Source organism: Salmo salar, chromosome 05 (assembly GCF_965601325.2).
Source record: "Salmo salar chromosome 05, fSalSal1, whole genome shotgun sequence".
Lineage (NCBI taxonomy): Eukaryota > Metazoa > Chordata > Actinopteri > Salmoniformes > Salmonidae > Salmo > Salmo salar.
The window spans coordinates 81,662,937-81,735,025 of NC_138295.1; the positions used below are offsets into that span (position 1 = coordinate 81,662,937).

The 72,089-nt window shown below is 44.3% G+C and overlaps 3 protein-coding genes across 5 annotated transcripts; 1 reads left to right on the forward strand and 2 right to left on the reverse strand.

Annotated features, from left to right (window-relative positions):
* The first annotated feature begins 22,930 nt into the window (after positions 1–22,930).
* LOC106606048 (uncharacterized) lies at positions 22,931–51,974 on the forward strand. The gene is made up of 5 exons (XM_082975669.1): positions 22,931–23,094; positions 48,728–48,820; positions 48,917–49,002; positions 50,938–51,042; positions 51,522–51,974. The coding sequence occupies exons 1-4, from the start codon at positions 23,034–23,036 to the stop codon at positions 51,010–51,012; spliced, it is 315 nt and encodes a 104-aa protein (XP_082831795.1). The 5' UTR covers positions 22,931–23,033; the 3' UTR covers positions 51,013–51,042; positions 51,522–51,974.
* A 13,846-nt stretch (positions 51,975–65,820) lies between these two features.
* On the reverse strand, positions 65,821–67,623 carry LOC106573606 (protein JTB). Of its 2 annotated transcripts, XM_014148802.3 has the most exons (5): positions 67,294–67,623; positions 67,151–67,191; positions 66,946–67,031; positions 66,778–66,857; positions 65,821–66,688 (listed from the first exon to the last, which is right to left on the reverse strand). In XM_014148802.3, exons 1-5 carry the CDS (start codon positions 67,431–67,433, stop codon positions 66,532–66,534), a joined length of 504 nt encoding a protein of 167 aa, XP_014004277.2. In that variant the 5' UTR covers positions 67,434–67,623; the 3' UTR covers positions 65,821–66,531. The 2 variants fall into 2 exon arrangements, with proteins under 2 accessions (XP_014004277.2, XP_082831797.1); XM_082975671.1 differs by lacking the exon at positions 66,946–67,031 and having other exon boundaries at positions 67,294–67,613.
* Positions 67,624–67,785: 162 nt separating this feature from the next.
* LOC106573598 (chromatin target of PRMT1 protein) lies at positions 67,786–72,037 on the reverse strand. 2 transcript variants are annotated; one of them, XM_014148790.3, is made up of 7 exons: positions 71,754–72,037; positions 71,382–71,459; positions 71,003–71,087; positions 69,950–70,097; positions 69,062–69,230; positions 68,834–68,974; positions 67,786–68,747 (listed from the first exon to the last, which is right to left on the reverse strand). In XM_014148790.3, exons 1-7 carry the CDS (start codon positions 71,755–71,757, stop codon positions 68,557–68,559), a joined length of 816 nt encoding a protein of 271 aa, XP_014004265.1. In that variant the 5' UTR covers positions 71,758–72,037; the 3' UTR covers positions 67,786–68,556. The 2 variants fall into 2 exon arrangements, with proteins under 2 accessions (XP_014004265.1, XP_014004256.1); XM_014148781.3 differs by having other exon boundaries at positions 69,044–69,230; positions 71,754–72,034.
* Between the last annotated feature and the right edge of the window lie 52 nt (positions 72,038–72,089).

The following is a 72,089-nucleotide window of genomic DNA, read 5'->3' on the forward strand; positions in this document are numbered from 1 at the left end:
AATGTAGAGAGATAAACCATACCACCTCCTCCCTGTAGAGAGATAAACCATACCACCACCTCCATGTAGAGAGATAAACCATACCACCACCTCCATGTAGAGAGATAAACCATACCCCCACCTCCATGTAGAGAGATAAACCATACCAACACCTCCCTGTAGAGAGATAAACCATACCGCCACCTCCATGTAGAGAGATAAACCATACCACCACCTCCCTGTAGAGAGATAAACCATACCACCACCTCCCTGTAGAGAGATAAACCATACCGCCACCTCCATGTAGAGAGATAAACCATACCACCACCTCCATGTAGAGAGATAAACCATACCACCACCACCATGTAGAGAGATAAACCATACCCCCACCTCCATGTAGAGAGATAAACCACACCACCACCTCCCTGTAGAGAGATAAACCATACCACCACCTGCCTGTAGAGAGATAAACCATACCACCACCTCCATGTAGAGAGATAAACCATACCACCACCTCCCTGTAGAGAGATAAACCATACCACCACCTCCATGTAGAGAGATAAACCATACCCCCTCCTCCATGTAGAGAGATAAACCACACCACCACCTCCCTGTAGAGAGATAAACCATACCACCACCTCCATGTAGAGAGATAAACCATACCATCACCTCCATGTAGAGAGATAATCCATACCACCACCTCCATGTAGAGAGATAAACCATACCACCACCTCCCTGTAGAGAGATAAACCATACCCCCACCTCCATGTAGAGAGATAAACCATACAACCACCTCCATGTAGAGAGATAAACCATACCACCACCTCCCTGTAGAGAGATAAACCATACCACCACCTCCATGTAGAGAGATAAACCATACCACCACCTCACTGTAGAGAGATAAACCATTCCACCACCTCCATGTAGAGAGATAAACCATACCCCCACCTCCATGTAGAGAGATACACCATACCACCACCTCCCTGTAGAGAGATAAACCATACCACCACCTCCCTGTAGAGAGATAAACCATACCACCACCTCACTGTAGAGAGATAAACCATACCACCACCTCCATGTAGAGAGATAAACCATACCACCACCTCCCTGTAGAGAGATAAACCATACCGCCACCTCCATGTAGAGAGATAAACCATACCACCACCTCCCTGTAGAGAGATAAACCATACCACCACCTCCCTGTAGAGAGATAAACCATACCACCACCTCCATGTAGAGAGATAAACCATACCACCACCTCCCTGTAGAGAGATAAACCATACCACCACCTCCATGTAGAGAGATAAATCATACCCCCACCTCCATGTAGAGAGATAAACCACACCACCACCTCCCTGTAGAGAGATAAACCATACCACCACCTCCATGTAGAGAGATAAACCATACCACCACCTCCATGTAGAGAGATAAACCATACCACCACCTCACTGTAGAGAGATAAACCATTCCACCACCTCCATGTAGAGAGATAAACCATACCCCCACCTCCATGTAGAGAGATACACCATACCACCACCTCCCTGTAGAGAGATAAACCATACCACCACCTCCCTGTAGAGAGATAAACCATACCACCACCTCCCTGTAGAGAGATAAACCATACCACCACCTCCATGTAGAGAGATAAACCATACCACCACCTCCCTGTAGAGAGATAAACCATACCCCCACCTCCATGTAGAGAGATACACCATACCACCACCTCCCTGTAGAGAGATAAACCATACCACCACCTCCCTGTAGAGAGATAAACCATACCACCACCTCCCTGTAGAGAGATAAACCATACCACCACCTCCCTGTAGAGAGATAAACCATACCACCACCTCCCTGTAGAGAGATAAACCATACCACCACCTCCATGTAGAGAATTAAACCATACCATCACCTCCATGTAGAGAGATAATCCATACCACCACCTCCATGTAGAGAGATAAACCATACCACCACCTCCCTGTAGAGAGATAAACCATACAACCACCTCCATGTAGAGAGATAAACCATACCACAACCTCCCTGTAGAGAGATAAACCATACCCCCACCTCCCTGTAGAGAGATAAACCATACCACCACCTCCATGTAGAGAGATAAACCATACCACCACCTCCTTGTAGAGAGATAAACCATACCGCCACCTCCATGTAGAGAGATAAACCATACCACCACCTCCCTGTAGAGAGATAAACCATACCACCACCTCCCTGTAGAGAGATAAACCATACCACCACCTCCATGTAGAGAGATAAACCATACCACCACCTCCCTGTAGAGAGATAAACCATACCACCACCTCCATGTAGAGAGATAAATCATACCCCCACCTCCATGTAGAGAGATAAACCACACCACCACCTCCCTGTAGAGAGATAAACCATACCACAACCTCCATGTAGAGAGATAAACCATACCATCACCTCCATGTAGAGATAATCCATACCACCACCTCCATGTAGAGAGATAAACCATACCACCACCTCCCTGTAGAGAGATAAACCATACCCCCACCTCCATGTAGAGAGATAAACCATACAACCACCTCCATGTAGAGAGATAAACCATACCACAACCTCCCTGTAGAGAGATAAACCATACCCCCACCTCCATGTAGAGAGATAAACCATACCACCACCTCCCTGAAGAGAGAAAAACCATACCACCACCTCCCTGTAGAGAGATAAACCATACCACCACCTCCATGTAGAGAGATAAACCATACCACCACCTCCCTGTAGAGAGATAAACCATACCACCACCTCCATGTAGAGAGATAAACCATACCCCCACCTCCATGTAGAGAGATACACCATACCACCACCTCCCTGTAGAGAGATAAACCATACCACCACCTCCCTGTAGAGAGATAAACCATACCACCACCTCCCTGTAGAGAGATAAACCATACCACCACCTCCATGTAGAGAGATAAACCATACCACCTCCTTCCTGTAGAGAGATAAACCATACCACCACCTCCATGTAGAGAGATAAACCATACCACCACCTCCATGTAGAGAGATAAACCATACCCCCACCTCCATGTAGAGAGATAAACCATACCAACACCTCCCTGTAGAGAGATAAACCATACCGCCACCTCCATGTAGAGAGATAAACCATACCACCACCTCCCTGTAGAGAGATAAACCATACCACCACCTCCCTGTAGAGAGATAAACCATACCGCCACCTCCATGTAGAGAGATAAACCATACCACCACCTCCATGTACAGAGATAAACCATACCACCACCTCCATGTAGAGAGATAAACCATACCCCCACCTCCATGTAGAGAGATAAACCACACCACCACCTCCCTGTAGAGAGATAAACCATACCACCACCTGCATGTAGAGAGATAAACCATACCACCACCTCCATGTAGAGAGATAAACCATACCACCACCTCCCTGTAGAGAGATAAACCATACCGCCACCTCCATGTAGAGAGATAAACCATACCACCACCTCCCTGTAGAGAGATAAACCATACCACCACCTCCATGTAGAGAGATAAACCATACCACCACCTCACTGTAGAGAGATAAACCATTCCACCACCTCCATGTAGAGAGATAAACCATACCCCCACCTCCATGTAGAGAGATACACCATACCACCACCTCCCTGTAGAGAGATAAACCATACCACCACCTCCCTGTAGAGAGATAAACCATACCACCACCTCCCTGTAGAGAGATAAACCATACCGCCACCTCCCTGTAGAGAGATAAACCATACCACCACCTCCCTGTAGAGAGATAAACCATACCACCACCTCCCTGTAGAGAGATAAACCATACCACCACCTCCATGTAGAGAGATAAACCATACCACCACCTCCCTGTAGAGAGATAAACCATACCACCACCTCCATGTAGAGAGATAAATCATACCCCCACCTCCATGTAGAGAGATAAACCACACCACCACCTCCCTGTAGAGAGATAAACCATACCACCACCTCCATGTAGAGAGATAAACCATACCACCACCTCCATGTAGAGAGATAAACCATACCACCACCTCACTGTAGAGAGATAAACCATTCCACCACCTCCATGTAGAGAGATAAACCATACCCCCACCTCCATGTAGAGAGATACACCATACCACCACCTCCCTGTAGAGAGATAAACCATACCACCACCTCCCTGTAGAGAGATAAACCATACCACCACCTCCCTGTAGAGAGATAAACCATACCACCACCTCCATGTAGAGAGATAAACCATACCACCACCTCCCTGTAGAGAGATAAACCATACCGCCACCTCCATGTAGAGAGATAAACCATACCACCACCTCCCTGTAGAGAGATAAACCATACCACCACCTCCCTGTAGAGAGATAAACCATACCACCACCTCCATGTAGAGAGATAAACCATACCACCACCTCCCTGTAGAGAGATAAACCATACCACCACCTCCATGTAGAGAGATAAATCATACCCCCACCTCCATGTAGAGAGATAAACCACACCACCACCTCCCTGTAGAGAGATAAACCATACCACCACCTCCATGTAGAGAATTAAACCATACCATCACCTCCATGTAGAGAGATAATCCATACCACCACCTCCATGTAGAGAGATAAACCATACCACCACCTCCCTGTAGAGAGATAAACCATACAACCACCTCCATGTAGAGAGATAAACCATACCACAACCTCCCTGTAGAGAGATAAACCATACCCCCACCTCCATGTAGAGAGATAAACCATACCACCACCTCCCTGAAGAGAGACAAACCATACCACCACCTCCCTGTAGAGAGATAAACCATACCACCACCTCCATGTAGAGAGATAAACCATACCACCACCTCCCTGTAGAGAGATAAACCATTCCACCACCTCCATGTAGAGAGATAAACCATACCCCCACCTCCATGTAGAGAGATACACCATACCACCACCTCCCTGTAGAGAGATAAACCATACCACCACCTCCCTGTAGAGAGATAAACCATACCACCACCTCCCTGTAGAGAGATAAACCATACCACCACCTCCATGTAGAGAGATAAACCATACCACCACCTCCCTGTAGAGAGATAAACCATACCGCCACCTCCATGTAGAGAGATAAACCATACCACCACCTCCCTGTAGAGAGATAAACCATACCACCACCTCCCTGTAGAGAGATAAACCATACCACCACCTCCATGTAGAGAGATAAACCATACCACCACCTCCCTGTAGAGAGATAAACCATACCACCACCTCCATGTAGAGAGATAAATCATACCCCCACCTCCATGTAGAGAGATAAACCACACCACCACCTCCCTGTAGAGAGATAAACCATACCACCACCTCCATGTAGAGAGATAAACCATACCATCACCTCCATGTAGAGAGATAATCCATACCACCACCTCCATGTAGAGAGATAAACCATACCACCACCTCCCTGTAGAGAGATAAACCATACAACCACCTCCATGTAGAGAGATAAACCATACCACAACCTCCCTGTAGAGAGATAAACCATACCCCCACCTCCATGTAGAGAGATAAACCATACGACCACCTCCCTGAAGAGAGACAAACCATACCACCACCTCCCTGTAGAGAGATAAACCATACCACCACCTCCATGTAGAGAGATAAACCATACCACCACCTCCCTGTAGAGAGATAAACCATTCCACCACCTCCATGTAGAGAGATAAACCATACCACCACCTCCCTGTAGAGAGATAAACCATACCACCACCTCCCTGTAGAGAGATAAACCATACCACCACCTCCATGTAGAGAGATAAACCATACCACCACCTCCCTGTAGAGAGATAAACCATACCCCCACCTCCATGTAGAGAGATAAACCATACCACCACCTCCCTGAAGAGAGACAAACCATACCACCACCTCCCTGTAGAGAGATAAACCATACCACCACCTCCATGTAGAGAGATAAACCATACCACCACCTCCCTGTAGAGAGATAAACCATTCCACCACCTCCATGTAGAGAGATAAACCATACCCCCACCTCCATGTAGAGAGATACACCATACCACCACCTCCCTGTAGAGAGATAAACCATACCACCACCTCCCTGTAGAGAGATAAACCATACCACCACCTCCCTGCAGAGAGATAAACCATACCACCACCTCCATGTAGAGAGATAAACCATACCACCACCTCCCTGTAGAGAGATAAACCATACCGCCACCTCCATGTAGAGAGATAAACCATACCACCACCTCCCTGTAGAGAGATAAACCTTACCACCACCTCCCTGTAGAGAGATAAACCATACTACCACCTCCATGTAGAGAGATAAACCATACCACCACCTCCATGTAGAGAGATAAACCATACCACCACCTCCATGTAGAGAGATAAACCATACCCCCACCTCCATGTAGAGAGATAAACCATACCACCACCTCCCTGTGGAGAGATGAACCATACCACCACCTCCATGTAGAGAGATAAAACCATACCACCACCTCCCCGTAGAGAGATAAACCATACCACCACCTCCATGTAGAGAGATAAACTATACCACCACCTCCCTGTAGAGAGATAAACCATACCCCCACCTCCATGTAGAGAGATAAACCATACCCCCACCTCCATGTAGAGAGATACACCATACCACCACCTCCCTGTAGAGAGATAAACCATACCACCACCTCCCTGTAGAGAGATAAACCATACCACCACCTCCCTGTAGAGAGATAAACCATACCACCACCTCCATGTAGAGAGATAAACCATACCACCACCTCCCTGTAGTTAGATAAACCATACCGCCACCTCCATGTAGAGAGATAAACCATACCACCACCTCCCTGTAGAGAGATAAACCATACCACCACCTCCCTGTAGAGAGATAAACCATACCACCACCTCCATGTAGAGAGATAAACCATACCACCACCTCCATGTAGAGAGATAAACCATACCACCACCTCCATGTAGAGAGATAAACCATACCCCCACCTCCATGTAGAGAGATAAACCACACCACCACCTCCCTGTAGAGAGATAAACCATACCACCACCTGCATGTAGAGAGATAAACCATACCACCACCTCCATATAGAGAGATAAACCATACCACCACCTCCCTGTAGAAAGATAAACCATACCACCACCTCCATGTAGAGAGATAAACCATACCACCACCTCCCTGTGGAGAGATGAACCATACCACCACCTCCATGTAGAGAGATATAACCATACCACCACCTCCCCGTAGAGAGATAAACCATACCACCACCTCCATGTAGAGAGATAAACTATACCACCACCTCCCTGTAGAGAGATAAACCATACCACCACCTCCCTGTAGAGAGATAAACCATACCCCCACCTCCATGTAGAGAGATAAACCATACCACCACCTCCCTGTAGAGAGATAAACCATACCACCACCTCCATGTAGAGAGATAAACCATACCACCACCTCCATGTAGAGAGATAAACCATACCCCCACCTCCATGTAGAGAGATAAACCATACCAACACCTCCCTGTAGAGAGATAAACCATACCGCCACCTCCATGTAGAGAGATAAACCATACCACCACCTCCATGTAGAGAGATAAACCATACCACCACCTCCATGTAGAGAGATAAACCATACCCCCACCTCCATGTAGAGAGATAAACCACACCACCACCTCCCTGTAGAGAGATAAACCATACCACCACCTCCATGTAGAGAGATAAACCATACCACCTCCTCCCTGTAGAGAGATAAACCATACCACCACCTCCATGTAGAGAGATAAACCATACCACCACCTCCATGTAGAGAGATAAACCATACCCCCACCTCCATGTAGAGAGATAAACCATACCAACACCTCCCTGTAGAGAGATAAACCATACCGCCACCTCCATGTAGAGAGATAAACCATACCACCACCTCCCTGTAGAGAGATAAACCATACCACCACCTCCCTGTAGAGAGATAAACCATACCGCCACCTCCATGTAGAGAGATAAACCATACCACCACCTCCATGTACAGAGATAAACCATACCACCACCTCCATGTAGAGAGATAAACCATACCCCCACCTCCATGTAGAGAGATAAACCACACCACCACCTCCCTGTAGAGAGATAAACCATACCACCACCTGCATGTAGAGAGATAAACCATACCACCACCTCCATGTAGAGAGATAAACCATACCACCACCTCCCTGTAGAGAGATAAACCATACCGCCACCTCCATGTAGAGAGATAAACCATACCACCACCTCCCTGTAGAGAGATAAACCATACCACCACCTCCATGTAGAGAGATAAACCATACCACCACCTCACTGTAGAGAGATAAACCATTCCACCACCTCCATGTAGAGAGATAAACCATACCCCCACCTCCATGTAGAGAGATACACCATACCACCACCTCCCTGTAGAGAGATAAACCATACCACCACCTCCCTGTAGAGAGATAAACCATACCACCACCTCCCTGTAGAGAGATAAACCATACCGCCACCTCCCTGTAGAGAGATAAACCATACCACCACCTCCCTGTAGAGAGATAAACCATACCACCACCTCCCTGTAGAGAGATAAACCATACCACCACCTCCATGTAGAGAGATAAACCATACCACCACCTCCCTGTAGAGAGATAAACCATACCACCACCTCCATGTAGAGAGATAAATCATACCCCCACCTCCATGTAGAGAGATAAACCACACCACCACCTCCCTGTAGAGAGATAAACCATACCACCACCTCCATGTAGAGAGATAAACCATACCACCACCTCCATGTAGAGAGATAAACCATACCACCACCTCACTGTAGAGAGATAAACCATTCCACCACCTCCATGTAGAGAGATAAACCATACCCCCACCTCCATGTAGAGAGATACACCATACCACCACCTCCCTGTAGAGAGATAAACCATACCACCACCTCCCTGTAGAGAGATAAACCATACCACCACCTCCCTGTAGAGAGATAAACCATACCACCACCTCCATGTAGAGAGATAAACCATACCACCACCTCCCTGTAGAGAGATAAACCATACCGCCACCTCCATGTAGAGAGATAAACCATACCACCACCTCCCTGTAGAGAGATAAACCATACCACCACCTCCCTGTAGAGAGATAAACCATACCACCACCTCCATGTAGAGAGATAAACCATACCACCACCTCCCTGTAGAGAGATAAACCATACCACCACCTCCATGTAGAGAGATAAATCATACCCCCACCTCCATGTAGAGAGATAAACCACACCACCACCTCCCTGTAGAGAGATAAACCATACCACCACCTCCATGTAGAGAATTAAACCATACCATCACCTCCATGTAGAGAGATAATCCATACCACCACCTCCATGTAGAGAGATAAACCATACCACCACCTCCCTGTAGAGAGATAAACCATACAACCACCTCCATGTAGAGAGATAAACCATACCACAACCTCCCTGTAGAGAGATAAACCATACCCCCACCTCCATGTAGAGAGATAAACCATACCACCACCTCCCTGAAGAGAGACAAACCATACCACCACCTCCCTGTAGAGAGATAAACCATACCACCACCTCCATGTAGAGAGATAAACCATACCACCACCTCCCTGTAGAGAGATAAACCATTCCACCACCTCCATGTAGAGAGATAAACCATACCCCCACCTCCATGTAGAGAGATACACCATACCACCACCTCCCTGTAGAGAGATAAACCATACCACCACCTCCCTGTAGAGAGATAAACCATACCACCACCTCCCTGTAGAGAGATAAACCATACCACCACCTCCATGTAGAGAGATAAACCATACCACCACCTCCCTGTAGAGAGATAAACCATACCGCCACCTCCATGTAGAGAGATAAACCATACCACCACCTCCCTGTAGAGAGATAAACCATACCACCACCTCCCTGTAGAGAGATAAACCATACCACCACCTCCATGTAGAGAGATAAACCATACCACCACCTCCCTGTAGAGAGATAAACCATACCACCACCTCCATGTAGAGAGATAAATCATACCCCCACCTCCATGTAGAGAGATAAACCACACCACCACCTCCCTGTAGAGAGATAAACCATACCACCACCTCCATGTAGAGAGATAAACCATACCATCACCTCCATGTAGAGAGATAATCCATACCACCACCTCCATGTAGAGAGATAAACCATACCACCACCTCCCTGTAGAGAGATAAACCATACAACCACCTCCATGTAGAGAGATAAACCATACCACAACCTCCCTGTAGAGAGATAAACCATACCCCCACCTCCATGTAGAGAGATACACCATACCACCACCTCCCTGTAGAGAGATAAACCATACCACCACCTCCCTGTAGAGAGATAAACCATACCACCACCTCCCTGCAGAGAGATAAACCATACCACCACCTCCATGTAGAGAGATAAACCATACCACCACCTCCCTGTAGAGAGATAAACCATACCACCACCTCCCTGTAGTTAGATAAACCATACCGCCACCTCCATGTAGAGAGATAAACCATACCACCACCTCCCTGTAGAGAGATAAACCATACCACCACCTCCCTGTAGAGAGATAAACCATACCACCACCTCCATGTAGAGAGATAAACCATACCACCACCTCCATGTAGAGAGATAAACCATACCACCACCTCCATGTAGAGAGATAAACCATACCCCCACCTCCATGTAGAGAGATAAACCACACCACCACCTCCCTGTAGAGAGATAAACCATACCACCACCTGCATGTAGAGAGATAAACCATACCACCACCTCCATATAGAGAGATAAACCATACCACCACCTCCCTGTAGAAAGATAAACCATACCACCACCTCCATGTAGAGAGATAAACCATACCACCACCTCCCTGTGGAGAGATGAACCATACCACCACCTCCATGTAGAGAGATATAACCATACCACCACCTCCCCGTAGAGAGATAAACCATACCACCACCTCCATGTAGAGAGATAAACTATACCACCACCTCCCTGTAGAGAGATAAACCATACCACCACCTCCCTGTAGAGAGATAAACCATACCCCCACCTCCATGTAGAGAGATAAACCATACCACCACCTCCCTGTAGAGAGATAAACCATACCACCACCTCCATGTAGAGAGATAAACCATACCACCTCCTCCCTGTAGAGAGATAAACCATACCACCACCTCCATGTAGAGAGATAAACCATACCACCACCTCCATGTAGAGAGATAAACCATACCCCCACCTCCATGTAGAGAGATAAACCATACCAACACCTCCCTGTAGAGAGATAAACCATACCGCCACCTCCATGTAGAGAGATAAACCATACCACCACCTCCATGTAGAGAGATAAACCATACCACCACCTCCATGTAGAGAGATAAACCATACCCCCACCTCCATGTAGAGAGATAAACCACACCACCACCTCCCTGTAGAGAGATAAACCATACCACCACCTGCATGTAGAGAGATAAACCATACCACCACCTCCATATAGAGAGATAAACCATACCACCACCTCCCTGTAGAAAGATAAACCATACCACCACATCCATGTAGAGAGATAAACCATACCACCACCTCCCTGTGGAGAGATGAACCATACCACCACCTCCATGTAGAGAGATAAAACCATACCACCACCTCCCCGTAGAGAGATAAACCATACCACCACCTCCATGTAGAGAGATAAACTATACCACCACCTCCCTGTAGAGAGATAAACCATACCCCCACCTCCATGTAGAGAGATAAACCATACCCCCACCTCCATGTAGAGAGATACACCATACCACCACCTCCCTGTAGAGAGATAAACCATACCACCACCTCCCTGTAGAGAGATAAACCATACCACCACCTCCCTGTAGAGAGATAAACCATACCACCACCTCCATGTAGAGAGATAAACCATACCACCACCTCCCTGTAGAGAGATAAACCATACCGCCACCTCCATGTAGAGAGATAAACCATACCACCACCTCCCTGTAGAGAGATAAACCATACAACCACCTCCATGTAGAGAGATAAACCATACCACAACCTCCCTGTAGAGAGATAAACCATACCCCCACCTCCATGTAGAGAGATAAACCATACCACCACCTCCCTGAAGAGAGACAAACCATACCACCACCTCCCTGTAGAGAGATAAACCATACCACCACCTCCATGTAGAGAGATAAACCATACCACCACCTCCCTGTAGAGAGATAAACCATTCCACCACCTCCATGTAGAGAGATAAACCATACCCCCACCTCCATGTAGAGAGATACACCATACCACCACCTCCCTGTAGAGAGATAAACCATACCACCACCTCCCTGTAGAGAGATAAACCATACCACCACCTCCCTGTAGAGAGATAAACCATACCACCACCTCCATGTAGAGAGATAAACCATACCACCACCTCCCTGTAGAGAGATAAACCATACCGCCACCTCCATGTAGAGAGATAAACCATACCACCACCTCCCTGTAGAGAGATAAACCATACCACCACCTCCCTGTAGAGAGATAAACCATACCACCACCTCCATGTAGAGAGATAAACCATACCACCACCTCCCTGTAGAGAGATAAACCATACCACCACCTCCATGTAGAGAGATAAATCATACCCCCACCTCCATGTAGAGAGATAAACCACACCACCACCTCCCTGTAGAGAGATAAACCATACCACCACCTCCATGTAGAGAGATAAACCATACCATCACCTCCATGTAGAGAGATAATCCATACCACCACCTCCATGTAGAGAGATAAACCATACCACCACCTCCCTGTAGAGAGATAAACCATACAACCACCTCCATGTAGAGAGATAAACCATACCACAACCTCCCTGTAGAGAGATAAACCATACCCCCACCTCCATGTAGAGAGATACACCATACCACCACCTCCCTGTAGAGAGATAAACCATACCACCACCTCCCTGTAGAGAGATAAACCATACCACCACCTCCCTGCAGAGAGATAAACCATACCACCACCTCCATGTAGAGAGATAAACCATACCACCACCTCCCTGTAGAGAGATAAACCATACCACCACCTCCCTGTAGTTAGATAAACCATACCGCCACCTCCATGTAGAGAGATAAACCATACCACCACCTCCCTGTAGAGAGATAAACCATACCACCACCTCCCTGTAGAGAGATAAACCATACCACCACCTCCATGTAGAGAGATAAACCATACCACCACCTCCATGTAGAGAGATAAACCATACCACCACCTCCATGTAGAGAGATAAACCATACCCCCACCTCCATGTAGAGAGATAAACCACACCACCACCTCCCTGTAGAGAGATAAACCATACCACCACCTGCATGTAGAGAGATAAACCATACCACCACCTCCATATAGAGAGATAAACCATACCACCACCTCCCTGTAGAAAGATAAACCATACCACCACCTCCATGTAGAGAGATAAACCATACCACCACCTCCCTGTGGAGAGATGAACCATACCACCACCTCCATGTAGAGAGATATAACCATACCACCACCTCCCCGTAGAGAGATAAACCATACCACCACCTCCATGTAGAGAGATAAACTATACCACCACCTCCCTGTAGAGAGATAAACCATACCACCACCTCCCTGTAGAGAGATAAACCATACCCCCACCTCCATGTAGAGAGATAAACCATACCACCACCTCCCTGTAGAGAGATAAACCATACCACCACCTCCATGTAGAGAGATAAACCATACCACCTCCTCCCTGTAGAGAGATAAACCATACCACCACCTCCATGTAGAGAGATAAACCATACCACCACCTCCATGTAGAGAGATAAACCATACCCCCACCTCCATGTAGAGAGATAAACCATACCAACACCTCCCTGTAGAGAGATAAACCATACCGCCACCTCCATGTAGAGAGATAAACCATACCACCACCTCCATGTAGAGAGATAAACCATACCACCACCTCCATGTAGAGAGATAAACCATACCCCCACCTCCATGTAGAGAGATAAACCACACCACCACCTCCCTGTAGAGAGATAAACCATACCACCACCTGCATGTAGAGAGATAAACCATACCACCACCTCCATATAGAGAGATAAACCATACCACCACCTCCCTGTAGAAAGATAAACCATACCACCACATCCATGTAGAGAGATAAACCATACCACCACCTCCCTGTGGAGAGATGAACCATACCACCACCTCCATGTAGAGAGATAAAACCATACCACCACCTCCCCGTAGAGAGATAAACCATACCACCACCTCCATGTAGAGAGATAAACTATACCACCACCTCCCTGTAGAGAGATAAACCATACCCCCACCTCCATGTAGAGAGATAAACCATACCCCCACCTCCATGTAGAGAGATACACCATACCACCACCTCCCTGTAGAGAGATAAACCATACCACCACCTCCCTGTAGAGAGATAAACCATACCACCACCTCCCTGTAGAGAGATAAACCATACCACCACCTCCATGTAGAGAGATAAACCATACCACCACCTCCCTGTAGAGAGATAAACCATACCGCCACCTCCATGTAGAGAGATAAACCATACCACCACCTCCCTGTAGAGAGATAAACCATACCACCACCTCCCTGTAGAGAGATAAACCATACCACCACCTCCATGTAGAGAGATAAACCATACCACCACCTCCATGTAGAGAGATAAACCATACCACCACCTCCATGTAGAGAGATAAACCATACCCCCACCTCCATGTAGAGAGATAAACCACACCACCACCTCCCTGTAGAGAGATAAACCATACCACCACCTGCATGTAGAGAGATAAACCATACCACCACCTCCATATAGAGAGATAAACCATACCACCACCTCCCTGTGGAGAGATAAACCATACCACCACCTCCCTGTGGAGAGATAAACCATACCACCACCTCCCTGTAGAGAGATAAACCATACCCCCACCTCCATGTAGAGAGATAAACCATACAACCACCTCCATGTAGAGAGATAAACCATACCACCACCTCCCTGTAGAGAGATAAACCATACCACCACCTCCATGTAGAGAGATAAACCATACCACCACCTCACTGTAGAGAGATAAACCATTCCACCACCTCCATGTAGAGAGATAAACCATACCCCCACCTCCATGTTGAGAGATACAGCATACCACCACCTCCTTGTAGAGAGATAAACCATACCACCACCTCCCTGTAGAGAGATAAACCATACCACCACCTCCCTGTAGAGAGATAAACCATACCACCACCTCCATGTAGAGAGATAAACCATACCACCACCTCCCTGTAGAGAGATAAACCATACCGCCACCTCCATGTAGAGAGATAAACCATACCACCGACTCCCTGTAGAGAGATAAACCATACCACCACCTCCCTGTAGAGAGATAAACCATACCACCACCTCCATGTAGAGAGATAAACCATACCACCACCTCCCTGTAGAGAGATAAACCATACCACCACCTCCATGTAGAGAGATAAATCATACCCCCACCTCCATGTAGAGAGATAAACCACACCACCACCTCCCTGTAGAGAGATAAACCATACCACCACCTCCATGTAGAGAGATAAACCATACCATCACCTCCATGTAGAGAGATAATCCATACCACCACCTCCATGTAGAGAGATAAACCATACCACCACCTCCCTGTAGAGAGATAAACCATACCCCCACCTCCATGTAGAGAGATAAACCATACAACCACCTCCATGTAGAGAGATAAACCATACCACAACCTCCCTGTAGAGAGATAAACCATACCCCCACCTCCATGTAGAGAGATAAACCATACCACCACCTCCCTGAAGAGAGACAAACCATACCACCACCTCCCTGTAGAGAGATAAACCATACCACCACCTCCATGTAGAGAGATAAACCATACCACCACCTCCCTGTAGAGAGATAAACCATTCCACCACCTCCATGTAGAGAGATAAACCATACCCCCACCTCCATGTAGAGAGATACACCATACCACCACCTCCCTGTAGAGAGATAAACCATACCACCACCTCCCTGTAGAGAGATAAACCATACCACCACCTCCCTGCAGAGAGATAAACCATACCACCACCTCCATGTAGAGAGATAAACCATACCACCACCTCCCTGTAGAGAGATAAACCATACCGCCACCTCCATGTAGAGAGATAAACCATACCACCACCTCCCTGTAGAGAGATAAACCTTACCACCACCTCCCTGTAGAGAGATAAACCATACTACCACCTCCATGTAGAGAGATAAACCATACCACCACCTCCATGTAGAGAGATAAACCATACCACCACCTCCATGTAGAGAGATAAACCATACCCCCACCTCCATGTAGAGAGATAAACCATACCACCACCTCCCTGTGGAGAGATGAACCATACCACCACCTCCATGTAGAGAGATAAAACCATACCACCACCTCCCCGTAGAGAGATAAACCATACCACCACCTCCATGTAGAGAGATAAACTATACCACCACCTCCCTGTAGAGAGATAAACCATACCCCCACCTCCATGTAGAGAGATAAACCATACCCCCACCTCCATGTAGAGAGATACACCATACCACCACCTCCCTGTAGAGAGATAAACCATACCACCACCTCCCTGTAGAGAGATAAACCATACCACCACCTCCCTGTAGAGAGATAAACCATACCACCACCTCCATGTAGAGAGATAAACCATACCACCACCTCCCTGTAGTTAGATAAACCATACCGCCACCTCCATGTAGAGAGATAAACCATACCACCACCTCCCTGTAGAGAGATAAACCATACCACCACCTCCCTGTAGAGAGATAAACCATACCACCACCTCCATGTAGAGAGATAAACCATACCACCACCTCCATGTAGAGAGATAAACCATACCACCACCTCCATGTAGAGAGATAAACCATACCCCCACCTCCATGTAGAGAGATAAACCACACCACCACCTCCCTGTAGAGAGATAAACCATACCACCACCTGCATGTAGAGAGATAAACCATACCACCACCTCCATATAGAGAGATAAACCATACCACCACCTCCCTGTAGAAAGATAAACCATACCACCACCTCCATGTAGAGAGATAAACCATACCACCACCTCCCTGTGGAGAGATGAACCATACCACCACCTCCATGTAGAGAGATATAACCATACCACCACCTCCCCGTAGAGAGATAAACCATACCACCACCTCCATGTAGAGAGATAAACTATACCACCACCTCCCTGTAGAGAGATAAACCATACCCCCACCTCCATGTAGAGAGATAAACCATACCACCACCTCCCTGTAGAGATAAACCATACCACCACCTACCAGTAGAGAGATAAACCATACCACCACCTCCATGTAGAGAGATAAACCATACCCCCACCTCCATGTAGAGAGATAAACCATACCACCACATACCAGTAGAGAGATAAACCATACCACCACCTCCATGTAGAGATAAACCATACCACCACCTCCCTGTAGAGAGATAAACCATACCACCACCTACCAGTAGAGAGATAAACCATACCACCACCTCCATGTAGAGAGATAAACCATACCACCACCTACCAGTAGAGAGATAAACCATACCACCACCTACCAGTAGAGAGATAAACCATACCACCACCTCCATGTAGAGAGATAAACCATACCACCACCTCCCTGTAGAGAGATAAACCATACCACCACCTCCCTGTAGAGAGATAAACCATACCACCACCTCCCTGTAGAGAGATAAACCATACCACCTCCTCCATGTAGAGAGATAAACCATACCACCACCTACCAGTAGAGAGATAAACCATACCACCACCTACCAGTAGAGAGATAAACCATACCACCACCTCCATGTAGAGAGATAAACCATACCACCACCTCCCTGTAGAGAGATAAACCATACCACCACCTCCCTGTAGAGAGATAAACCATACCACCACCTCCCTGTAGAGAGATAAACCATACCACCACCTCCATGTAGAGAGATAAACCATACCACCACCTCCCTGTAGAGAGATAAACCATACCACCACCTCCCTGTAGAGATAAACCATACCACCACCTCCATGTAGAGAGATAAACCATACCACCACCTACATGTAGAGAGATAAACCATACCACCACCTCCCTGTAGAGATAAACCATAACACCACCTCCCTGTAGAGAGATAAACCATACCACCACCTCCCTGTAGAGCGATAAACCATACCACCACCTCCATGTAGAGAGATAAACCATACCACCACCTCTCTGTAGAGAGATAAACCATACCACCACCTCCATGTAGAGAGATAAACCATACCACCACCTCCCTGTAGAGAGATAAACCATACCACCACCTCCATGTAGAGAGATAAACCATACCACCACCTCCCTGTAGAGATAAACCATAACACCACCTCCCTGTAGAGAGATAAACCATACCACCACCTCCCTGTAGAGATAAACCATACCACCACCTCCCTGTAGAGAGATAAACCATACCACCACCTCCCTGTAGAGAGATAAACCATACCACCACCTCCCTGTAGAGAGATAAACCATACCACCACCTCCATGTAGAGAGATAAACCATACCACCACCTCCATGTAGAGAGATAAACCATACCACCACCTCCCTGTAGAGAGATAAACCATACCACCACCTCCCTGTAGAGATAAACCATACCACCACCTCCCTGTAGAGATAAACCATACCACCACCTACCAGTAGAGAGATAAACCATACCACCACCTCCCTGTAGAGAGATAAACCATACCACCACCTCCCTGTAGAGAGATAAACCATCCCACCACCTCCATGTAGAGAGATAAACCATCCCACCACCTCCATGTAGAGAGATAAACCATACCACCACCTCCCTGTAGAGAGATAAACCATACCACCACCTCCCTGTAGAGAGATAAACCATACCACCACCTCCCTGTAGAGAGATAAACCATACCACCACCTCCCTGTAGAGAGATAAACCATACCACCACCTCCCTGTAGAGAGATAAACCATACCACCACCTCCCTGTAGAGAGATAAACCATACCACCACCTCCATGTAGAGAGATAAACCATACTGTCCCCTCCCTGTGGAGAGTTAGTTCTTGATAGAGAGATAAGTTTGCCAGGACTTCTTCCCTGCTGAGCGACCAACTACAGATGGGGACAGTGAGGACAGGGAGAGAAGAGTGGGGCCATATAAGATACATCTCTGCTTCGTGTTAGAGCAGAGGACTTACTGGGCCAGGCAGGAAGGACTTCCAGCCTGTCTGTACTGTAAAACACCAGGAAACATTTCAGGGCCCTACAGGACTTGGTATATGACATTATGAACAGTAATTGCAGGTTGGTTATGTCAGTGACTGCATATCTTATTACGACCTATGATTGACAGAAGGGAATTAGGGCCCTTTTAAAAAAAATGATATTCAAGGAGGATGAAGTTTTGTTTACTCCTCTAAGGCATCTCTTTTGTCCCGGGCAATACTGGTAGGCAATAGATATATGAACCTGTCCAGGCAGGCTTTAGTGTACTGCAGGTATGGATTAGTGTACGCATTTGAAGCCTTGTCCTGTTTTCACTTGGGTACACATGAACACCTGATTGAATAATACCAGCATAATGAATCTGTTAAGCTGGTAAATACAGGTACGTGGTCAAGTAGGCCACCCATGGTTTACAGTCTATGGTTATGATTAACAGGCGGCATAATGAGTAGCAGGTTTCCACTTGTAAAGGTGAAGTAATGGACTGTTTATAGCTGGGAGGTAGAAGGAAGAAAACATAACAAACCTTCTGGGAACATTGACTCTCCTGGAATGAGGGATATTCTGATTGTGTGTGTGTGTGTGTGTGTGTGTGTGTGTGTGTGTGTGTGTGTGTGTGTGTGTGTGTGTGTGTGTGTGTGTGTGTGTGTGTGTGTGTGTGTGTGTGTGTGTGTGTGTGTGTGTGTGTGTGTGTGTGTGTGTGTGTGTGTGTGTGTGCGTGTGAGTAGCACATCCTCCCTGACCGTCTCCCCACACCCACGGTCCAGCTCTCACACCCCCAGCAAACAGCTGGGACTAGTTAGGACGTAGAGCGGCAAGTTAGAAGAGCTGGGGATACAGTACTGTCCCATATATCTGCCCTTGTTTATTCAGAACCCTGGGAAGAGGGAGTAGAGCGGGGGAGGGAGAGGGAGTAGAGTGGGGGAGGGAGAGGGAGTAGGGAAGGGGGAGTGTGATCCGACCCCTGGCTTTTTTCTTGACCTTTCTCTCCTTCTCCTCCTCTCATCACTCTTTATCTTTCTCTACTTCTCCTCCTCTCATCACTCTTTATCTTTCTCTACTTCTCCTCCTCTCATCACTCTTTATCTTTCTCTACTTCTCCTCCTCTCATCACTCTTTATCTTTCTCTACTTCTCCTCCTCTCATCACTCTTTATCTTTCTCTACTTCTCCTCCTCTCATCACTCTTTATCTTTCTCTACTTCTCCTCCTCTCATCACTCTTTATCTTTCTCTCCTTCTCCTCCTCTCATCACTCTTTATCTTTCTCTACTTCTCCTCCTCTCATCACTCTTTATCTTTCTCTCCTTCTCCTCCTCTCATCACTCTTTATCTTTCTCTCCTTCTCCTCCTCTCATCACTCTTTCTCTTTCTCTACTTCTCCTCCTCTCATCACTCTTTATCTTTCTCTACTTCTCCTCCTCTCATCACTCTTGATCTTTCTCTACTTCTCCTCCTCTCATCACTCTTGATCTTTCTCTACTTCTCCTCCTCTCATCACTCTTGATCTTTCTCTACTTCTCCTCCTCTCATCAATCTTTATCTTTCTCTCCTTCTCCTCTGACCATTCGTCAGCACAGAAGGGATCGTCAAAGCAAGGCTGCCAGACACACACACACACACACACACACACACACACACACACACACACACACACACACACACACACACACACACACACACACACACACACACCAGTGGCGGTCAGTGCCGTTTAAGATGAGGGAGGATCATTTTTTCTTCATGAGCATGACCTTATTTCTATTACAGCATATTGGACGACTGTCATTGATATTCCATTCACCCAGTTCAATGTAACATCAATTGGTTGATACTCAAATGTTCCCTATACCCATCATGAGGTTGCTACAACCTAGCCTAGGAATGAAGTTTACAATGTAGGCGCACACAGGTTTATTCCCGTTTTGTTCCGTTTGCTTCCTTTTAAGAAATGCTTTTCAACAGAATAGGCGGAATGAATATACCCCTGATTACACGTAAACACAGTTCCCTCTTATAACAGCCACCTTGTATTCCTTCTCTTCCCTTCGTTGGTGGACTTCAACCTACGCTGTATGTGACCAGGCGAAAAAACCTTTCCAAGCCAAACCGCTACACACAGCCTACATCGTTGTCACCATATTAACTAAAGTAACGTCATAGTCAGAATAGCTAATAGAACTAACGCGTTAGTAAACCCGTTACAATCATGCAGTAACATTACAGTGTATAGTCAGTAAGCAGTTTAGCAGTTAAACTGGTGGGCCCCAGTGACAAAACATTTGTAATACCAAAAGCTTACCTTGATTTAGGAGAGTTCCAGTGTTGTGTTGGAAAGTCATAGCCAGCTAGCTAACATAGCATCCCTCTGTTTGAGCAGGGTGTTTCAGTAGGCTAAGCTAGCTAGCTGAATTTACTAGCTAAGTGAAAATGAAAAGAAATGACAATCTCTCTCTCTATATATTTCTCTCTTGCTTCTCCTTCATTTGGGAAGAAATGAATTTGTTAAAAACTGTTCAACTATTGTCTTTCTCTCTCTTTGAGTCAACTACTCACCACATTTTATACACTGCAGTGCTAGCTAGCTGTAGCTTACGCTTTCAGTACTAGATAAATTATCTGATCCTTTGATTGGGTGGAAAACATGTCAGTTCATGCTGGAGGACGTCCTCCAGAAGTTGTCATAATTACTGTGTAAGTCTATGGAAGGGGTTGAGAACCATGAGCCTCCTAGGTTTTGTATTGAAGTCAATGTACCCAATGGAGGACGGAAGCTAGCTGTCCTCCGGCTACACCATGGTACTACCCCAGAGAGTGCTGTTGAGGTGTACACCTCAACAGTGTTTTAGTCAGTTATTTGGTGACGTGATTATTTTTAGTATAGTTTTATCTAAAAAGGATAACTTTTTCAATGTTTTACAATTTACATTTTTATGAAATTCACTGACGAGGATGGTCCTCCCATTCCTCCTCTGAGGAGCCTCCACTGACACACACACACACACACACACACACACACACACACACACCACACACATAATAAAAAGAAGCACAGTGGCTAGGGAAAACCCCCTAGACAGGCAGGAACCTAGGACGAAACCTAGGTTCCTCTTCTGACTGTGCCTGTAACAGTGACCAGTATAACAAATCAAGAAACAAGATAATCAACTATCCAGTTTTCAGTTTAGTAATAGAGTAATTGTAATAATTTGTTTCATGATATGTGAGTCAAGTTGACATGTTTGGGAAATCCTGTCATTCCTTTCAGACAATGAGGGCCCCTAATAAAGATGAGAAGAGCACAAACGGCACAAATCAACCGTCGCCTGTCAAGATCAAACTGTAGACTATACAACAGCCAACATTTCAGGATCTGTCGGCTGGAGTTGAGTTTCTTTGTTAGTTCCCGCTTATCTCTAAAAGAAGAAGAAGAAGAAACTGGGAGAAAGTATCCAATATGAAGGGAGTTCTTCCCTCTGGGCTTTCTTTTAGCCTGCCCTCCCTGCCACACCAGTGTGCTCACACTCACACACATCCCTACTCACACACACACTCACACACACCCCTACTCACACAACTCACACACACTCACACTTACACACACCCCTACTCACACACACCCCTACTCAGACACACCCCTACTCAGACACACCCCTACTTAGACACACCCCTACTCACACACCACAGTGTCTGCGTTTGGCTCTCCCTTTCCACTCTGCCTCCATCTCCCTTCCAGGATGCACAGACGACTGCTCTCTCTCTGGGTGACCGGGGCACTGCTGCTACCCTTGTGCTGGGGTGAGTATTCACTGATCTTTGAACTTTGTACTGGCTAGAGCACTGGCGGACCTCAGGGTAATATCTCAATGGTGGATCAAAGAGGGCACCACTTACCCCATGCAGGGGTGTTTAAACAGGACACCAAGAGGGATTGTTGTCGTCATCTGAAGCCGGTACCCAAAGTGAGGATGGCTGAACTGTCAGACAGGGTCAAGGTTAGGTTGGGGGCATTGTGCCCTGGGCATTCCTAGAAACAATATCTAGTGCACTGTGGAGCAGTTTTAAATAGCCATGTACAGGTTGTTGTAACCCTACTGTGGGCAATGATTACTTTCTCAGGCACCAGTGGAGAAGTTTTTCTAGAGAGAAAATAATCAAGGAGCTCTATGGATCCTTTATGGACTCGACCCGGCTGGTTTTTCTGTGGATGAACTTTTTTTATCCAGCCAGAGAGTATAGACTTGCTGGGAAAGACCTCCTCACCAAACCACCTTCTGTTTGCTTTGTCTTATTCTTTCTTGTTGTTTGTCTTGTTTTGGCTGCTGTCTCTGGGAGTCTGTCAGATGCAAACATTTGTCTTCATTGGTTTGTGGAGTTTGCAACAAGAACGAGTCTAGCGCTGTGAGAGTTTCGTTCCATGCTGTTCGTTAACTGTTCTGTTGGGTGATTCCTACTGCTGTAAGAAACAGACCAGATGACAGCGCAGAGGAATTATTACATTTGCTAGCTATAGCTTACCATAGCTTTTAGCAGTGATGCATGTTTTACAGTCTATCTGTAAATACCCCAGGGAGAGTAGTTTTATCGCTTGATATTAAAAAGCATGGTAGACAGGGCACTTGATTTTTTATTTACTTCAATGAAAAGATCTCTACTGCAATATGATATATCAAGAGGAAGTCCACCTGCTAGTCTCGCCGTTCTGTATCATATCTGAGACACCGGCTCATGGATCATAAAAGGACAATATACAAAGTGAACCTGAGGAGATGCAAGTCCTCAGAGAGAGAGAGAGATACTGTACATGGAGATACTGTACATTCAAAGGACCACCGCACTCTATTCAGAATAGAGCCATAAGATGTTTTTTGGGAGAATATAAGGTTTCCCCAAGCCTTGCTATTCAAGGGATGGGAGCCCTGTGAAATAGGACCGAGGGGTAAAATTTTAGGTTGTGGAGCCTCCTTATCAATATGCCAGAAGACTGAATAACAAAAAAGGTTTTCAATTGGGATAAAACACACAATTACCCTTGGACAAAGCATCATATTTAAGGAAGCTGATGTACAACACATATTTAGAATTAAGTAATGATGCAATGTCATGATCAAACACAAGTTAACCCTTAGCTACAAGGAAAAATGGTAGACTCAGATATGGTTAAAACCAAAACTAAGAACTTATAACCAGATCAGTGGCGATTTCAGCCTGTAAATCTTGGTGGGGCAAACTCCAAAATATTTAGTAGGTGAAATTATGAGGGGAAAAGGGACCAAATTATTAGGGTGAGGCACATGAGCTACTAACAGCTTACTACACAACATTACTTTCTTAGCTACAGTATACATATCTCCCTGGCATATTACATCATTTATGCAGCAGCATACAATACATTTTTGGACTCACCTTGTTGTGCTGTGTTCACTTGAAAAGGAAGGTGGCGCGGCGGTCCTTCGTGGACACATTCTGTCATCAAACTTTGTCATCAAACTCTGGCATTCTTTGGATTTATGGTGCTCTCAAGACTGGGAACTTGTAAAAAAACAAGGTAGAATTATGATGACATCATAGGTTGGAGCTCTAGAAAGAGGCAGAAGTTCCCGACTTGCGATTCCGAGTTGGATGATCGGAGCATGTTTTTTTCCGAGTTTCCAGTTGTTTTGAACCCACTGAAGTCAGATTTCCGAGTTTCCAGTTGTTTTGAGCGCGGCAGAAGTCATGCTGGATTGACAGCATGGCCAATGTTGAATGTTTATCCTTTTAAGCTTGGAAAAGAGACCCATAAATCCAGACTTTGGACCACACATTGACTCCACTGAATAGCAGTCTAGTGATTGCTTTGCAGTTAGCAACTGATTCCTTCCAAAACACTCATTGTTGAATTTGCGATTTCCAACTTGTTGTGTAACATTTATGTCCAATGGCCGATGAGCACCGATATGTTGTATCTATAATTTCTCTTCATTATTTATCTTCATATGACAAGGGTTGAAAAGGATTTGCCAGTAGATTGTCGACTTGGTTCATGATGATGACTGCTAGCTTGCTAGCTAAGATTTTGACATGATCAGTCCAATCAAAGCTACTGTAGGTATAACGTGATTTGACATAATTTTATCTGTGGCCAATGACCTTGAGCCTTCTTGGATGGGCACTTCTAATGTAACTGTATGGCAGCACCCAAGGGGCTTGAGTTTTCGAGCTCTGCCCTTAGATTTTGCGGTGATGTAGTGTCCTCATGAGTGACAGAACACTGAGCCAATCACGGCGCAACTAGAGAACATTAATGTGTTGAAAATCCCAAATTTTTGCATAGTCAACTTACACACAGCTCTGACACACACACTTACCCCACCAGACATGCCACCAGGGGTCTTTTCACAGTCCCCAAATCCAGAACAAATTCAAGAAAGCATACAGTATTATATAGAGCCCTTATTGCATGGAACTCCGTTCCATCTCATATTGCTCAAATAAACAGCAAACCTGGTTTCAAAAAACAGATAAAGCAACACCTCACGGCACAACACCTCTCCCCTATTTGACCTAGATAGTGTGTGTGTCTGTATTGATATATAGGCTACATGTGCCTTTAAAATGTCCTTGAGCTGTTCTTGTCTGTTAATGTTCTGTATTATGTGTCATGTTTTGTGTGGACCCCAGGAAGAGTAGCTGCTGCTTTTGCAACAGCTAATGGGGATCCTAATGAAATACCCCCCCAAAAATGATCAACCCCTACTCTCCATATTTTCCGCTGGCTGCCCCACCACTACAGAAAGCACTGGGCTAGGCTGAAACACCTGCATTTTTGAGCTGCCTTACTCAAGAAAGCAAAAGAGAGGCATTGTTTGCAAACTGATATGTGACACGTATTAATGCGAAAATAACATGCAAAACAGGCATATCATTCCACCTGCCCTGAATGATGGGTCGCCACTGAACCAGAGATATATATATATATATCAAATAAAGTGGCATTTGTAACTTGCGCCGAATACAACAGGTGTAGACCTTACAGTGAAATGCTTATATATATGATTATTTGGATTTGCAACAGAAAATACATGTGGGCTGGGCAATCTTGAAGATGCATGACACTATAATAATCAATTAAATCTAATCATCCACTGTGGAAAACAGATACCGTTGATACTCTCATTCATTGCTTGTACACAAAGTCATGTACAGGCTGTGCCTTTGTTAAGCTCGTTTTGTTACTTTGTTTGAGTTTTGCTTTACAATTCCAGTTGATTGGACTGTGTTCCAGCACACAGAGGAGACTGAGAGAAAGGGTGAACTCTATAAACCTCAGGTACTGTCTGACAGTATTGGAGTCAGTGAATGCATGCCACAGGGCTTCAACAGACCCTATCTGATTTGGTTGTAGTGCAGAGAGAGTCAAACAGTGCCTATGCTCATCAGGGATTGGCCTCCTGTGTCTGGCATCAATCATACATATAAGGGAAACATTTTCATGTACCCAACAACACAGAAATAGAATGAACAGAATCTAACAATGCGAGGCATTTACATTGTTTATTTTTATGTTTTTCATTTAGATTAGAAAATATGTAGGTGCTTGATTATTATATATCAGTGAACATGTTTACAAATGAAGTCTAGCATCAAATTTGATACATTTATTGCAGACTACTCCAAGATACAAAACTACTGTAATCCTGTGATACAGAACAATATCCTGAGGGATTCAAGCCAGTGAGTGTCAGCCTTCCTGTACACCAATTCAAGATGTAGCATGCCTAGAAGATGCCCTGACATTTCTAAGTTGTCATGCTGTGTTGGCCAGTGAACATATGTCATTTTCCCTCCAAGTGCCTCTCTGCATGTCCTGTGGTTGGCCATCACTCTGGAGATCTTATCAAAGCAGCCCAGAGAATGTATTGGGGTAGGAGCTTGGGAGGGAAAGTGAGGGTTGGGGGAGCAGAGCAGGGATAAGGGTTTCTCCATGTGTTGGAGCTGGGTCTCGGACAGACAGAGCTGAAGCCTTGTGAGGTGTCACAGTGATGACAGACCAGTGGTGGATTATAACTGTGCTCAGATGGTGGTGAGAACTCAAGCCACCATGGACTTTACCTATGGGAGTAGTGAATAAAGCTTTACCTATGGGAGTGGTGAATAAAGCTTTACCTATGGGAGTGGTGAGTAAAGCTTTACCTATGGGAATAGTGAATAAAGCTCTACCTATGGGAGTGGTGAATAAATCTCTACCTATGGGAGTAGTGAATAAATCTCTACCTATGGGAGTAGTGAATAAAGCTCTACCTATGGGAGTAGTGAATAAAGCTCTACCTATGGAGTGGTGAATAAAGCTTTACCTATGGGAGTAGTGAATAAAGCTCTACCTATGGGAGTGGTGAATAAAGCTTTACCTATGGGAGTGGTGAATAAAGCTCTACCTATGGGAGTGGTGAATAAAGCTTTACCTATGGGAGTAGTGAATAAAGCTCTACCTATGGGAGTGGTGAATAAAGCTTTACCTATGGGAGTGGTGAATAAAGCTTTACCTATGGGAGTAGTGAATAAAGCTCTACCTATGGGAGTGGTGAATAAAGCTCTACCTATGGGAGTGGTGAATAAAGCTTTACCTATGGGAGTGGTGAATAAAGCTTTACCTATGGGAGTAGTGAATAAAGCTCTACCTATGGGAGTGGTGAATAAAGCTTTACCTATGGGAGTAGTGAATAAAGCTCTACCTATGGGAGTGGTGAATAAAGCTTTACCTATGGGAGTGGTGAATAAAGCTTTACCTATGGGAGTAGTGAATAAAGCTCTACCTATGGGAGTAGTGAATAAAGCTCTACCTATGGGAGTAGTGAATAAAGCTCTTGAAGGTCGTCCTCATATGTAGCCAAATAAGAGAGTACAAAGGCTATTGATTACAGTGATAGTGAAAATAATAGTAATGATGAAGACCTTTAGGGGGATTCTGGAGAACATGGGGTTTTCCAGACGTTTTAGCAGCCCATTTGAGCCCCATCCATTCTGACCAGAAGAAAAAACCCACTTCTCCCTATCATATCAGCGGATTAAGAGAAGTCACCTGATTTACAGCTGGAGAATAGTTGTGTTTCCCTAATTCATCCTTCCCATAGTCTGAGTGCAGAAACTGATGCAAGACTTGGCATGTTGCAGTCTGACTTCTTTGCCAAAGGGCTCTTCTATGGTTCTGGGAGGTTGTTGAAGAACCTGTAGTTGACTCATCACAGAGAGTGTTAATGTAAACACTCTCCAGTGCCAGTATGGTATGGCTGCTGAACTGTTATCAGACAGAGCGTGAGTTTCAACATGAGCTGTTTCAGCTTGTTGTCGAGACAAGAGTATACAGGCTCCTCCTATCAAATCAAAACTGATCATCAGGGCCTCCCGAGTGGTGCAGTGGTCTAAGGCACTGCATTGCAGTGCTAGCTGTGTCACTAGAGATTCTGGGTTCAAGTCCAGACCTGGAGTTTCCACTGACACATTGGTGCGGCTGGCTTCCAGGTTTAGTGGGCATTGTGTCAAGAAGCAGTGCGGCTTGGTTGGGTTGGGTTGTGTTTCGGAGGACACATGGCTCTCAACCTTCGCCTCTCTCGAGTCCGTTTGGGAGTTGCAGCGATGAGACAAGACTGGTTGCCTTTATGTTACTCACTTGGAAAATCCAATCATTGTAATATTATTACTTTTCCCCACTAAGGTTCCTTCCTACCATTGTGATTGAGACCTGTGATCAAGAAAGAGAGAGGTCAGGATTTCCTCCTCACATACCTCAAATATGACTTTGTGAGAGTTCCCATTCCCAACTTTCAGCCAAACCCCCCTCTTTGCTACGTCCATATTGTGTATGTCTGGCATTGGTACAATAGCAGCAGCCATATCCACCTTTCTCCCCTTCAATTCCCCATCAGGACTGTCCCCACTTGACCCACCACTGGATCTCCAGCTCTGAAGGGCAGACATTTCCTCTTTTACATTCATTCAAGCTTTTTTCATGAAGGTTAGTCTATCATACAGGCCATGTGGTTGAATAATATGGTGGTAAAGCCATACAGTGCGGTCAACTTCTCATTTCTTGAGCATGTTTGTCAACCAACTCTCCATGAGCATTTTATTCCTCTGCAATTATTGAGAAATTGTTTGACATATCTCAAGCTCAATATGTGGCCCTAAATCATATTACAGGAAACCGCTGTCTCTAGAACGAATCCAAATGTTCATACAGCCATTCACATGTGGCCTTGCTCAACCAAGCACTTCACAAGACATGCGACGGCTCGTTTCGCCAGCTGAGGAGATTCCACCAGGGAAACCTGATGCTCATTGTTTCACACCAGTCCGCTCTGCATAGTGTCACACTGTAGTTTACTGCTCTGCAGTTTACTCTTGGCTGTCCTCTACTGGTATAGAGTCTGATGGATGGAGTTCCAGATACTCTGTGTATTGTCCTGCTGCCAGCTCCATGATGTATCCCCCTGGGGGCCAGACCTCCCTCCTGCCTCCATACGGTTCCATTGTTCTCCTCTGGTGTGTCTCTGCTCCATAACTCATAGAAGTCTCTGCTCCATAACTCATAGAAGTCTCTGCTCCATAACTCATAGAAGTCTCTGCTCCATAACTCATAGAAGTCTCTGCTCCATAACTCATAGAAGTCTCTGTTCCATAACTCATAGGAGAAGTCTCTGTGTGTCTCTGCTCCATAACTCATAGGAGAAGTCTCTGTTTGTCTCTGCTCCATAACTCATAGGAGAAGTCTCTGTGTGTCTCTGCTCCATAACTCATAGGAGAAGTCTCTGTTTGTCTCTGCTCCATAACTCATAGGAGAAGTCTCTGTGTGTCTCTGCTCCATAACTCATAGGAGAAGTCTCTGTTTGTCTCTGCTCCACAACTCATAGGAGAAGTCTCTGTGTGTCTCTGCTCCATAACTCATAGGAGAAGTCTCTGTGTGTCTCTGCTCCATAACTCATAGGAGAAGTCTCTGTCTCTGCTCCACAACTCATAGGAGAAGTCTCTGTGTGTCTCTGCTCCATAACTCATAGGAGAAGTCTCTGTGTGTCTCTGCTCCACAACTCATAGGAGAAGTCTCTGTGTGTCTCTGCTCCATAACTCATAGGAGAAGTCTCTGTGTGTCTCTGCTCCATAACTCATAGGAGAAGTCTCTGTCTCTGCTCCACAACTCATAGGAGAAGTCTCTGTTTGTCTCTGCTCCATAGCTCATAGGATAAGTATCTGTGTGTCTCTGCTCCATAACTCATAGGAGAAGTCTCTGTGTGTCTCTGCTCCATAACTCATAGGAGAAGTATCTGTGTGTCTCTGCTCCATAACACATAGGAGAAGTCTCTGTTTGTCTCTGCTCCATAACTCATAGGAGAAGTCTCTGTGTGTCTCTGCTCCATAACTCATAGGAGAAGTCTCTGTTTGTCTCTGCTCCATAACTCATAGGAGAAGTCTATATTTATCTCTGCTCTATAACACATAGGAGAAGTCTCTGTTTGTCTCTGCTCCATAACTCATAGGAGAAGTCTCTGTTTGTCTCTGTTCTATAACTCATAGGAGAAGTCTCTGTGTGTCTCTGTTCTATAACTCATAGGAGAAGTCTCTGTGTGTCTCTGCTCCATAACTCATAGGAGAAGTCTCTGTGTGTCTCTGTTCTATAACTCATAGGATAAGTCTCTGTGTGTCTCTGCTCCATAACTCATAGGAGAAGTCTCTGTGTGTCTCTGCTCCATAACTCATAGGAGAAGTCTCTGTGTGTCTCTGCTCCATAACACATAGGAGAAGTCTCTGTTTGTCTCTGCTCCATAACTCATAGGAGAAGTCTCTGTTTGTCTCTGCTCCATAACACATAGGAGAAGTCTCTGTTTGTCTCTGCTCCACAACTCATAGGAGAAGTTTCTGTTTGTCTCTGCTCCATAACACATAGGAGAAGTCTCTGTTTGTCTCTGCTCCATAACTCATAGGAGAAGTCTCTGTGTGTCTCTGCTGGTGTGTCTGTGCTCCTCAACTCATAGGAGAAGTCTCTGTTTGTCTCTGCTCCATAACTCATAGGAGAAGTCTCTGTGTGTCTCTGCTCCATAACTCATAGGAGAAGTCTCTGTTTGTCTCTGCTCCACAACTCCTAGGAGAAGTCTCTGTTTGTCTCTGCTCCATAACTCATAGGAGAAGTCTCTGTTTGTCTCTGCTCCATAACTCATAGGAGAAGTCTCTGTTTGTCTCTGCTCTATAACACATAGGAGAAGTCTCTGATTGTCTCTGCTCCACAACTCATAGGAGAAGTCTCTGTTTGTCTCTGCTCCATAACTCAAAGGAGAAGTCTCTGTGTGTCTCTGCTCCATAACTCATAGGAGAAGTCTCTGTTTGTCTCTGCTCCATAACTCATAGGAGAAGTCTCTGTGTGTCTCTGCTCCATAACTCATAGGAGAAGTCTCTGTGTGTCTCTGCTCCATAACTCATAGGAGAAGTCTCTGATTGTCTCTGCTCCATAACACATAGGAGAAGTCTCTGTCTGTCTCTGCTCCATAACTCATAGAAGTCTCTGTGTGTCTCTGCTCCATAACTCATAGGAGAAGTCTCTGTTTGTCTCTGCTCCATAACTCATAGGAGAAGTCTCTGTGTGTCCCTGCTCCATAACTCATAGGAGAAGTCTCTGATTGTCTCTGCTCCATAACTCATAGGAGAAGTCTCTGTTTGTCTCTGCTCTATAACACATAGGAGAAGTCTCTGATTGTCTCTGTTCTATAACACATAGGAGAAGTCTCTGTGTGTCTCTGCTCCACAACTCATAGGAGAAGTCTCTGTTTGTCTCTGCTCCATAACTCATAGGAGAAGTCTCTGTGTGTCTCTGCTCCATAACTCATAGGAGAAGTCTCTGTGTGTCTCTGCTCCATAACACATAGGAGAAGTCTCTGTTTGTCTCTGCTCCATAACTCATAAGAGAAGTCTCTTTGTGTCTCTGCTCCATAACTCATAGGAGAAGTCTCTGTGTGTCTCTGCTCTATAACTCATAGGAGAAGTCTCTGTGTGTCTCTGCTCCATAACTCATAGGAGAAGTCTCTGTTTGTCTCTGCTCCATAATTCATAGTAGAAGTCTCTGTTTATCTCTGCTCCATAACTCATAGGAGAAGTCTCTGTTTGTCTCTGCTCCATAACTCATAGGAGAAGTCTCTGTGTGTCTCTGCTCCATAACTCATAGAAGTCTCTGTGTGTCTCTGCTCCATAACTCATAGGAGAAGTCTCTGTGTGTCTCTGCTCTATAACACATAGGAGAAGTTTCTGTTTGTCTCTGCTCCATAACACATAGGAGAAGTCTCTGTTTGTCTCTGCTCCATAACTCATAGGAGAAGTCTCTGTGTGTCTCTGCTCCATAACTCATAGAAGTCTCTGATTGTCTCTGCTCTATAACACATAGGAGAAGTCTATGTGTGTCTCTGCTCCATAACTCATAGGAGAAGTCTCTGTTTGTCTCTGCTCCATAACTCATAAGAGAAGTCTCTGTGTGTCTCTGCTCCATAACTCATAGGAGAAGTCTCTGTGTGTCTCTGCTCCATAACTCATAGAAGTCTCTGATTGTCTCTGCTCTATAACACATAGGAGAAGTCTCTGGTGTGTCTCTGCTCCTCAACTCATAGGAGAAGTCTCTGTTTGTCTCTGCTCCATAACTCATAGGATAAGTATCTGTTTGTCTCTGCTCCATAACTCATAGGAGAAGTCTCTGTGTGTCTCTGCTCCACAACTCATAGGAGAAGTCTCTGTGTGTCTCTGCTCCATAACTCATAGGAGAAGTCTCTGTTTGTCTCTGCTCTATAACACATAGGAGAAGTCTCTGATTGTCTCTGTTCTATAACTCATAGGAGAAGTCTCTGTTTGTCTCTGCTCCATAACTCATAAGAGAAGTCTCTTTGTGTCTCTGCTCCATAACACATAGGAGAAGTCTCTGTGTGTCTCTGCTCCATAACACATAGGAGAAGTCTCTGTTTGTCTCTGCTCCATAACTCATAAGAGAAGTCTCTTTGTGTCTCTGCTCCATAACTCATAGGAGAAGTCTCTGTTTGTCTCTGCTCCATAACTCATAGTAGAAGTCTCTGTTTATCTCTGCTCCATAACTCATAGGAGAAGTCTCTGTGTGTCTCTGCTCTATAACACATAGGAGAAGTCTCTGTTTGTCTCTGCTCCATAACTCATAGGAGAAGTCTCTGTGTGTCTCTGCTCCATAACTCATAGAAGTCTCTGTGTGTCTCTGCTCCATAACTCATAGGAGAAGTCTCTGTGTGTCTCTGCTCCATAACTCATAGGAGAAGTCTCTGTTTATCTCTGCTCCATAACTCATAGGAGAAGTCTCTGTTTGTCTCTGCTCTATAACACATAGGAGAAGTCTCTGTGTGTCTCTGCTCCATAACTCATAGGAGAAGTCTCTGTGTGTCTCTGCTCTATAACACATAGGAGAAGTCTCTGTTTATCTCTGCTCCATAACTCATAGGAGAAGTCTCTGTGTGACTCTGCTCCATAACTCATATGAGAAGTCTTCGTGTGTCTCTGCTCTATAACTCATAGGAGAAGTCTGTGTTTATCTCTGCTCCATAACTCATAGGAGAAGTCTCTGTTTGTCTCTGCTCTATAACACATAGGAGAAGTCTCTGTGTGTCTCTGCTCCATAACTCATAGAAGTCTCTGATTGTCTCTGCTCTATAACACATAGGAGAAGTCTCTGGTGTGTCTCTGCTCCACAACTCATAGGAGAAGTCTCTGTTTGTCTCTGCTCCATAACTCATAGGAGAAGTCTCTGGTGTGTCTCTGCTCCATAACTCATAGGAGAAGTCTCTGTTTGTCTCTGCTCCATAACTCATAGGATAAGTATCTGTTTGTCTCTGCTCCATAACTCATAGGAGAAGTCTCTGTGTGTCTCTGCTCCACAACTCATAGGAGAAGTCTCTGTGTGTCTCTGCTCCATAACTCATAGGAGAAGTCTCTGTGTGTCTCTGCTCCATAACACATAGGAGAAGTCTCTGTGTGTCTCTGCTCCATAACTCATAGGAGAAGACTCTGTGTGTCTCTGCTCCATAACTCATAGGAGAAGTCTCTGTTTGTCTCTGCTCCATAACTCATAGGAGAAGTCTCTGTGTGTCTCTGCTCCACAACTCATAGGAGATGTCTCTGTTTGTCTCTGCTCCATAACTCATAGGAGAAGTCTCTGTGTGTCTCTGCTCAATAACTCATATGAGAAGTCTCTGTTTGTCTCTGCTCCATAACTCATAGGAGAAGTCTATATTTATCTCTGCTCTATAACACATAGGAGAAGTCTCTGTGTGTCTCTGCTCCATAACTCATAGGAGAAGTCTCTGTGTGTCTCTGCTCCATAACTCATAGGAGAAGTCTCTGTGTGTCTCTGCTCCATAACTCATAGGGGAAGTCTCTGTTTGTCTCTGCTCCATAACTCATAGGAGAAGTCTCTGTTTGTCTCTGCTCCATAACTCATAGGAGAAGTCTCTGTGTGTCTCTGCTCCATAACTCATAGAAGTCTCTGTGTCTCTCTGCTCCATAACTCATAGGAGAAGTCTCTGTGTGTCTCTGCTCCATAACTCATAGGAGAAGTCTCTGTGTGTCTCTGCTCCACAACTCATAGGAGAAGTCTCTGTGTGTCTCTGCTCCATAACACATAGGAGAAGTCTCTGTGTGTCTCTGCTCCATAACTCATAGGAGAAGACTCTGTGTGTCTCTGCTCCATAACTCATAGGAGAAGTCTCTGTTTGTCTCTGCTCCATAACTCATAGGAGAAGTCTCTGTGTGTCTCTGCTCCACAACTCATAGGAGAAGTCTCTGTTTGTCTCTGCTCCATAACTCATAGGAGAAGTCTCTGTGTGTCTCTACTCCATAACTCATATGAGAAGTCTCTGTTTGTCTCTGCTCCATAACTCATAGGAGAAGTCTATATTTATCTCTGCTCTATAACACATAGGAGAAGTCTCTGTGTGTCTCTGCTCCATAACTCATAGGAGAAGTCTATATTTATCTCTGCTATATAACACATAGGAGAAGTCTCTGTGTGTCTCTGCTCCACAACTCATAGGAGATGTCTCTGTGTGTCTCTGCTCCATAACTCATAGGAGAAGTCTCTGTGTGTCTCTGCTCCATAACTCATAGGGGAAGTCTCTGTTTGTCTCTGCTCCATAACTCATAGGAGAAGTCTCTGTTTGTCTCTGCTCCATAACTCATAGGAGAAGTCTCTGTGTGTCTCTGCTCCATAACTCATAGAAGTCTCTGTGTCTCTCTGCTCCATAACTCATAGGAGAAGTCTCTGTGTGTCTCTGCTCCATAACTCATAGGAGAAGTTTCTGTGTGTCTCTGCTCCATAACTCATAGGAGAAGTCTCTGTTTATCTCTGCTCCATAACTCAAAGGAGAAGTCTCTGATTGTCTCTGTTCTATAACTCATAGGAGAAGTCTCTGTGTGTCTCTGCTCCACAACTCATAGGAGAAGTCTCTGTTTGTCTCTGCTCCATAACTCATAGGAGAAGTCTCTGTGTGTCTCTGCTCCATAACTCATAGGAGAAGTCTCTGTGTGTCTCTGCTCCATAACACATAGGAGAAGTCTCTGTTTGTCTCTGCTCCATAACTCATAAGAGAAGTCTCTTTGTGTCTCTGCTCCATAACTCATAGGAGAAGTCTCTGTGTGTCTCTGCTCTATAACTCATAGGAGAAGTCTCTGTGTGTCTCTGCTCCATAACTCATAGGAGAAGTCTCTGTTTGTCTCTGCTCCATAATTCATAGTAGAAGTCTCTGTTTATCTCTGCTCCATAACTCATAGGAGAAGTCTCTGTTTGTCTCTGCTCCATAACTCATAGGAGAAGTCTCTGTGTGTCTCTGCTCCATAACTCATAGAAGTCTCTGTGTGTCTCTGCTCCATAACTCATAGGAGAAGTCTCTGTGTGTCTCTGCTCCATAACTCATAGGAGAAGTCTCTGTTTATCTCTGCTCCATAACTCATAGGAGAAGTCTCTGTTTGTCTCTGCTCCATAACTCATAGGAGAAGTCTCTGTTTGTCTCTGCTCCATAACTCATAGGAGAAGTCTCTGTTTGTCTCTGCTCCATAACTCATAGGAGAAGTCTCTGTTTGTCCCTGCTCCATAACTCATAGGAGAAGTCTCTGTTTGTCTCTGCTCCATAACTCATAGGAGAAGTCTCTGTGTGTCTCTGCTCCATAACTCATAGGAGAAGTCTCTGTGTGTCTCTGCTCCATAACTCATAGGAGAAGTCTCTGTTTGTCTCTGCTCCATAACTCATAGGAGAAGTCTCTGTTTGTCTCTGCTCCATAACTCATAGGAGAAGTCTCTGTTTGTCTCTGCTCTATAACACATAGGAGAAGTCTCTGATTGTCTCTGTTCTATAACTCATAGGAGAAGTCTCTGTTTGTCTCTGCTCCATAACTCAAAGGAGAAGTCTCTGTGTGTCTCTTCTCCATAACTCATAGGAGAAGTCTCTGTTTGTCTCTGCTCCATAACTCATAAGAGAAGTCTCTGTGTGTCTCTGCTCCATAACTCATAGGAGAAGTCTCTGTGTGTCTCTGCTCCATAACTCATAGAAGTCTCTGATTGTCTCTGCTCTATAACACATAGGAGAAGTCTCTGGTGTGTCTCTGCTCCTCAACTCATAGGAGAAGTCTCTGTTTGTCTCTGCTCCATAACTCATAGGATAAGTATCTGTTTGTCCCTGCTCCATAACTCATAGGAGAAGTCTCTGTTTATCTCTGCTCCATAACTCATAGGAGAAGTCTCTGTTTGTCTCTGCTCTATAACACATAGGAGAAGTCTCTGATTGTCTCTGTTCTATAACTCATAGGAGAAGTCTCTGTTTGTCTCTGCTCCATAACTCAAAGGAGAAGTCTCTGTGTGTCTCTTCTCCATAACTCATAGGAGAAGTCTCTGTTTGTCTCTGCTCCATAACTCATAAGAGAAGTCTCTGTGTGTCTCTGCTCCATAACTCATAGGAGAAGTCTCTGTGTGTCTCTGCTCCATAACTCATAGAAGTCTCTGATTGTCTCTGCTCTATAACACATAGGAGAAGTCTCTGGTGTGTCTCTGCTCCTCAACTCATAGGAGAAGTCTCTGTTTGTCTCTGCTCCATAACTCATAGGATAAGTATCTGTTTGTCTCTGCTCCATAACTCATAGGAGAAGTCTCTGTGTGTCTCTGCTCCATAACTCATAGGAGAAGTCTCTGTGTGTCTCTGCTCCATAACACATAGGAGAAGTCTCTGTTTGTCTCTGCTCCATAACTCATAGGAGAAGTCTCTGTTTGTCTCTGCTCCATAACTCATAAGAGAAGTCTCTTTGTGTCTCTGCTCCATAACTCATAGGAGAAGTCTCTGTGTGTCTCTGCTCTATAACTCATAGGAGAAGTCTCTGTGTGTCTCTGCTCCATAACTCATAGGAGAAGTCTCTGTTTGTCTCTGCTCCATAACTCATAGTAGAAGTCTCTGTTTATCTCTGCTCCATAACTCATAGGAGAAGTCTCTGTTTGTCTCTGCTCCATAACTCATAGGAGAAGTCTCTGTGTGTCTCTGCTCCATAACTCATAGAAGTCTCTGTGTGTCTCTGCTCCATAACTCATAGGAGAAGTCTCTGTGTGTCTCTGCTCCATAACTCATAGGAGAAGTCTCTGTTTATCTCTGCTCCATAACTCATAGGAGAAGTCTCTGTTTGTCTCTGCTCTATAACACATAGGAGAAGTCTCTGTGTGTCTCTGCTCCATAACTCATAGGAGAAGTCTCTGTTTGTCTCTGCTCTATAACACATAGGAGAAGTCTCTGTTTATCTCTGCTCCATAACTCATAGGAGAAGTCTCTGTGTGACTCTGCTCCATAACTCATATGAGAAGTCTTCGTGTGTCTCTGCTCTATAACTCATAGGAGAAGTCTGTGTTTATCTCTGCTCCATAACTCATAGGAGAAGTCTCTGTTTGTCTCTGCTCTATAACACATAGGAGAAGTCTCTGTGTGTCTCTGCTCCATAACTCATAGAAGTCTCTGATTGTCTCTGCTCTATAACACATAGGAGAAGTCTCTGGTGTGTCTCTGCTCCACAACTCATAGGAGAAGTCTCTGTTTGTCTCTGCTCCATAACTCATAGGAGAAGTCTCTGGTGTGTCTCTGCTCCATAACTCATAGGAGAAGTCTCTGTTTGTCTCTGCTCCATAACTCATAGGAGAAGTCTCTGTGTGTCTCTGCTCCATAACTCATAGGAGAAGTCTCTGTGTGTCTCTGCTCCACAACTCATAGGAGAAGTCTCTGTTGTCTCTGCTCCATAACTCATAGGAGAAGTCTCTGTGTGTCTCTGCTCCATAACACATAGGAGAAGTCTCTGTGTGTCTCTGCTCCATAACTCATAGGAGAAGACTCTGTGTGTCTCTGCTCCATAACTCATAGGAGAAGTCTCTGTTTGTCTCTGCTCCATAACTCATAGGAGAAGTCTCTGTGTATCTCTGCTCCATAACTCATAGGAGAAGTCTCTGTTTGTCTCTGCTCCATAACTCATAGGAGAAGTCTCTGTGTGTCTCTGCTCCATAACTCATAGGAGAAGTCTATATTTATCTCTGCTATATAACACATAGGAGAAGTCTCTGTGTGTCTCTGCTCCACAACTCATAGGAGATGTCTCTGTGTGTCTCTGCTCCATAACTCATAGGAGAAGTCTCTGTGTGTCTCTGCTCCATAACTCATAGGAGAAGTCTCTGTTTGTCTCTGCTCCATAACTCATAGGAGAAGTCTCTGTTTGTCTCTGCTCCATAACTCATAGGAGAAGTCTCTGTGTGTCTCTGCTCCATAACTCATAGAAGTCTCTGTATCTCTCTGCTCCATAACTCATAGGAGAAGTCTCTGTGTGTCTCTGCTCCATAACTCATAGGAGAAGTTTCTGTGTGTCTCTGCTCCATAACTCATAGGAGAAGTCTCTGTTTATCTCTGCTCCATAACTCATAGGAGAAGTCTCTGTGTGTCTCTGCTCCATAACTCATAGGAGAAGTCTCTGTTTGTCTCTGCTCCATAACTCATAGGAGAAGTCTCTGTTTGTCTCTGCTCCATAACTCATAGGAGAAGTCTCTGTGTGTCTCTGCTCCATAACTCATAGAAGTCTCTGTGTGTCTCTGCTCCATAACTCATAGGAGAAGTCTCTGTGTCTCTGCTCCATAACTCATCGGAGAAGTCTCTGTTTATCTCTGCTCCATAACTCATAGGAGAAGTCTCTGTTTGTCTCTGCTCTATAACACATAGGAGAAGTCTCTGTGTGTCTCTGATCCATAACTCATAGAAGTCTCTGATTGTCTCTGTTCTATAACTCATAGGAGAAGTCTCTGTTTGTCTCTGCTCCATAACTCATAGGAGAAGTCTCTGTGTGTCTCTGCTCCATAACTCATAGGAGAAGTCTCTGTTTGTCTCTGCTCCATAGCTCATAGGATAAGTATCTGTTTGTCTCTGCTCCATAACTCATAGGAGAAGTCTCTGTGTGTCTCTGCTCCATAACTCATAGGAGAAGTCTCTGTTTGTCTCTGCTCTATAACACATAGGAGAAGTCTCTGATTGTCTCTGTTCTATAACTCATAGGAGAAGTCTCTGTTTGTCTCTGCTCCATAACTCATAGGAGAAGTCTCTGTGTGTCTCTGCTCCATAACTCATATGAGAAGTCTCTGTGTGTCTCTGCTCCATAACACATAGGAGAAGTCTCTGTTTGTCTCTGCTCCATAACTCATAAGAGAAGTCTCTGTGTGTCTCTGCTCCATAACTCATAGGAGAAGTCTCTGTGTGTCTCTGCTCTATAACTCATAGGAGAAGTCTCTGTGTGTCTCTGCTCCATAACTCATAGGAGAAGTCTCTGTTTGTCCCTGCTCCATAACTCATAGGAGAAGTCTCTTTTTATCTCTGCTCCATAACTCATAGGAGAAGTCTCTTTTTATCTCTGCTCCATAACTCATAGGAGAAGTCTCTGTTTGTCTCTGCTCCATAACTCATAGAAGTCTCTGTGTGTCTCTGCTCCATAACTCATAGAAGTCTCTGTGTCTCTGCTCCATAACTCATAGGAGAAGTCTCTGTGTGTCTCTGCTCCATAACTCATATGAGAAGTCTTCATGTGTCTCTGCTCTATAACTCATAGGAGAAGTCTCTGTTTATCTCTGCTCCATAACTCATAGGAGAAGTCTCTGTTTGTCTCTGCTCTATAACACGTAGGAGAAGTCTCTGTGTGTCTCTGCTCCATAACTCATAGAAGTCTCTGTGTGTCTCTGCTCCATAACTCATAGGAGAAGTCTCTGTTTGTCTCTGCTCTATAACACATAGGAGAAGTCTCTGATTGTCTCTGTTCTATAACTCATAGGAGAAGTCTCTGTTTGTCTCTGCTCCATAACTCATAGGAGAAGTCTCTGTGTGTCTCTGCTCCATAACTCATATGAGAAGTCTCTGTGTGTCTCTGCTCCATAACACATAGGAGAAGTCTCTGTTTGTCTCTGCTCCATAACTCATAAGAGAAGTCTCTGTGTGTCTCTGCTCCATAACTCATAGGAGAAGTCTCTGTGTGTCTCTGCTCTATAACTCATAGGAGAAGTCTCTGTGTGTCTCTGCTCCATAACTCATAGGAGAAGTCTCTGTTTGTCCCTGCTCCATAACTCATAGGAGAAGTCTATGTTTATCTCTGCTCCATAACTCATAGGAGAAGTCTCTGTTTGTCTCTGCTCCATAACTCATAGGAGAAGTCTCTGTGTGTCTCTGCTCCATAACTCATAGAAGTCTCTGTGTCTCTGCTCCATAACTCATAGGAGAAGTCTCTGTGTGTCTCTGCTCCATAACACATAGGAGAAGTCTCTGTTTGTCTCTGCTCCATAACTCATAGGAGAAGTCTCTGTTTATCTCTGCTCCATAACTCATAGGAGAAGTCTCTGTGTGTCTCTGCTCCATAACTCATATGAGAAGTCTTCGTGTGTCTCTGCTCTATAACTCATAGGAGAAGTCTCTGTTTCTCTCTGCTCCATAACTCATAGGAGAAGTCTCTGTTTGTCTCTGCTCTATAACACGTAGGAGAAGTCTCTGTGTGTCTCTGCTCCATAACTCATAGAAGTCTCTGATTGTCTCTGCTCCATAACTCATAGGAGAAGTCTCTGTTTCTCTCTGCTCCATAACTCATAGGAGAAGTCTCTGTTTGACTCTGCTCCATAACTCATAGGAGAAGTCTCTGTGTGTCTCTGCTCCATAACTCATAGAAGTCTCTGTGTGTCTCTGCTCCATAACTCATAGGAGAAGTCTCTGTGTGTCTCTGCTCCATAACTCATAGGAGAAGTCTCTGTTTGTCTCTGCTCCATAACTCATAGGATAAGTATATGTTTGTCTCTGCTCCATAACTCATAGAAGAAGTCTCTGTGTGTCTCTGCTCCACAACTCATAGGATAAGTCTCTGTGTGTCTCTGCTCCATAACTCATAGGAGAAGTCTCTGTTTGACTCTGCTCCATAACTCATAGGAGAAGTCTCTGTGTGTCTCTGCTCCATAACTCATAGAAGTCTCTGTGTGTCTCTGCTCCATAACTCATAGGAGAAGTCTCTGTGTGTCTCTGCTCCATAACTCATAAGAGATGTCTCTGTGTGTCTCTGCTCCATAACTCATAGGAGAAGTCTCTGTTTGTCTCTGCTCCATAACTCATAGGAGAAGTCTCTGTGTGTCTCTGCTCCATAACTCATAGGAGAAGTCTCTGTTTATCTCTGCTCCATAACTCATAGGAGAAGTCTCTGTGTGTCTCTGCTCCATAACTCATAGGAGAAGTCTCTGTTTGTCTCTGCTCCATAACTCATAGGAGAAGTCTCTGTTTGTCTCTGCTCCATAACTCATAGGAGAAGTCTCTGTGTGTCTCTGCTCCATAACTCATAGGAGAAGTCTCTGTATGTTTCTGCTCCATAACTCATAGGAGAAGTCTCTGTGTGTCTCTGCTCCATAACTCATAGGAGAAGTCTCTGTGTGTTTCTGCTCCATAACTCATAGGAGAAGTCTCTGTTTGTCTCTGTGCCATAACTCATAGGAGAATTCTCTGTTTGTCTCTGCTCCATAACTCATAGGAGAAGTCTCTGTTTGTCTCTGCTCCATAGCTCATAGGATAAGTATCTGTTTGTCTCTGCTCCATAACTCATAGGAGAAGTCTCTGTGTGTCTCTGCTCCATAACTCATAGGAGAAGTCTCTGTTTGTCTCTGCTCTATAACACATAGGAGAAGTCTCTGATTGTCTCTGTTCTATAACTCATAGGAGAAGTCTCTGTTTGTCTCTGCTCCATAACTCATAGGAGAAGTCTCTGTGTGTCTCTGCTCCATAACTCATATGAGAAGTCTCTGTGTGTCTCTGCTCCATAACACATAGGAGAAGTCTCTGTTTGTCTCTGCTCCATAACTCATAAGAGAAGTCTCTGTGTGTCTCTGCTCCATAACTCATAGGAGAAGACTCTGTGTGTCTCTGCTCCATAACTCATAGGAGAAGTCTCTGTTTGTCTCTGCTCCATAACTCATAGGAGAAGTCTCTGTGTATCTCTGCTCCATAACTCATAGGAGAAGTCTCTGTTTGTCTCTGCTCCATAACTCATAGGAGAAGTCTCTGTGTGTCTCTGCTCCATAACTCATAGGAGAAGTCTATATTTATCTCTGCTATATAACACATAGGAGAAGTCTCTGTGTGTCTCTGCTCCACAACTCATAGGAGATGTCTCTGTGTGTCTCTGCTCCATAACTCATAGGAGAAGTCTCTGTGTGTCTCTGCTCCATAACTCATAGGAGAAGTCTCTGTTTGTCTCTGCTCCATAACTCATAGGAGAAGTCTCTGTTTGTCTCTGCTCCATAACTCATAGGAGAAGTCTCTGTGTGTCTCTGCTCCATAACTCATAGAAGTCTCTGTATCTCTCTGCTCCATAACTCATAGGAGAAGTCTCTGTGTGTCTCTGCTCCATAACTCATAGGAGAAGTTTCTGTGTGTCTCTGCTCCATAACTCATAGGAGAAGTCTCTGTTTATCTCTGCTCCATAACTCATAGGAGAAGTCTCTGTGTGTCTCTGCTCCATAACTCATAGGAGAAGTCTCTGTTTGTCTCTGCTCCATAACTCATAGGAGAAGTCTCTGTTTGTCTCTGCTCCATAACTCATAGGAGAAGTCTCTGTGTGTCTCTGCTCCATAACTCATAGAAGTCTCTGTGTGTCTCTGCTCCATAACTCATAGGAGAAGTCTCTGTGTCTCTGCTCCATAACTCATCGGAGAAGTCTCTGTTTATCTCTGCTCCATAACTCATAGGAGAAGTCTCTGTTTGTCTCTGCTCTATAACACATAGGAGAAGTCTCTGTGTGTCTCTGATCCATAACTCATAGAAGTCTCTGATTGTCTCTGTTCTATAACACATAGGAGAAGTCTCTGGTGTGTCTCTGCTCCACAACTCATAGGAGAAGTCTCTGGTGTGTCTCTGCTCCATAACTCATAGGAGAAGTCTCTGTTTGTCTCTGCTCCATAGCTCATAGGATAAGTATCTGTTTGTCTCTGCTCCATAACTGATAGGAGAAGTCTCTGTGTGTCTCTGCTCCATAACTCATAGGAGAAGTCTCTGTTTGTCTCTGCTCTATAACACATAGGAGAAGTCTCTGATTGTCTCTGTTCTATAACTCATAGGAGAAGTCTCTGTTTGTCTCTGCTCCATAACTCATAGGAGAAGTCTCTGTGTGTCTCTGCTCCATAACTCATATGAGAAGTCTCTGTGTGTCTCTGCTCCATAACACATAGGAGAAGTCTCTGTTTGTCTCTGCTCCATAACTCATAAGAGAAGTCTCTGTGTGTCTCTGCTCCATAACTCATAGGAGAAGTCTCTGTGTGTCTCTGCTCTATAACTCATAGGAGAAGTCTCTGTGTGTCTCTGCTCCATAACTCATAGGAGAAGTCTCTGTTTGTCCCTGCTCCATAACTCATAGGAGAAGTCTCTTTTTATCTCTGCTCCATAACTCATAGGAGAAGTCTCTTTTTATCTCTGCTCCATAACTCATAGGAGAAGTCTCTGTTTGTCTCTGCTCCATAACTCATAGAAGTCTCTGTGTGTCTCTGCTCCATAACTCATAGAAGTCTCTGTGTCTCTGCTCCATAACTCATAGGAGAAGTCTCTGTGTGTCTCTGCTCCATAACTCATATGAGAAGTCTTCATGTGTCTCTGCTCTATAACTCATAGGAGAAGTCTCTGTTTATCTCTGCTCCATAACTCATAGGAGAAGTCTCTGTTTGTCTCTGCTCTATAACACGTAGGAGAAGTCTCTGTGTGTCTCTGCTCCATAACTCATAGAAGTCTCTGTGTGTCTCTGCTCCATAACTCATAGGAGAAGTCTCTGTTTGTCTCTGCTCTATAACACATAGGAGAAGTCTCTGATTGTCTCTGTTCTATAACTCATAGGAGAAGTCTCTGTTTGTCTCTGCTCCATAACTCATAGGAGAAGTCTCTGTGTGTCTCTGCTCCATAACTCATATGAGAAGTCTCTGTGTGTCTCTGCTCCATAACACATAGGAGAAGTCTCTGTTTGTCTCTGCTCCATAACTCATAAGAGAAGTCTCTGTGTGTCTCTGCTCCATAACTCATAGGAGAAGTCTCTGTGTGTCTCTGCTCTATAACTCATAGGAGAAGTCTCTGTGTGTCTCTGCTCCATAACTCATAGGAGAAGTCTCTGTTTGTCCCTGCTCCATAACTCATAGGAGAAGTCTATGTTTATCTCTGCTCCATAACTCATAGGAGAAGTCTCTGTTTGTCTCTGCTCCATAACTCATAGGAGAAGTCTCTGTGTGTCTCTGCTCCATAACTCATAGAAGTCTCTGTGTCTCTGCTCCATAACTCATAGGAGAAGTCTCTGTGTGTCTCTGCTCCATAACACATAGGAGAAGTCTCTGTTTGTCTCTGCTCCATAACTCATAGGAGAAGTCTCTGTTTATCTCTGCTCCATAACTCATAGGAGAAGTCTCTGTGTGTCTCTGCTCCATAACTCATATGAGAAGTCTTCGTGTGTCTCTGCTCTATAACTCATAGGAGAAGTCTCTGTTTCTCTCTGCTCCATAACTCATAGGAGAAGTCTCTGTTTGTCTCTGCTCTATAACACGTAGGAGAAGTCTCTGTGTGTCTCTGCTCCATAACTCATAGAAGTCTCTGATTGTCTCTGCTCCATAACTCATAGGAGAAGTCTCTGTTTCTCTCTGCTCCATAACTCATAGGAGAAGTCTCTGTTTGACTCTGCTCCATAACTCATAGGAGAAGTCTCTGTGTGTCTCTGCTCCATAACTCATAGAAGTCTCTGTGTGTCTCTGCTCCATAACTCATAGGAGAAGTCTCTGTGTGTCTCTGCTCCATAACTCATAGGAGAAGTCTCTGTTTGTCTCTGCTCCATAACTCATAGGATAAGTATATGTTTGTCTCTGCTCCATAACTCATAGAAGAAGTCTCTGTGTGTCTCTGCTCCACAACTCATAGGATAAGTCTCTGTGTGTCTCTGCTCCATAACTCATAGGAGAAGTCTCTGTTTGACTCTGCTCCATAACTCATAGGAGAAGTCTCTGTGTGTCTCTGCTCCATAACTCATAGAAGTCTCTGTGTGTCTCTGCTCCATAACTCATAGGAGAAGTCTCTGTGTGTCTCTGCTCCATAACTCATAGGAGAAGTCTCTGTTTGTCTCTGCTCCATAACTCATAGGATAAGTATCTGTTTGTCTCTGCTCCATAACTCATAGAAGAAGTCTCTGTGTGTCTCTGCTCCACAACTCATAGGAGAAGTCACTGTTTGTCTCTGCTCCATAACTCATATGAGAAGTCTCTGTTTGTCTCTGCTCCATAACTCATAGGAGAAGTCTATATTTATCTCTGCTCTATAACACATAGGAGAAGTCTCTGTGTGTCTCTGCTCCATAACTCATAAGAGATGTCTCTGTGTGTCTCTGCTCCATAACTCATAGGAGAAGTCTCTGTTTGTCTCTGCTCCATAACTCATAGGAGAAGTCTCTGTGTGTCTCTGCTCCATAACTCATAGGAGAAGTCTCTGTTTATCTCTGCTCCATAACTCATAGGAGAAGTCTCTGTTTGTCTCTGCTCCATAACTCATAGGAGAAGTCTCTGTGTGTCTCTGCTCCATAACTCATAGGAGAAGTCTCTGTATGTTTCTGCTCCATAACTCATAGGAGAAGTCTCTGTGTGTCTCTGCTCCATAACTCATAGGAGAAGTCTCTGTGTGTTTCTGCTCCATAACTCATAGGAGAAGTCTCTGTTTGTCTCTGTGCCATAACTCATAGGAGAATTCTCTGTTTGTCTCTGCTCCATAACTCATAGGAGAAGTCTCTGTTTGTCTCTGCTCCATAGCTCATAGGATAAGTATCTGTTTGTCTCTGCTCCATAACTCATAGGAGAAGTCTCTGTGTGTCTCTGCTCCATAACTCATAGGAGAAGTCTCTGTTTGTCTCTGCTCTATAACACATAGGAGAAGTCTCTGATTGTCTCTGTTCTATAACTCATAGGAGAAGTCTCTGTTTGTCTCTGCTCCATAACTCATAGGAGAAGTCTCTGTGTGTCTCTGCTCCATAACTCATATGAGAAGTCTCTGTGTGTCTCTGCTCCATAACACATAGGAGAAGTCTCTGTTTGTCTCTGCTCCATAACTCATAAGAGAAGTCTCTGTGTGTCTCTGCTCCATAACTCATAGGAGAAGTCTCTGTGTGTCTCTGCTCTATAACTCATAGGAGAAGTCTCTGTGTGTCTCTGCTCCATAACTCATAGGAGAAGTCTCTGTTTGTCCCTGCTCCATAACTCATAGGAGAAGTCTCTTTTTATCTCTGCTCCATAACTCATAGAAGTCTCTGTGTGTCTCTGCTCCATAACTCATAGAAGTCTCTGTGTGTCTCTGCTCCATAACTCATAGAAGTCTCTGTGTCTCTGCTCCATAACTCATAGGAGAAGTCTCTGTGTGTCTCTGCTCCATAACTCATAGGAGAAGTCTCTGTTTATCTCTGCTCCATAACTCATAGGAGAAGTCTCTGTGTGTCTCTGCTCCATAACTCATAGGAGAAGTCTCTGTTTGTCTCTGCTCTATAACACATAGGAGAAGTCTCTGATTGTCTCTGTTCTATAACTCATAGGAGAAGTCTCTGTTTGTCTCTGCTCCATAACTCATAGGAGAAGTCTCTGTGTGTCTCTGCTCCATAACTCATATGAGAAGTCTCTGTATGTCTCTGCTCCATAACACATAGGAGAAGTCTCTGTTTGTCTCTGCTCCATAACTCATAAGAGAAGTCTCTGTGTGTCTCTGCTCCATAACTCATAGGAGAAGTCTCTGTGTGTCTCTGCTCCATAACTCATAGGAGAAGTCTCTGTGTGTCTCTGCTCCATAACTCATAGAAGAAGTCTCTGTTTATCTCTGCTCCATAACTCATAGGAGAAGTCTCTGTTTATCTCTGCTCCATAACTCATAGGAGAAGTCTCTGTTTGTCTCTGCTCCATAACTCATAGGAGAAGTCTCTGTTTGTCTCTGCTCCATAACTCATAGGAGAAGTCTCTGTGTGTCTCTGCTCCATAACTCATAGAAGTCTCTGTGTCTCTGCTCCATAACTCATAGGAGAAGTCTCTGTTTGTCTCTGCTCCATAACTCATAGGAGAAGTCTCTGTGTGTCTCTGCTCCATAACTCATAGAAGTCTCTGTGTGTCTCTGCTCCATAACTCATAGGAGAAGTCTCTGTGTGTCTCTGCTCCATAACTCATAGGAGAAGTCTCTGTTTGTCTCTGCTCCATAACTCATAGGATACGTATGTGTTTGTCTCTGCTCCATAACTCATAGAAGAAGTCTCTGTGTGTCTCTGCTCCACAACTCATAGGATAAGTCTCTGTGTGTCTCTGCTCCATAACTCATAGGAGAAGTCTCTGTGTGTCTCTGCTCCATAACACATAGGAGAAGTCTCTGTGTGTCTCTGCTCCATAACTCATATGAGAAGTCTCTGTTTGTCTCTGTGCCATAACTCATAGGAGAAGTCTCTGTTTGTCTCTGCTCCATAACTCATAGGAGAAGTCTCTGTGTGTCTCTGCTCCATAACTAACAGGAGATGTCTCTGTTGGTCCTGGGCAGGGAAGATGAGGTCGAACACCTGAGAGTTTATTTCTCCCCTGAGGCATACCAAACAAATGAGGTGGAGCTCTCCAAACCCAGAATCCACCTTTAACGGAACAATGGCTTTTGTTTGCGTGCAAATAACACACTGCGTAATCCTCATGTTGGGTGTATCTGATATGTTTGTAATAGGAGATGTTGAGGAGCACAATGTGACATGGAGTGTAGTTCAGTGAAAGACATGATGGGATATGAGGTATGATATAGATAGCTTTTAGTTTCAGGGCTGACCAGGATTTTGATCATAGTATTTCACTCTCTTCCATTTTCCACAGCAAACAAAGAGGACTATGAGGAGGAATATGATGACTATTCTACACAAACACCAGACTATGACTACACCGCCACCTTCGATTACACCTATTTCAGTAAGCCACTTAACCAGATATGTTAGTTCAAGTGTTAGTGTGGCCTCACTTTGTGGTTCTCCTCACCAACATCGTTGATGTCTGTCATCTTTTAAGGTAACACCACCGGCCATGAGGACTATAGTTTGTTTGTAATTCTAGAAGACAAGAAGAATGTGGAGGAGAAGGATCTTGAGAATAAGGTACAGTATGTTTGGCGTTATGGCTGCTTCCTATCTCAGCACACACCACTAATTGACAGCCTGGCTTCATACATCTCCCCATCAATGTATAAAATGAAGGAAAACCCATGTTTTGGATAAGGTCTGCAGACTGAAAGTAAATCTATTTTGTTTCTATTTGTCAGTATGTCCGGTTCTGTCTAATGTCCCTAATGCATCTTATCTAATATGGCAGTTTCTCCATGTCATACAGTGGTGTATTACTGTATTTTAAATGTGATGATGTCATACAGTGGTGTATTACTGTATGTTAAATGTGATGATGTCATACAGTGGTGTATTACCTTATGTTAAATGTGATGATGTCATACAGTGGTGTATTACCGTACGTTAAATGTGATGATGTCATACAGTGGTGTATTACTGTATGTTAAATGTGATGATGTCATACAGTGGTGTATTACTGTATTTTAAACGTGATGTTGTATAACCAAATGTAAACGTTAATGTCCATGGACTCCCTCGTCCGTTATCACACCCTATACATCCTATACACATCCTGGATCCGTTTTGGGTCTTGTCATGCCTCCACAACACGAAAAATTGTGTTTGACCAAATGCAATGCTATTTCTCTGTAAACAAATTGACAACAGACTTTCAGCATGCTTATAGAGAAGGGCACTCAACAGGTACTACACTGTCAGGTACTACACTGATGATTGAAAGAAGTTGATAGAAGTTGATAGAAGTTGAAGTTGATAGTAAGAACATTGTGGGAGCTGTACTGTTAGATTTTAGTGCAGCCTTTGATATTATTGACCATAACATGTTGTTGAGAAAACTATTTTAGGGATTTTCAACCTCTGCCATATCGTGGATTCAGAGCTATCTATCTAATATAACTCAGAGGGTTTTCTTCAATGGAAGCTTCTCTAATGTCAAACATGTAGGGTGTGCCAGTAATAAACGTGTCCTGAACATCTCTACAACTAAGAGCATTGTATTTGGTACAAATCATCCCCTAAGCTGAATGGTGTGGCTGTTGAACAAGTTGAGGAGACTAAATGACTTGCCGTTACCTTAGATTGTAAACTGTCATGGTCAAAACATATAGATTCAATGGTTGTAAAGATGGGGAGAGGTCTGTCCGTAATAAAGATGTTCTGCTTTTTTCACACCACACTCCACAAAGCAATTCCTGCAGGCTCTAGTTTTGTCTTATCTTGATTATTGTCCAGTCATATGGTCAAGTGCTGCAAAGAAAGACCTAGTTAAGCTGCATCTGGCCCAGAACAGAGCAGCACGTCTTGCTCTTCATTTTAATCAGAGGGCTGATATAAATACTATGCATGCCAGTTGTTACATCTGCTCCTGCTACGCCCTCTACTTCTCCCTAACCTGCCGCCACTCCCCCAGTGCTCTCTTCCTCTCTGTGCGTGTGTGATTGTGTGGGCGGAGAGAGGTGTGCTGCAACCTGTTCCATAATCAAGACCTCTACAAATTCTGTCTGTCCTTGAGCTGTTCTTGTCTATTAATGTTCTGTATTATGTCATGTTTCATGTTTTGTGTGGACCCCAGGAAGAGTAGCTCCGGCTTTCGCAACAGCTAATGGGGATCCTAATAAAATACCAAAAATACCGTGATCATTGTAATCCCTCACCAAACACTCTGGTTTTTACCTTTCCAAACATGTCTCTTTGTGGGCGTCCGTATTTTAGATTTGTCACGTTTGAGCAGGAAAAATGTATTTCAGTAAACACAAGGGGTAAATAATGCCGAAGTGTCACATACTGTAGTTCCAGCATTCACAGAGACAGGAGGTCTCTGCATGAGGAGCAAACTTGCCAAGACAGCGATGAAACATGCAAACACTAACCCCAGTGAAGAATGTTCTTATAACACTTCCCTTCTGCAGCTTATCATGTTCTAATGACCTTTTACTGACCTCTATTCAGGCTTTAGCAATTGGCTCCCCATGCCCAGTGCTACTCCTCGGATTGGCCGCTCACCAACTCCATCGATTACTGTGAATGAGACCGAGCACTGCAGAACATACACAGGTACATCTACTTTCTGACCAAAACTTTCTTTAACATGTCTTTGTCTTTCTTTCTCCCTTCTCCTATTTCTCCTCAATACTATGCAGGTTGCAGGACATAATGAATGTGGAAAAGTGCCATGCATTGATAGCACACAGTGGTACACAAGTACACACTAGAACTAGGAAGTTAACCCAGGACCTTGAGGTCAAAGGTCAAGTACCCTGACCACTTTATTTGCGACTCCCATCATTCATAGGCTCATAGCCATAAAGATATCTCTCTCAAGACATTCATGTGAAGGCCCCAAATGGGACGAACGCCGAAGGGCACCTAAGTAACCATAATTTTTCACCCCGTCTAGAATTGAAGGGTCTTGAAAATAAACAAAGTTAATTGCTGACAATATCCCGTGAAAAGGCTTTTTTAATGATTTAGAGACAGGGTCATAAACCTCTTGTTTATTTTCTCCACTAATATGTGTTTCTTAATTCTCACAGATATACAGGACCCTGAACTGAGGAGAAAGTTACCCAATATTCTGGAATTGGACTGAGGAGAAAGTTGACCCAATATTCTGGAATTTGACCTTTTTAAGAATCAAATGGACAGAGCATGAGATTCTCCACCACTGACTTTCTATACTATAGTTGGAAAAACTCATGGTGAATCCTGAATCCTAACTTGTGAAAGAAGCCCACAACTTGAATTCATAAATATCTCCCATAATAATACTTCCGTTGTATGCACGTCTCAAGTTGTAAGATGTGTCCCTTAGAGTAATAATAGCACAAAGCCAATATACCCCACGTATTCCATCTTGTTTTGACTTTATACAAACTAAATATGGATATTATACATGCTGTTTATCTTTTAATACATATTTTCCAAGTATGTTTTGTTTCTGTTCGATATTCTGTTATGAAAATATAATGCTTTCTACAACCATGGTACATTTTTTCTCTTCTCTATGGTCAATGCTTTATAGTCTATGCTTTAATGACATGCAGATGTGAAATGAGACAACCCATGTATTAGTTATAGGGTTCTAATTATCTTCCCTTCCCTAGAAAAGCATTTAAAAGAGAATTATATGTTAACAATAAAACAGAGAAATCCCCAATGAGGTGCAAGGAGGCTTTAGGGCCATTTAACATGTTCTGTTTATTTGAGTTCCTTTTGTATTCTGACATGATCTCAGAGACAGGATTGTTCTTTCTGAACTGCAGCCAAGAAACGGTGAGGATGAGATGACTGTATTAATGCATTCTGGGATGGGCCCTGTACATGGGTAGAGAGATGGGGCTGGGCCTGTACAGGGGTAGAGGGATGGGGCTGGGCCTGTACAGGGGTAGAGGGATGGAGCTGGGCCTGTAAAGGGGTAGAGGGATGGAGCTGGGCCTGTAAAGGGGTAGAAGGTTTGGGTCTAGGCCTGTACAGGGGTAGAGAGTTTGGGTCTAGGCCTGTACAGGGGTAGAGAGATGGGGCTGGGCCTGTACAGGGGTAGAGGGATGGAGCTGGGCCTGTACAGGGGTAGAGGGATGGAGCTGGGCCTGTACAGGGGTAGAAGGTTTGGGTCTAGGCCTGTACAGGGGTAGAGAGTTTGGGTCTAGGCCTGTACAGGGGTAGAGAGATGGGGCTGGGCCTGTACAGGGGTAGAGGGATGGAGCTGGGCCTGTACAGGGGTAGAGGGATGGAGCTGGGCCTGTACAGGGGTAGAGGGATGGGGCTGGGCCTGTACAGGGGTAGACAGTTTGGGTCTAGGCCTGTACAGGGGTAGATGGATGGGGCTGGGCCTGTACAGGGGTAGAGGGATGGGGCCTGTACAGGGGTAGAGGGTTTGGGTCTAGGCCTGTACAGGGGTAGATGGATGGGGCTGGGCTCATACCTTAGTCTTCTCCTTTGTTCTGACTATAGAAGTTGGGGTAGACATATCTATTATATTTATTTGTACTGAATTTCAGGTTTTTATTTTTACTTGGAATGAGCGTTTCGTTGCCTCCCAGGCCCTAGTACATAAGGAATCTCTCCTTGCTTCACACTGCTACACTGTTTTGTCCATCAAGCATTTTTAGATGCGCCACAGGACATGCTCACTGCACTGATTAAAAGAGCTGAAGTACGACTACTATGATAATTGGTGTAATGGGGCAGTAAATGTAGCTTATCACAGAGACAATCAATTCATGAAGTCATTGTACTGCTGGAAGGAAACACTAGTCTAGTAGAAACACTAGTCTACATAATGTCTGGTATGGGGTCCCTCAGGGAAGATATTTGGGAGTTATGCCAAAACAAATGTCCATTAAGCTCTATGAGATGTGTCACAGACGTCGATGAAAGGTGACCAAAACGCAGCGGGTATAGTGCTCATCTTCTTTTAATATTAATAAAGTGAACACTTAAACAAAACAACAAACTGACAATCAACAGTTCTGCAAGGTACACAGACTATACAGAAAACAACCACCCACCAACCCAAAGGAAAAAACAGGCTGCCTAAGTATGGCTTCCAATCAGAGACAACGAAAAACACCTGCCTCTGATTGGAAACCATACTCGGCCAAACATGGAAAAGGAAACATAGAAATAGAAAACTAGAACCAAAATCCCCTACAACCAAAAAAAAAAAAAAAACACAAAACAAACACCCCCTGCCACGCCCTGACCATACTACAATTACAAATTACCCCTTTACTGGTCAGGACGTGACAAGATGGTTGTGTGCAGTGCAGATGCATGGTTTTGCTGAAGCATTGATGTAATTTTGTTTTACCTTCCTTCTCATTAATCTGCAGGCGTAGGATATCCTGTGCCCAGGATTCTCCCTGGAGGTCTGACACTTACAGCCAGCATAACCCCTTCTGGCTCAATGCTCACTCTAGCCCGGCAAGGGCGAAGCGCTGTGCTGGGGAATGCAGGGTATCGTGCATGGAGCAGGCGTGGGATATCCTGGGCCGAGGAGCCGCACTGGAGGCCAGATACGCTGCGCCGGCGCACTTTTTCCTGGCTGCCGGTTAGCTGTTGCACGACAACGTTGCGGAGCCTGTATCGACCACACTGGGCTCTGAGTGCTCTGAGTGCATATGGGCGACATAGTGTGCATACCTCCATACTGCCTAGCTCCTCCCTCTGTGCGTCTGCTCCGTCGTGCGCTTTCCACCAGTCCCTTTCTCCGGAATCCAGCGTCATCATCCGCTCTTGACTCCTCGACCGGCTCTGGTTTCCTCCACGGCTCCCTCCGAATTGCCCGGGAAGTTAGGTCAGGGTTCCCCCCTGACCTAGCAAAACTCCCCTTATGCCCCCCCAAAACATTTTTGGGGGCTGCCTCTTCACCTCCTGAATAGGAGGATACAACGCCTTGTACCTCCGTCGTTCCCTCTTCGCTTCCTCCAGCTCCGCCTTTGGGCGCTGGTACTCCCCAGCCTGGCTCCATGGACCCTTTCCATCGAGGATCTCCTCCCATGTCCATGACTCGAGATACCTCCTCTCCTGCTCCTTACCCCGCTGCTTGGTCTTCTTTTGGTGGGTGGTTCTGTCACAGGCGTCGATGAAAGGTGACCAAAACGCAGCGGGTATAGTGCTCATCTTCTTTTATTATTAATAAAGTGAACACTTAAACGAAAACAACAAACCGACAATCAACAGTTCTGCAAGGTACACAGACTATACAGAAAACAACCACCCACCAACCCAAAGGAAAAAACAGGCTGCCTAAGTATGGCTTCCAATCAGAGACAACGAAAAACACCTGCCTCTGATTGGAAACCATACTCGGCCAAACATGGAAAAGGAAATATAGAAATAGAAAACTAGAACCAAAATCCCCTAGAACAAAAAAAAAACAAAAAAAAACACAAAACAAACACCCCCTGCCACGCCCTGACCATACTACAATTACAAATGACCCCTTAACTGGTCAGGACGTGACAAGATGGTTGTGTGCAGTGCAGATGCATGGTTTTGCTGAAGCATTGATGTCATTTTGTTTTACCTTCCTTCTCGTTAATCTGTTGGCAATACGTGCTATTTATAAGACAAGTGAGACTATGGAAGGGAAGATGTAGGTCAGTCTGACTGATGAAGCCAACAGGCGGGTTGCAAAGAAAAAGACCACAAAATGCCAACTTCATTCTCTACCTCTCTCTCTCTGCTCTCTCTTCTCTCTCTTCTCTCTCTCTGCTCTCTCTGCTCTCTCTCTTTTTCTCTGCTCTCTCTCTTCTCTCTCTCTGCTCTCTCTCTACCTCTGCTCTCTCTTCTCTCTCTCTCTCTGCTCTCTCGCTCTCAATTTTAATTTCAATTTAAGGGCTTTATTGGCATGGGAAACATATGTTAACATTGCCAAAGCAAGTGAAGTCGATAATAAACAAAAGTGAAATTAACAATACAAATTAACAGTAAACATTACACTCACAGAAGTTCCAAAAGAATAAAGGCATTTCAAATGTCATATTATGTCTATATCCAGTGTTGTAACGATGTGCAAATAGTTAAAGTACAAAAGGGAAAATAAATAAACATAAATATGGGTTGGTGTTTGTTCTTCACTGGTTGCCCTTTTCTTTTGGCAAGAGGTCACAAATCTTGCTGCTATGATGGCACACTGTGGTATTTCACCCAGTAGATATGGGAGTTTATCAAAATTGTTGTCAAATTCTTTGTGGATCTGTGTAATCTGAGGGAAATATGTATCTCTAATATGGTCATACATTTGGCAGGAGGTTAGGAAGTGCAACTCAGTTTCCACCTCATTTTGTGGGCAGTGTGCACATAGCCTGTCTTCTCTTGAGAGCCAGGTCTGCCTATGGCGGCCTTTCTCAATAGCAAGGCTATGCTCACTGAGTTTGTACATAGTCAAAGCTTTCCTTAAGTTTGGGTCAGTCACAGTGGTCAGGTATTCTGCCACTGTGTACTCTCTCTGTTTAGAGCCAAATAGCATTCTAGTTTACTCTGTTTTTTTGTTAATTCTTTCCAATGTGTCACATAATTATCTTTTTGTTTTCCCATGATTTGGTTGGGTCTAATTTTGTTGCTGTCCTGGGGCTCTGTGGGGTCTGTTTGAGTTTGTGAGCAGAGCTCCAGGACCAGCTTGCTTAGAGGATTCTTCTCCAGGTTCATCTCTCTGTAGGTGATGGCTTTGTTATGGAAGGTTTGGGAATCGTTTCATTTTAGGTGGTTGTAGAATTTAACAGCTCTTTTCAGGATTTTGATAATTAGCAGGTATCGGACTAATTCTGCTCTGCATGCATTATTTGGTGTTTTATGTTGTACACTGAGGATATTTTTGCAGAATTCTGCGGGCAGAGTCTCAATTTGGTGTTTGTCCCATTTTGTGAATTCTTGGTTGGTGAGTGGATCCCAGACCTCACAACCATAAAGGTCAATTGGTTCTATAACTGATTCAAGTATTTTTAGTCAGATCCTAATTGGTATGCCACATTTGATGTTCCTTTTGATGGCATAGAAGGCCCTTCTTGCCTTGTCTCTCAGCTCATTCACAGCTTTGTGGACGTTACCGGTGGCGCTGATGTTTAGGCCGAGGTACAGTATGTATAGTTTTTTGTGTGCTCTACGGCAACGGTGTCTAGATGGAATTTGTATTTGTGGTCCTGGCGACTGGACCTTTTTTAGAACGTCATTATTTTGGTCTTACTGAGATTTACTGTCAGGGCCCAGGTCTGGTAGAATCTGTGTAGAAGATCTAGGTGCTGCTGTAGGCCCTCCTTGGTTGGAGACAGAAGCACCAGATCATCAGCAAACAGCAGACATTTGACTTCAGATTCTAGTAGGGTGAGGCCAGGTGCTGCAGACTATTCTAGTGCTCTCGCCAATTTGTTGATATATATGTTGAAGAGAGTGGGGCTTAAGCTGCATTTCTGTCTCACCCCACAGCCCTGTGGAAAGAAATGTGTGTGTTTTTTGCCCATTTGAACCACAAACTTGTTTGTGTACATGGATTTTATAACAATGTATGTTTTTCTCCCAACACCACTTTCCATCAATTTGTATAGCAGACCCTCATGCCAAATTGAGTCAAAGGCTTTTCTGAAATCAACAAAGCATGAGAAGACTTTGCCTTTGTTTTGGTTTGTTTGTTTCAATTAGGGTGGCAAGGGTGAATACGTGGTCTGTCGTATGGTAATTTGGTAAAAAGCCAATTTGACATTTGCTTAGTACATTGTTTTCACTGAGGAAATGTACGAGTCTGCTGTTAATGATAATAAAGAGGATTTTCCCAAGGTTGCTGTTGATGCATATCCCACGGTAGTTATTGGGGTCAAATTTGTCTCCACTTTTGTGAATTGGGGTGATCAGTCCTTGGTTCCAAATATTGGGGAAGATGCCAGAGCTAAGGATGATGTTAAAGAGTTTAAGTATAGCCAATTGGAATTTGTGGTCTGTATATTTTATCATTTCATTTAGGATACCATCAACACCACAGGTCTTTTTGGGTTGGAGGGTTTGTATTTTGTCATATAGTTCATTCAATATAATTGGAGAATCCAGTGGGTTCTGGTAGTCTTTAATAGTTGATTCAAAGATTTCTATTTGATCATGTATATGTTTTTGCTGTTTGTTCTTTGTTATAGGGCCAAAAAGATTGGAGAAGTGTTTCCAATTTTCTCCGAAGTGGTTTGATTCTAGGGATTCTACAATTACTTTGAGGTGATTCCTGACATGCTTCTCCTCCTCCTTTTCATTAGTTAATTTCCGTATTGTTTTAGTGATTCATCATAGTCAAGGATCAGGTTTTCTGGGTCTCTATGTTTTTGGTTTGATAGGTTTCTCAATTTCTTTCTTAGGTTTTTGCATTCTTCATCAAATCATTTGTCATTGTTGTTATTTTTCTTAGGTTGTCTGCTTGAAATGTTTTGATTTGATAGGGAAGCTGAGAGGTCAAATATACTGTTTAGGTTTTCTACTGCCAAGTTTACACCTTCGCTATTACAATGAAACATTTTGTCCAGGAAGTTGTCTAAAAGGGATTTAATTTGTTGTTGCCTAATTGTTTTTTGGTAGGTTTCCACACTACTTTCCTTCCATCTATAGTATTTCTTAATATTATTTAGTTCCTTTGGCTTTTATGCCTCATGATTGAGTATTGCTCTGTTCAAGTAGAATGTGATTTTGCTGTGATCTGATAGGGGTGTCAGTGGGCTGACCTTGAACGCTCTGAGAGACTCTGGGTTGAGGTAAGTGATAAAGTAGTCTACAGTACTACTGCCAAGAGATGAGCTATATGTGTACCTACCGTAGGAGTCCCCTCGAAGCCTACCATTGACTATGTACATGCCCAGCGTGTGAGAGAGCTGCAGGACTTGTGACCCGTTTTTGTTGGTTATGTTGTCATTGTTCTGCCTAGGGGGGCATATGGGGGAGGGTATGCTGTCACCTCAAGGTAGGTGTTTGTCCCCCTGTGTACTGAGGGTGTCAGGTTCTTGTCCAGTTCGGGCATTTAGGTCACCACAGACTAGTATATGTCCCTGGGCCTGGGCCTGGAAATGATTGATTTCCCCCTCCAGGATGGAGAAGCTGTCTTCATTAAAGTATGGGGATTCTAGTGGGGGGATATGGGTAGCACACAGGATGACATTTATCTCTGTTCAGATAATCTCCTTTTGAATTTCTAGCCAAATAAAAAAATGTCCTGTTTTCATTGATTTAATAGAGTGAGTTAAGTCTGCTCTATATCAAATTAGCATACCCCCTGAGTCCCTTCCCTGTTTCACACCTGGTAGTTTGGTGGATAGGACTACCAGCTCTCTGTAACCTTGAGGGCAACCAGTGGGCCCATCTCCTCTATACCATGTTTCTTGTAGGATGACAATGTCTCTATTTCTAATTTCTTTGGTGAAGTCCAGGTTCCTGCTCTTCAGGCCAAAGGCAGATGACCTCAGGCCTTATTCCAGGATGAGATAGTGAAGTTTTTGTGTTCCATAAAGGGTCCAATGTTGTTAGTCGTGTTGTTTGGCCTCAGACCAGTCAGCGTGAGCAGAGCCTGCTGAGAATCTGGTACATGCCATTGGCTTGGGTTAGTGTAAGAGTGGGGGTTGGGCCTGTTAGCCTGCTCACGGCCTGGGCGTATGTGTGACTTTCATGTTGAGGCCCTCTTTGCGGGAGTGGGGGGCATGGGGTGGGCAGGAGGGGCATAGGACTGATCTGAGGGTGCCTATATGGGGTGTGGGCATGGTTGGTTTGGGGGGTATTGATTGGTTGGGCTGGGGGCAGGGGCGCAATATGGGGGGGGGGGGGGGTTAGAAGGATTCTAAGGGCCTGTGACTGACAGGGGCCCTATTCTCTTTTTTTAGAACATTAGGTTAAAAAAAATCAATATTAAATTAGTAACCTATCATCATTAATATAATATTTTATTTACAATGTACTAAGAGAGAGCCTCTGTATTGCTCAACCCCCCCCCCCCCCCCACCTATTTTTTCACAAAGGAAGGTGGGTGTAGTCCGTGAGTGGTGGAAATTAACCTGTTAGCTTAGTCCATAGTGAAATAGGCTACTTTTGCTCCCCTAGCATTAGTTACTTAATATCTTCACAGAAAATTCTGTTTACATTTCGCTCCTCTTTTAGCCGACATTTAATCAATGCAGGCAAACTTTTAGCAAGCTATTCATACTAAATCAGTTGTCCCTGCCAATGCCTGGTGCCAGGCCCAACAGATGCAGCTTCAGGCTCATCAGCCCTGTCTCCCCATCCCCATACCCCTGAACCAGCCCTGTCTCCCCATCCCCATCCCCCTGAACCAGCCCTGTCTCCCCATCCCCATACCCCTGAACCAGCCCTGTCTCCCCATCCCCATCCCCCTGAACCAGCCCTACTCCCCATCCCCATACCTCTGAACCAGCCCTGTCTCCCCATCCCCATCCCCATACCCCTGAACCAGCCCTGTCTCCCCATCCCCATACCCCTGAACCAGCCCTGTCTCCCCATCCCCATACCCCTGAACCAGCCCTACTCCCCATCCCCATACCTCTGAACCAGCCCTGTCTCCCAATCCCCATACACCTGAACCAGCCCTACGCCCAACTGAAGAAGAAGGTGTGCAGCATTGTGTTGAAGGACATGTCAGTTGGCATAATTGCAGGGGGAATTTGTGGGACTATCCTACCGATCCTTGACTTTGGCGATGTCATTTACAAAATAGCCTCCAACACTCTACTCAGCAAACTGGTGCAGTCTATCACAGTGTCATCCGTTTTGTCACCAAAGCCCCATATACTACCCACCACTGCGACCTGTATGCTCTCGCTGGCTGGTCCTCGCTACATAGTCGTCGTCTTTGCTAGGTAAAGTCCCACCTTATCTCACTGGTCACCATAGCAACACCGACCTGTAGCATGCGCTCCAGCAGGTATACTTCACTGGTCATCCCCAAAGCCAACCCCTCCTTTGGCCGCCTTCCCTTCCAGTTCTCTGCTGCCAATGACTGGAACGAATTGCAAAAATCACTGAAGATGGAGATCACTGAAGCTCCCTCTCTAGCTTTAAGAATCAACTGTCAGAGCAGCTTACCGATCACTGTACCTGTACACAGCCAATCTGTAAATAACACACCCAACAACCTCATCCCCATATTGTTATTTCTCTTTTTGCTCTTTTGCACCCCAGTATCTCTACTTGCACATCATCATCTGCACATCTATCACTCCAGTGTTAATGCTAAATTGTAATTACTTCGCCTCTATGGCCTATTTATTGCCTTACCTCCTTACTTCATTTGCACAGACTATATACACATTTTCTATTGTGTTATTGACTGTAAGTTTGTTTATCCCATGTGTTGTTGTTTTTGTCGCACTACTTTGCTTTATCTTGGCCAGGTTGCAGTTGTAAATGAGAACTTGTTCTCAACAGGCCTACCTGGTTGAATAAAGGTGAAATAAAAATAAAATGTACAAGAAATGTATTTTTTTATTATTATGAAAAAAAGAAAACGGATTAAATCCTTTTCAATGATAAGTATTCAAACACTGTAATTATTTTTCCACATAATGATCATTATATGAAACAAAAACAGCCTATAGTCTGTATTGGATGCTGGACAGTTTGAAGCATTGAGTGACTCAGTCTGTAAAGTGACAGCCAATGTTAAAATAATACCTTCAAGTCATATGGCCAAGGTATGTCTCCATGGCTTTGATGCAGACTGAAATATGGATATCTAGTGGTGGTCATACAGTGAGGGAAAAAAGTATTTGATCCCCTGCTGATTTTGTACGTTTGACCACTGACAAAGAAATGATCAGTCTATAATTTTAATGGTAAGTTTATTTGAACAGTGAGAGACTGAATAACAACCAAAAAATCCAGAAAAACGCATGTCAAACATTTTATAAAATGATTTGCATTTTAATGAGGGAAATAAGTATTTGACCCCTCTGCAAAACATGACTTAGTACTTGGTGGCAAAACCCTTGTTGGCAATCACAGAGGTCAGACGTTTCTTGTAGTTGGCCACCAGGTTTGCACACATCTCAGGAGGGATTTTGTCCCACTCCTCTTTGCAGATATTCTCCAAGTCATTAAGGTTTCGAGGCTGACGTTTGGCAACTCGAACCTTCAGCTCACTCCACAGATTTTCTATGGGATTAAGGTCTGGAGACTGGCTAGGCCACTCCAGGACCTTAATGTGCTTCTTCTTGAGCCACTCCTTTGTTGCCTTGGCCGTGTGTTTTGGGTCATTGTCATGCTGGAATACCCATCCACAACCCATTTTCAATGCCCTGCCTGAGGGAAGGAGGTTCTCACCCAAGATTTGACGGTACATGGCCCCGTCCATCATCCCTTTGATGCGGTGAAGTTGTCCTGTCCCCTTAGCAGAAAAACACCCCCAAAGCATAATGTTTCCACCTCCATGTTTGACGGTGGGGATGGTGTTCTTGGGGTCATAGGCAGCATTCCTCCTCCTCCAAACACGGCGAGTTGAGTTGATGCCAAAGAGCTCCATTTTGGTCTCATCTGACCACAACACTTTCACCCAGTTGTCCTCTGAATCATTTAGATGTTCATTGGCAAACTTCAGACGGGCATGTATATGTGCTTTCTTGAGCAGGGGGACCTTGCGGGCGCTGCAGGATTTCAGTCCTTCACGGCGTAGTGTGTTACCAATTGTTTTCTTGGTGACTATGGTCCCAGCTGCCTTGAGATCATTGACAAGATCCTCCCGTGTAGTTCTGGGCTGATTCCTCACCGTTCTCATGATCATTGCAACTCCACGAGGTGAGATCTTGCATGGAGCCCCAGGCCGAGGGAGATTGACAGTTCTTTTGTGTTTCTTCCATTTGCGAATAATCGCACCAACTGTTGTCACCTTCTCACCAAGCTGCTTGGCGATAGTCTTGTAGCCCATTCCAGCCTTGTGTAGGTCTACAATCTTGTCCCTGACATCCTTGGAGAGCTCTTTGGTCTTGGCCATGGTGGAGAGTTTGGAATCTGATTGATTGATTGCTTCTGTGGACAGGTGTCTTTTATACAGATAACAAACTAAGATTAGGAGCACTCCCTTTAAGAGTGTGCTTCTAATCTCAGCTCGTTGCCTGTATAAAAGACACCTGGGAGCCAGAAATCTTTCTGATTGAGAGGGGGTCAAATACTTATTTCCCTCATTAAAATGTAAATCAATTTATAACATTTTAGACATGCGTTTTTCTGGATTTCTTTGTTGTTATTCTGTCTCTCACTGTTCAATTAAACCTACCATTAAAATTATAGACTGATCATTTCTTTGTCAGTGGGCAAACGTACAAAATCAGCAGGGGATCAAATACTTTTTTCCCTCACTGTACACAACTGCAGGTAATTTGGGTAAATATTCTGCAGGATTCTGTGCTATTCAAATTTTTTCCGTGGTGCATGCAGTTCATTTAAGTCAACAAAATGATAGTACTGAAATTTTTGTTATGATGTTATTACAAATGGTATTATATTATAGACATATTATCATATGCATAATGTACACTCTACAGAGCCAGGACCCTCTTCAAGTGATACAGTTCTGTCAGGGAGGAGTGTGGAAGTGGAGGAGAGGTGAAAGACAGTGCCGGCAGTACCAATGCAGATGATGAGGATGGAGTAAAGAAGGTGCACAGAAAGAGACAAAGTAAGGATGTTGAAAAACGAGCTGTAGATGGCAAGTTATGAGGAAGAGATTCAGAGGAAGAGCATTTTCTATCAGATGACTCAGGTTTGTGACCAGCAAAAATAACTGATATGGACAGAGAGACTACTGTTAGGAAATTGTCCACAAGAGATGAAGATCTAGAAATGCCACAGGATTCAGAGGGAAAGCCATTCCCAGAGTACTTGCAGTATACTAAGGCAACCAATGCAAGAGAAAAGCTGAAGAGCAAAAGTACTAATGCACTATATTACACCTCATGTGTGCTTTTCTCCCATGAACAAAAAATACCTTCCCTTAGTGCACTGAACAGTCAACACGGATATAAAATGTCCGATGTAAAGTGGTGTCGTATGTATGATACATTTCCAAGCCATGATAGGAATAAGGCACACAGAGACTGCTACTTTAAGTGGAAGAATTTGCAACAACCTGTAATGGCAGTTAGTCGTATTGACTGTCAGTTGCAGAAGCAGATACAAGCAGAAACTGAGAAAAATAGAGCTCTCTTGCAGAGAATCCTAGATGAAACACTGCACTTGGCACCAAGGAATGTACCCTTCAGGGGTAAAACCAAAGTCCCAGATGACATCCACGATGGTAATTTCCTAGGCACACTAGAGCTCGTCTCATTACGATCCACTGCTGAATGAGCACTTGCAAAAAATCAGGGACAAAAAAAAGGAACCAGGCTGACACATTATCTGAGCTCTGACATTCCAAATTAGTTCATTGAATTATGTGTCAGAGGAGTTTTGAAAATAATTCTAAAGGAAAGGGAGGATTCTATTTATTATTCAGTCATCTGTGATGCTACGCCAGACATTTCCCATACTGAGCAGAATGTTGTGCTCATAAGATATGTGAGTTATAACAAAGAAACAGATGACTGGGAGATCACTGAACGGTTTCTTGAATTCAAGGACTTTCACAAAAAGACAGGAAGTGAGATAGCAGAGATGATTGAAAATGTGCTTCATGACCAAGAGATAGACATTGGAGATGGCAAAGGGCAGGGATATGACAATGGGGCAAACATGTCAGGGAAAGTCAAAGGAGTCCAAGCCCAAATATTAAAGAAAAATCATCTGGCTACATTTTCACCTTGTGCCTCCCACACCTTAAATATTGTAGGTGTGCATGCTGCAGAGTCAAGCCCAGAAGTATCAAACATTTTTGGCTGCATCAATCGCCTTTACACACCTGTTAGTGCCAGCCCAGAGCGATGGGCCATCTACAAAAAGAAAACAGGTTGCTCTTTGTATCGCCTCTCCGATACCCGCTGGAGTGCAAGGATTGATGCTGTTATACCTGTAGTAAAACACCTACCTTCTGTCGTCAAGGCCCTTGATAGCATACTCATGACATGCAGTATCACCAGTGAGGCCAGATCAGAAGCTAATGGTCGGAAGAACGACTTCATGTCATTCAACGCTATTGTCTGGCTGAAAGTACTGCCATGCATTGAGGACAGGAATGTGATTCTCCAGTCAGGAAAAATCTCACTTGACACAGAGGCAGCCAATATCAGAGCCTTAAAAGAAGAGATGCAGGCTCTTAGAGATGGATGGGAGTCTCTCCTGTCTGAGGAAACACTGACTGCTACGCAAATGGATGTTGCACCTCAATTTAGCAAGGAACACAGCCGCCAGAGGAAAAGGAAGAGATTCCATGATGAGACCTCTCAAGAGGAGACAGCTCAGGACAGTGTAGCAACGATGTTTCAGACACAGTGTTTTTTACTGCTATGGACAACATCATAAGTGACTTGGACACTAGGTTCCACACCACTGCAAAAACTGTTATACAGTTAGGGGGAAAAAAGTATATTCTCCCCTGCTGATTTTGTACGTTTGCCCACTGACAAAGAAATGATCAGTCTATAATTTTAATGGTAGGTTTATTTGAACAGTGAGAGACAGAATAACAACAAAAAAATCCAGAAAAACGCATGTCAAAAATGTTATAAAACGATTTCCATTTTAATGAGGGAAATAAGTATTTGACCCCTCTGCAAAACATGACTTAGTACTTGGTGGCAAAACCCTTGTTTTTTTTCCACCAGGTTTGCACACATCTCACATCTGACTTGGAGAAGATCCCTACTGAGATGTGTGCAAACCTGGTGGCCAACTACAAGAAACGTCTGACCTCTGTGATTGCCAACTTGTAATATATATCCTTCTTCTGACCCGTTTCATCCATGTGTTCTTTCATTTGCCTCTCATTCTACCATTCTGCTTGTTGTGCATTCAGCACAGATATAAAGGTAAGCTCTGTAAATATGATAGAGGCTCTTTTTTTATAAAAATGTTGATTAATAAACTGTCCAATTCCTTTCACAACTTAAGCAGAAAAAAACAGAATTATATTTACTCCCAAAAACCTACATTGTGCACATACCCTAACAACAGTTTATTTGTATTGGTCATAAATAGAAAGTGCAATAAAGTGTACAATTTGCTGCACACTTACAGCAATGTAATAATTAGGAATAGTGTTAACAGTGCTGTAAAATACATAAATACTGTATATAATCAGAAGAACCATGTTTTTACGAATAGTGTGTAACAAAAATTGAAAAGGCACCCGCACATCTGAGCTATCTCTGTTGCAGGTGTATGGTAACAGTTGAATAAGATGAGAAAAAAGAAACCAGCACACTGCTCTTGATAGTGTCACTGCTCTTTATTAAGCTAGTGTGTAACCAAAAGGAAACGCTTAAATAAATAGATATGTATAGTTTAGATATGTATAGTTTAGACAGACCTGAATTTCACACACAAACGTGATTGACCAATCATTGGTAAATACACCATAAGCACATTGATCACAGATCAAAAAATGTAATCTCTATCGTAGCGCATTAAATGTAGCTGGTAAAACCCATTTTTCAGAAAACAATCTTTAAAGGAAAATCTTCAAAAATAACACATAGGCCTAGATATTTGTAGTATTCGTCTCTCTGGTTGGACCAACTCAGTTATTATGGTGACAATGCAAGACAATGTCAGAAAGTGAGACCAAGTTGACATGTTCAAATCCCCAAAACTGACACATGGAATGGTTAGGCAGGACTATACTCTAATCACACAGAAACAATATCAACTATGACAACATAAAGACATGCTGTGCTGCAATATTATTAACCATACTGCAGTAATGACTTGGAACATATTGTAAGATTAGTTCAAACCAATAACTATTGTGCAGTGTATGGGTCATACTTACACATAGACATTAAACAAATAAGGCCGCAACAAAACATGGGATCAAAATGGAAATAGTGATTCCAAAAGAGATACCAATGTGCAAGTTCTGCCATTCAAGTCCTTCAAACATTTGAGAGTGGTTAAGCGCCGGCCAACAGCACCCAGTCTCTATATGGACAGGATCTGCCTGCGGACCTTTTCAGAAGCCAGGTGGTCCAGGGTTCTCTGACGAGCTATAACCACCAGGACCAAGACTACCGTTAGGCACATCATGATCCCCTCAAACCTCCAGAATAGGCTCTCGTCCATCCGAGAGGAACGGCAGCTGAGAAAAGAGAAAGATAGAATTGTAGTCGGACCTGAATTGGCGGTTGCATCAATTTAGGAAAATATACAAAAAAGGGCGTAGGCTACCTCTTGTATTCAACTTTGTTGGACTTTGCACAGTTGATCTTTTCTATGAATCCAGTTCGGGCGCACGGCGCCCATGATTTCTAGAGGAGACAGACACGTGAGGGATTCCATAAAGATATTAATCAGTATTACCGTGTTCAAGAAAATAGGAATTATTTTAACCCTCACCGCCTGAAAGGGGCTGCACCTTGTACACTCTGTCAAAATAGAAAACTCCTCCTCTTGCCAGCAATGAATGGATGTTGTGCTTATCTCTACAAAATAAAGAGATTACAATAGCTAGAAACTTCAATGTTAGGGTCTACAGCTACAGGTCAACTATTATAGCTACCCGATCTGTATTTAAGTGTTATTTAACTAACTATGGGTCTACCTGTAGTAGGGTATTCCTCTCCTGAATTAGCACCATGGACACTGGAAGAAAATGATACAATGGTTTGGTTTACACATTCACAAGTCAGAGGTTTGACGACAGCTCAGTCAGTGACACGGCTGGATGCTACACAGCACACTCACCTAAGTGACGCAGGTACTACCAGGAGCAGTGTTAAGATCGAGAACATTCGGGAATCGCTCATTGTGCTGGTAAGGGGGGCACCAACTCTAGACTCAGTAACTTCTAATGAGATGGCAAAATAACGTCGCTTCTGTAACATTTTGCTTCTAGCTAGCTACATATTAGCTAAGGTTAGTTATCGGTTGAGTTCCAGAAGTATATTTACAGCAGCTAACCCACTAGGGAATACTCAAGTGTCACTGTAAGCATCTTTAAATGTTAAAGTTATTCCATTATAAAATGTTTTGTTCTGGCAGAATTGCAGCCATCTTGAATGCGCGAAGTTCCTCCCCATGTCACCTGACCTGAGTGACATGCTTGAAGTGCTCTCACCAGCCCTAGCGGTGACAAGTAGGCATTTAAATCAGTTGGTAACTTTCTGGCTCGTCTATGCTGTGAGTGACAATTACAGTTCTACTGAAGGTCAATAATGAACTGCAGCTATGTTTCTATCATTAGGTAGCAACACCTTTAAATATTTTTATTAAAACAATGAACATATCAAAACACAAGAACATTTGTAACAGTTGGGCCATTCTTTCATTTTCAAAAAACATTCTGACAGGAACCGGTTGGATAACTAGTCCTCTTACTACAAATGGTGGCAATATTTCTCAGCTAAAATAAATCAACATTTCTATATAAATACACAATGCAGCCAAACCTGGCTAGCTGAGGTACACACCGTTGTCTTTCACAAATAAATGACAACAAAAAAAAACGTAGTTTTGAAAGTAACAATACATTGTAGCAAACACATGAAATCTATAGTGTGAAGTGTCTTGGACAAACCCATAATGTACCCGAGCAAAGAGAATTGGTTAGCTTGCTTGTGATTTTACTGAACAAGCAATCATTTTCTTCGACAAGTCCTGCAGACCTTCATACTTCGTTCTTAGGCAAGGTTTTAGACCACCCTGCTCAGCACTGAGCTAAGCTTACAAATGAATAAATGATGAAAAGAACAACAGCTCAAGTGTGTGAAACAGTTAAAGTATGACTCTAGAGAGCTCCAATTCAGCCACATAACACATGCTTCTGGGCTTGTGTGTACCACCACATATTTGTTCACAAATAGTGCTTCTAACAATAGTTCTGAGTAAGCCAGAGACCCTGGTTGTCACATCCATCTGTTTCCAGTGAGGGGCAGTTCTACTAATGAATTACCCCTGGACAGCCTCAGTGCATTTCTTGATGCTGCCTACCCGTCTTCCAGCTGGGTTCTACTCCATGTAGTCGGAGCCTGCCATGGCCATGTAGGAATCCAGCTCTGCGTCTAGGCGACTCTTGGTCATTGACATGTAGTTGTCTAGTTGGTTGTCCAGCTCCTCTTTGGTGGGGATTTTTTCAGGTTTGCCCATGCCTCGGCCCCGGAACCCTCCCCGGCCCCGCAGGCCCAGACCCGCTCCTCTGCCTGGTAGGGATGACAAGATATGAGCGAGGGCAGTGGGAGAAGGGAGGGCAGAGTATGCACAGTTACGAGAGTACAAGAGTTCTCACCTCTTCCTCTCAGGCCCAGTCCATTCCTGGCTCCGCAGCTAACCAGCACTCCAGCATTGTTCAGCTGGCCACCTTGCAGCCTCAAGCCCGGACGAAATCTAAGCTTAGTCACCCCTCCCCGGGCACGCATCTGATTCACACCTGAACGAGAGAGGGATACAAAGTTAAACTGTCTCCAACTGTGTTACAGTTGAAAAACAGTACACCCACCTCTGAAAGCATTGCCACCTCTGAAAAAGCCCCTTCTGTTTCCACACACTCTGAAACCCCCTCGGTTCATCCCTCGCAGTCCCCTTACAGCAAACCCTTGGCTTCTGGTGGCCCCCCGCATCAGGGTCCCCATGGGCCGACCTAGCCTTGCCAGGACGTCGCCCTTCCCCAGGCACAGCTTCAGGCTCTGTGGGACATTGGGAACGTACCAACAGAGTTTGGGTGTAATCATTTCAAAGATGAACTGAAAGTCAAGACATGCCCAGGAGGTGGCGGCCTTAGTTTCAAAATTCAAATGGACTTTTCAACACTTTAATCTAGTCCATGTCTTCATTTCTCTGGTCTCTTAAAAAGGAAAATAAATAAATAGTGATACTGGGGTAGTTCTGATCTGGGGTGCGTTCAGCTTTTAATTCAACGGAAACGATTCTGAACAACAAGTTGAAGAACGGTGTGATTATGGTGGCGCAGAGGGAGATAACTCTACAGACATGTACATATTACCTCAATTAACCGGTGTCCCCACATAGACTCTACCAGTACCCCCCCTGTATATAGTCTCGCTATTGTTATTTTACTCCTGCTCTTTAATTACTTGTTACTTTTATTTTTTTATTTTTTTTAACTGCATTGTTGGTTAGGAGCTCATAAGCATTTCACTGTAAGGTCTACACCTAATGTATTCGGCGCATGTGACTAATACAATTTGATTGTACGGTCAGATGGTGTGTGCTGCACAAGTTTTGTGATTTCAAAATGGTCACACCATTTTGGGGAAACGTGCCCTTCAGTACAAACGGTCATGGAATGTTGCATCGAACTGAATACAGCCCTGGATTAGTGACACTGAATCTAATTAAGTAACCTAGACAGGTTGAAAAGTGGATGGTTAGTTAGTTCCCACACCTTGGGCTGCAGGGCAGCCTGCACAGAGGTCCTGTTCTCCATCTGCAGAGCCAGTCTCCTGTTGCGGACACTGGCCACTTGCTGCTGCTGCATGTTGACTCGTACAGCCACTGGCTCCAGCTGCTTGTTGTTCAGCAAGGTCGTGAAGCTTGGAGGAGCAGGGGTTGAGTGATAAAGGAGGACAGAACAGGCAGGGGTGTCAAACTCATTCCATGGAGGGCCAAGCATCAGCTGGTTTGTACGTTACCTTTGAATTTGTGTCCAATTAAGACCTAGACAACCAGGTGAGGAGAGTTCCTAACTGATCAGTGACTTTACTTGATCAAATACAAGGGAGGAGTGAACCTGCAGACACTTGGCCCTCAGTGGAATAGGGTGATATAGGAGGTTGGAGGGTTTAAGAACCACATGAGGCTGGTGGCAGCGTAATTGGGGAGATTGGGCTTATGGTAATGACTGGAGTGGAATTAGAGAAATGGTACTAAATACATCAAACACCTGGTTAAGGCATTTGATGCCATTCCATTTGCGCCGTTCCAGACATTGTTATGAGCCGTCCTCCCATCAGCAGACGCCTGTGTTAATTAAGAACATACTGCTTAGCATACTACTGTATCCATGTAGTTGCGTTCCCCTGCCCTGCCACTTACTGCCTATAACAGGGCTGGGCAACTCCAGTCCTCGAGGGCCTGATTGGTGTCACTTTTCCCCATCCCTAGCAAACACAGCTGATTAAATCAAATTGCATTCTAAACTGAAGATCATGATTAGGTGATTATTGGAGTCAGGTGTGTTTGCTGGGGCAAAACTGTGACACCAATCAGGCCCTCTATATACAATGCACATGTGTACATGGGGTCAAGTCCCCCCAATTAACCAGCTGTAACTAGTGGTCTAGCAAGCAGACAGGTTTGGCCTTGGACGTTGTATCAAGGGGGAAGAAAGACTGATAATAGAAAAGACACAGCCATAACAGGGTTTGCAATGAGCAAGATATGGAGTACAGGAGGTGGCCTCTGCAAACTCATCACCACTGGCTAATGGTAGTCTCACCGATCGTTGAGGGAAACTGTTGAGGTGCTTTTCAGCACGATTTTCTCTGTTGGTGAAGTCATTGCGTCTGTTTGCTGATACATTCCTGTGGAGAGACTCAATAGTGAGACCGATATATTGCAATGGAACAAAAGCATAACTTTAGTTTAACTACAGTGACAATTTTAGAATGACCTAATGTTAGGCTAGGAAACTACCTTAACATGAGTTTCAAACACATACTAGCTACTAACTAGCTGTTCATTCGTTTGACATGCTGGCTTGGTCGGTAAACTTTTGCTTTGCTGCTATGTGAGATGGTAGCTAAACCTCAAACTAGATAAACCTACTAACTAGCTTTGTATCAAGTTTTGAGCACGCTAACGTTACTCTTACTCACTTTTCAGAACAGCACTGGAAGATGCTAGCAAAAATGTGGTTAGCCTCCCCCTCTTGACTGTCCGCACCGAAGATGCACCTGCACAACATAAAATAAAAAGTTATTCTCAACTAAGGAAAGCCTCAAGTTTCATACTGTAGTTACCGCCCAAAATATAAACGCAAGAATTAAATCGAACTCGCACAGTGATTCGAACACATGCGGAAAACTACAAATGCACGTTTACAAATCAAGAACTGATGAAAGGTTGCATTTTTGCAGTATATAGATAATTAATTTGACTAAGACCCCAAATACACAATCACTTTTTGAAAGTGGGTAAAAAAATATGAACGTTTAGGACACTGTCCAAGTAAGATTTCAAAACGGTACCCATATATTTTGCTGCATAACATTGGAATTGAGGAACAGAGGGCTAAGCAGCAATGGAGCAACCGGAGCTATGTACAAACGTGTGTGTAAATCAAATCAAATGTATTTTTATATAGCCCTTCGTACATCAGCTGATATTCTCAAAGTGCTGTACAGAAACCCAGCCTAAAACCCCAAACAGCAAGCAAAGCATGTGAAAGAAGCACAGTGGCTAGGAAAAACTCCCTAGGAAAAACTCCCTAGAAAGGCCAAAAACCTAGGAAGAAACCTAGAGAGGAACCAGGCTATGAGGGGTGGCCAGTCCTCTTCTGGCTGTGCAGGGTGGATATTATAACA

Excerpts from the sequence above, each read along its gene's own strand:
- LOC106573598 (XM_014148781.3), bottom strand. Across the intron at positions 71,088-71,381 it reads TTCCAGTGCTGTTCTGAAAA|GAATGTATCAGCAAACAGAC; the intron begins GTGAGTAAGAGT and ends GTCTCTCCACAG. Across the intron at positions 68,975-69,043 it reads AGGTGGCAATGCTTTCAGAG|GTGTGAATCAGATGCGTGCC; the intron begins GTGGGTGTACTG and ends TCTCTCGTTCAG.
- LOC106573606 (XM_014148802.3), bottom strand. The coding sequence starts at position 67,433 with ATGTTACAGAAGCGACGTTATTTTGCCATCTCATTAGAAGTTACTGAG. Across the intron at positions 67,192-67,293 it reads GTAGTACCTGCGTCACTTAG|TGTCCATGGTGCTAATTCAG; the intron begins GTGAGTGTGCTG and ends ATTTTCTTCCAG. Across the intron at positions 67,032-67,150 it reads AGAGGAATACCCTACTACAG|AGATAAGCACAACATCCATT; the intron begins GTAGACCCATAG and ends TTTATTTTGTAG.
- LOC106606048 (XM_082975669.1), top strand. The coding sequence starts at position 23,034 with ATGCACAGACGACTGCTCTCTCTCTGGGTGACCGGGGCACTGCTGCTA. Across the intron at positions 48,821-48,916 it reads CTTCGATTACACCTATTTCA|GTAACACCACCGGCCATGAG; the intron begins GTAAGCCACTTA and ends TCATCTTTTAAG. Across the intron at positions 49,003-50,937 it reads AGAAGGATCTTGAGAATAAG|GCTTTAGCAATTGGCTCCCC; the intron begins GTACAGTATGTT and ends ACCTCTATTCAG.